Source organism: Cupressus sempervirens, chromosome 3, assembly GCF_028749045.1.
Source record: "Cupressus sempervirens isolate cs-2001-9-10 chromosome 3, ASM2874904v1, whole genome shotgun sequence".
Lineage (NCBI taxonomy): Eukaryota > Viridiplantae > Streptophyta > Pinopsida > Cupressales > Cupressaceae > Cupressus > Cupressus sempervirens.
In genome coordinates this window covers 799,163,675-799,235,763 of record NC_143120.1, presented here as the reverse complement: position 1 = coordinate 799,235,763, position 72,089 = coordinate 799,163,675, and the positions used below count along the sequence as shown (strand labels likewise).

Genomic DNA, 72,089 nt, shown 5'->3' with positions numbered 1-72,089 from the left:
AATTTTGGGATTGAGGATATTCGTATACCATTAAATAAATAAAATTCAGTTTACTTGAGTCCATTTAATAATTACATTTCAAATCACCCTTTGAATTCACATTAAATTATGGACAAGACAACTTTGGCATTGGAGAATGCCAAACTATCGGTAAAACAGCTCATGCATGGGTATTTAGTTAGAATTGTAAAAGTAGACAACTTAAAATAATTTGAGTGGTCAAGAATGTTTAAGATTTAGCCAACATTATTGTCAATTAGGAATATGTTCCATTTATTGAAAGTACAAATGTGATAGTTATTAAAAGATGTATATATAAATTATTTGGAATCTTAACAACTCATGTATTTTATTTTGAACTAGTTTTGTATGTGTTACAAGAGTATATTTATAATGATGACTTGCATTAGTATAATGTAATTTCATAGTTGTTAGTTGTATTATTATTGGTTTAAAGATCATTCTTGTCAACTTGACTTGCATGAATGTTACATAACATGATCATAGATGGATATGCCACCATGTATCATCTATTACTATAACAACCAGTGTATTCGGATCTTAATTAACAGCTAACATACTCAAAGAAATACATATATTACTTCATTTTCATAGGAAGATAGTTAAATCAGTTCCGTTCATATGAAAGAGATTGACAGTTAAAATTAATTAAACAAAAATTCTTAACTAAGAACTTAAAACACCATCAAGGAATTTACTATAGATATTAAAATCCACATACCATGAAATTTGAACCAAGAAATCATTGTAGGGATGCTTCTGCAACCACTCGGGCTAGTCCACAAATACCACTATAGCAATATCATATGATGACTATCATCTAAAACTGCTATATCAAAATCAAATGTCGGTTACTATTAAAAACCACTATATTAAATTAGGGCATCACAAACTACTATATCAATTAGGGCCTTAATTACCATTAGATCATTTAGGGCTTTAGATACCACTATATTACTTAGGGCTTCAATTACCATTGGATCACTTAAAGCATCATACCACTATATCAATTAGGGCTTCACATACCACTATATCACTTAGAGCTCCAAATACCACTAAATCGATTAAGGTTTTAGATACCATTGTATCATTTAGAGCTCCAGATACCACTATATCATTCATTTCCTTCTGATTGCTTAATTGTGGCAATAACATAGGATTAGAAGATATGCTCATATTCAATATTCATATAAATGAAAGACAATCCATAAATATATCTCTCGCATCTAAGTGTAAAATAACTGTAACAATGAAATAACTCAATTAATCTTACCTTCTTGCATATACATCATAAAAGTGATAATCCATGTTTCCGACAAACAATTGAATGTATAGCTTATCTTTGTCTATTGTACGTCCAACAACTTGGGGAGAGGCGAAACATTGTCAAGGGCTTAACCACCCAACCTCGGACCTTAACTTATTCCCCTCACAATCTCTAACAAGAAAGGCCCTCCCTACCCAGAATTGGACTTAGAATATATGTCATCTACTAAGTGTCTTGGTATTTAAACACATCATTCGACTCCGCAAGAGGATACATTTAACAGGATCATGCATGAACTATTAAATAGTTCATATTAAAAATAATAAAGATTGTTAGCTCACATCTGATTATGTTTTCTTGTTAATTGCATATCTCTTTCTCTCACCTCTTCACCCTTTTCCTTGGCTATACAGTCGAGTGAATCCTAGGTGTTTGAAGCTGAGAGCAACCTGCATCTTTCGGTTGTTCCTTAACTGGAAAAATAATATTATATGTTTCTAGCTTATCAAAAATTGTGACTTAAAAGAATATGTTCTTTAAAATAGGCAGAAATATCATTAATTCTTATTTCCATATTGTATATTTAAATCATGATTCTCTTGCATCTTAAATAACTGTTTCTCAAGAGGTTCTATCTAATGATTACATCCACAATTTAGTTGTTATGGAGAATGGAACCCAATAGCGATTGATAAGAAATATACAATAATGCTTGGAGTAGGATTGATTATATACTTTCAGCATTTCACAATCTGTGATTGAGAGAATTTATTCTTTAAAACTTGTAGGATTAAATATCATTTGATTCCAATGTCTATTGGCAAAGATAACTTATCATTCCATGTTATGGACACTTCACTATGCTTATTGGTAAGCAACTCCCTAGAGTTATATAGTTATAAATGAAGATAATCTACAGCTGTAGATATAGAAATTGATTGTAATAAAAATATTGAAGTAACATTAATTGGAGATGATTAACACATAACCTGATAAAATTTTGGGTCTCTGCTAATGTATTTGCAAAAATAACTTGATAATCCAGCTCTCCTTCAGTTGCTAAGAATGTATACAAAGAATACTGAGATACTCCATCTTCTATGATGGTCGATTCACACACAACAAGGTTCTAAGATGTTGCTTGTGAATAGAAACTACAAATTAGAATAACAATGAATGTTGCTTAAAAATGGAAATATTGATTGAATTAACAGTAAATCTGGCTCTTGCATTAACTAGAAAACGGGTATATGATGGGCGGAGACAAGACTGGAACATAGCAGAAGGTAGTCGGGTGTATAAAGGCAAAGATATCTTGAAAATGTAGCAGCAAAATGAAATTGGAAAAATGAATTACGATCCTTGACTCCTCTCATGGCTTCCATATAAAGGGACATGTTGTGACTTCTTGGCTTCCACCGGTTAAAGTTTATAAGACAATTTGAATTTGCCAATTATTAAATTAATTTTTCATGCCAAGTGTTAATTGGTTTAAAAAAATTATAAGCCAATTCGAATTCCCAAGTATTAAATCGATTCAAAACAAGGAAAAGAATAAAAGATGGAAAAAGAGTTGGAAGATTATAATTCGAATATTATTATAATTCCAATGTTATTATATTTCAAATATTATTATAATCTTATCTTTATATATGTACATGTAAATATATTAATAGGTTGACATCACTTTACTATTAAAATAAAATGGCACCATTTCATTTTTTATATCTATATGTATGTATATACATATATCTATTATAATAACATGGTGAAAGATCATTAAAAATCCTTTGAGGTACATTTTATATTTTAACTCAATTATTTATGTTTCTCAAATTATTTATTTAAATAGCTCATGCGGGTCCTACAGATGTATCATGTTTCAAGTCGCTAGGTCCTCAACTCATCTACCCAATGATGGTGATGCTCTTGTGCCTAATTCTTTTCTGAGAATGCTTTCGCCCCTTCCATGTGTTTCCATTTCACAGGATTATAACAAATTTAACTCTCAACTGACTCCATGTGAACCTCAACAGCTATATTTTAAATTAGGTCAAGAATTGGGATGTAACAATTACCTATGTAACATGATCAGTTGCATGAATGATCCATCGAAGTCTAAGTGGAGCCTACTATTCTAGACGACGTAATCTAGAGTCATGCCCCCCTATATATATCATCCCTGTCTCATGTTACGTTAGACTGAAATCATCACTGCACCACGACTGGGCTATAGGTCAATTGGTATCAATCAATGGCCTCTAATGAGTTGAGTAATGAGTTGAGTCTCAGTCGCACAAAACAATCAGTTTTATCTTCTATTGAACAAATCTCCAACTTCTATACTACCTTCGTGCAGACCCCAAATTCATATGATAGATTTGGGAGTCAAATTAGCATAATGCATAAATATGAGTTGTGTAAATCATTAGATTCGAATGAACATCCTCTTATATACAGTTTTAGCACCATGGAAAATTGACAAATATTGTTGGTCATATATATCACTAGTATAACTACCAATATTTTGAGATGTTGGTTTTGGTGGTATTGAAAAGTTGATTGTGTAAGTCAATTAACACTACAACACCACTTGTCGTTCATCATTTTGTTTAATTGACATGATTTCCATATGCACTTTGTAACAAGCATGCTATGCACCCTTGTTTTCAATATTCTTTCTTGCTTCTAATTTTGATAATGCACATTTAGTAGTGGGTTGCTTCTTTCATGAACTCCAATAGGTTGCAACACTAATCTGAGTAATCAATTCCTTATTTGTATGTCAACGTATATGATTGGTCGGTTGAAGGAGAATTATGTGAAATGGATGACATTTAATCAAGAGGGCTCCCAACCTTATGTATTTGACTAATTTGTGCTCAATCAACCAAAACCAAGGCATGGGAAAGGTGTTATGGTAATGTAGGATTGGAGGATGAAAATGTATATTTACTTTAGCTGGACTCCCAACCTGAAGACAATGTTTAATGGGATGTGCAATTGTTATATGCAAGAGGGAGTGGAGGCTTCATATGTTGGCAATGTTATTACTTGGAGTTATGTTCTCATCTTCTTTGAAAGTAGAAAAGCTTTCATACATGTATTTTGGACAATACTATAAATTTAGTGTCATTGATTAATGTCATAAAGGAAAACAGATGGCGGTTGGGGTGGAAGATGTTGACAGAAATCAAAACACTTCCAATGGCAATTCTGAGTATTCAGAGGATGATCTATCTACTAAGGACGATGAAGAGAGAACGAATGATGAGTATAGTGAAGGCCCAATGTGTCTGTCAGTGCTCAGAGAAAGGGAGGACATGCCCTGATGAAAGACGAGGTCTAGTTATTATCCTTTCTTAGTTTTTATTCTCAACCATAGACTTTGTGCTACCATTGGTTCGTTGTAAGTACATGGATAAGTGTGTTTTAAGTTTTCTTAGGCTAGTATGGTGCTTCACTATTCGAACCAGAATACTTTGTGCAGAGATGCACGTATCATCAAACCGAACATCTGGGAGGTAGACTGTTCTACTTTTGTACATACGGAGCATGTGGAATTTTATGTCATAGGTTCTAAGATCTTAGCAGGTTAAACATGCACAGGCTGGTAAAGCACAACCTAAATTTCATTCCAGCATGAACGTGTAGCCATTCTATGGGCAAAGATCGCTCACAAAGAGGAGATTTCCCTGAGAAGTTAAAGAAATATCACAAGAAGAGGGAGATGGACATTGACTACCACATGAGAGTGATGCATAGTATGCAATACAAATGTGTTTATGAACAAGTAGGCATAGAATACGGTCTACAATGTTACAATGATCTCCCTGAGGAAGGCAAGAAAGAGATTGATGGTGAAATACTTGTTTACAACAGTTCTCTAGTGGAGGAGAGAAGGAAGAGGATTTTGTGTTTGTTTGAATTGAAGAAACTGCACATAAAGGTAGTCAGCAATTGTTATGTATTATTTTTTGTTTCATGTCTTTGCAAGTGCAACATGATATTTACGTGTATGACAATGTGTTGTGAAGTGACAAATTGTTTTATGATAGGCTTATGTTGGGGAAGATCATAGAGGCAATCTGCAGTCTTCAAAGAGTGATCGGAAGGAGGAATATTGAAAGGAGGAACAAAATCAGCATGCATGATACAGCTTCATCAACACTAAAGGTAATGCACTTTTTTTTGGTGATCAATGATGTGTATACTTGCAGAGGTAATTGAGGTCACTATTTGGGATTATAAGGTTGACTAAACCTTGCCATGATTTTTTAATGATGAGACCACACATTATTGTTTTGGTAGGATGTTTTTGGCATGGCTCGTGGTGTGTGCTTGGAGGGATCAGTTGAGTTGGTAGACAAGGGTTTGTTTGAGCAAACATTTGCAAGAGAAATATCCAATGTACTCTTCTGACAAGAAAAAGAGGTTGTTAGAAAGGAGGAAAAAAATCAATTTGAAAGGCACAAGAATAGAGGAATACCAGGTATATTGTAATGGCACTGCAAAACATGTATGTTGCTTCCTATTTGATTGCATTGCAATACCATGGCGTGCTAACATTCTTGCCAATTTTAATTTAATCATCCAATTCCTGTGTATGTGATGTTCAATGTTAAATGTGGATGTCGTAGGGAAATCCACTGAAAGTTTGTAGAAGGCCTCAAGACGCTGCAGAAGAATTGCCACCAATAGGAAGCTCCTCCACCATGCACAGAAGGTGAGAATAGTTCACGATAGTCTTCTAAGTTGCAGAGAAGGCGAGATAGGAAGAAAGAAAAAATTTCTCTTCAGGAGGTGAGAGAATCGACAAAGGAGGTATGTTGTAATTCTACTGCAGAGGTTTTGTGTCCATAAATTGAATATGTTCTCCATGTATCTTTCACTCAAAGTTAGCATGCATTTATGCTTGATAATTCCTATTCCCTATTGGTCTCATAGGGTGGTCACCATCTTGTTCATGGTGGGGAAGGGAAGGGTGTTGCAATTTCCTGTGATAGTGAACCACCTATGACATGCAATGCAGTCAAGCATGGCAAGGCCATTTTTGGAGACGATGGAGTATGTATCTTCTAAGTCCATAACGTTGTTGTACTGGGACATATTTTTTTTGCAGTATGCATTTTGAATTTATCCACTAATCCTTTCATATCAGTTCCAATTTCTAGAATTCACTTACGGGACATGTTAAGTAAACACTCCCTATGATACTATCAAGTGCAATTTGAACATGAAGAGATGGATGAAGTGGTATGTTTTACTGTACTCTCTTGCTGGTTCTTTTTTTTGGGGAAATAGTGTTGTTTTGGAATGAGGACATTTTGTGTATCTCTCTTTTCGGATATTGATTTTCCTTGTGATCATCTTTGTGAGAAAAATAAGGGGTTGAGAAAGGTGATGGCTATATATGTTCCAAGAATCCACTCTGTTGGTTATCTCGTGTCTGATGCATTTATATGATTGGCATTACAAAATGAAATACACGATTGTATTGTATCATTTATTCATCGACTGGATTTTACACAGGTTAGCTTGCTTTGATCTTTTGCAGAATGATGACATAAAAGAAAGTCCTGGGGGGTGAATTGGGACAGGTGTAGAACATAATGGGGAGCCTCTAGCCTTGGACAAGGTGAATAGTATTCATAATTCCTACAATGAATCAGAAGGTTGGGATAATAAGGTATGGTATTTGTCTTTTCACGTTGTTCTCTAGGCTACATCTGATTGTCAATTTATCTGGTTTGATTCTTAGTTTAACATTACAAGCTAATGGATTTATATGCAGCCACACCTTTACCATTATAGGTAATTGTCACTAAGGAAGACCTCATAAATGGTGATGCATGTTCCTTTGTGATTGGAGATATAGTGGACTTACTGGTGGATGGAAACATGGCAAGTAGAGGTGTTGTGGATGGGGTAGGAAGAGATGTTATGTGCCACAACCACCAAATCCCACAGGGATGTGCAAAAAATCGCATTGATGAGGTCTTTCATCCAAATCTCCTCTTCCCTTGGGTCATTACTTTTCAGAGACATTGTTTGACTCTCTAAAGTCGTACGAGGTATGGCACATGGAGGACCTGGCAAAATCCATAGCTGCAGTACAAATTCATCACCTATTAGTCACTCATTGTTGATCTGTTTTTATTTCTTCCACTATGCCAATTTTTTGATATCTTCATAGTCTAAATTTGTGTATTGCTAATATTTTTTGCAACATCAACTTTTGGAGACTGCAAAGGATAGAGAAGGTGATAGCAGCGGTCATTCTATCATCAAAAGGACCAGTGCGAGAATTTGATCTCTTGGGATTACCCCTTCGATGATGCACAAGAACCCGAGGAAGTGGGATCAATTTTACGATGGCATCGACTCTCTTGCACAAAACAGATAGTGAAGGGGGGAATGAGAATGGGCTCTTAATTGTAGTCATTCCTAGTGGATTTGTGAATAACACATTTACCAAGATAATTCAGCAAGCCAGATGACCAAATGTGTTATGTGAATATGCAGTGTGTGTGGGTGTCATTTCACTGATTACCCAATTGAGTCTGGAGATATATTTCCAAATACAAGAGGTGAGAAGAAATGTCAATGACAACATGGATATGCCTCTGCAACAATATAGGGAAGGAGAAAAAAAGAAAAAGACATGATTCTCATTTATGCAACTTATTTGATAATGAATGAGGTTTATGTCTCAATGTTTTAAATATGTGTTATTGAATGTTCATGTGAATGTTCTAATGAATCGTATGTTTTAATGTTCATGTGGATTTTCTAATGAATCTTATGTGTAAATGAATCTTATCATAATAGATGATAATATGATAATCCATGAATGTTACTTTATTAATAGATGAATGAATGAATGAATTTTAGATGTTAACAGGGAATTTAGATGTCGAGGGGGGGGGGGGGGGGGGGGTGGGTGAAATTAGAACAGAATATTAATCTATTCTAAAAACCTAGTGAAGCTCAACAATAACCTATCATTGCATGGCAACTAACTATTTTAGGTGTTACTTCTAGGAGTGTCTTCTTCTTGAAAACACCTAAACCTACAACCAAATACTTGTTTGTTCACACCTTGACACCTTAATTTTGGGCATCACGACTTTCAAACTTTACCTATATTTGCATGCATGTTAATCTTCTTTTCCAAGCTCAAGATCTGGAACATTGAATTGGTGTCCTCATGCCAACTATCTTAGTGAATGCATAGAGTGTGATTTGGCCCAGAAGCTAGGTACAACTTTTCTTCATGGCGTAGTTCAGCTAATTGACTATTTTTTGGTTATTCTTGTATAATTTTAATTCACTTGTTACCAAATTCTTACAAGGGTTTGTTTTTTAGTTGTATTTCAATAGTAATGTAGTAGTAAATATGGTACTACTTTTAGATGTTAACTGTGTCAATCTCTAGGTTTTAGGCAATGTAGAAGGAGGCCATAGTTCAATATGCAATCTCAATTCATATGCATAGGACATCAGGTGGAGCTGAAAAATGCAACAGGTTTGCATTTTTGTTAGAGGTCTGAAAGAAATATGGAATAGATCTCATTGGAGGATTTATCTTAGTGGCATGTTGTCAAATAGTGGTCTTGCTTGAATAGACCCCATGATTGTTATGTCGCAACATTGCTAAGTGTGTGCTTCAGTTATGGTCTAATGTGGGGGACTGGAATCTTTGTAGGATGTTGTTTTTCTCTATGTTGTGTTAAATCTTGAGGAGGTTATTGACCTCGTTTCACATCTCATGGGGTAAGGTTGGACAACCTTCTTAAGATTATTTTTCAAGGCATGACTCATGTTTGATTAGACCTATTTTTTGTAATGCTACATTGTTTCCAAGTGTGTGGTAGAGTTATGGGTTCCTACAAAGAATTGACTTAATAGTTCAATATTTATAAAGATAGGATATGTGAGACTTTGGATTTTGTGAAGAGTTTCAAATTGGTGGGAGTGAATTGGTGAAGTAGGGGAATAGTGGAAGTATTCCCTTAGTGGTAGGGTGAAGGTAAGACCCTAAGAAGGCTAGAGAAGAGCCTTGAGTGCCTTGGTGGATAGGCTAAGGTAGATTAGGAATCCCCTCATCAAATATCTAGCTCTACTACAAAGTTATTGTTTTGATTCTTTTGGTTCTGTATGAAATTATGTTGGATCCATGTTTCTATGACTCTAGATTACATATTGTACTACTCAACAGTTTGTGCAATGCAACAAAGACCCCAAATAATGATTTTGTGTCAAAAATTGTAGAAATGGCGTAGGTCCCCATAAGGATAAGTTCATCCAATATGAATGTTGCTATGTACAAGACTCCTTACTGCATTGAAGTATGTTTGTAGATCGATTTTAGACACTTCCTTTTATTATGATTAGTTTCAGTTATGCCTTCAAATCATACACCTATCGTAATACCCCTTGAACCGTCATTGGGTGCAAGTGCTAGTATATTTGTTCTTCTTTGATGAACATTATGTGTTGAAACTTTGCATTCATTATGATTATGCATGTTGTGACTATCATGTTGTGAAAATTATATGCTGAAAATCTTGCTAAGTAGCTTAAAAAAATTTAAAAATATAATTCGACAAGTCATCGCAATTTTGACGGAAGTCCAGTGTAAGCGATGACTATTTCTAGCAGCTACCAACAGATTATTGTCATAACATTCTGATACACATCCATCGGTTGCACAACATTGTTGTCACACAAGTGTCACAATCGCAATGGATGTCGAACAACTCTTCAGATGGTTAACTGTCCCAATTACAACAGGTGTCTATCGGAAGAGTCTGACAGATATATATGGTTGTTTAGCATTATCGTCGCAATTATGACATCCACAACATCAACTCTTACCCCTCCCTCCCTCCAAGTTATGATTGTGTCTCCTGTCGCAAATACGACGGATGTCTTACAGCAAAAGTCTGACGAGAGTCCCATGGGAGCCAACTCTTCGTTCTGTCACTAAGGCGACGAGTGGACGTCACAATTATGACAATTTGCCATCAAAAAATGGGTCAAAATGTTGTAGTGAAAGACAACAATGGCACCTTGTTAATGCAAGTGTAGTTACAAGTTAATAAATATATATTGGTGATTTAGCTATATCAAAGAAGTTATATTTGAGTTCATTATGTAATCATTTTATTATAATTATTTGATATTATGGGTGAAGTTTTAAATAACTTAATTAAATTTATAATTTTAAGTTTTAGCTATTTATAATTACATTATGAATTAAAGGAAAAGTAAATATTAATATTAGACTTACATAGAAGCCAAATTAATATTCTAGAAATAGAATTACTATTAGTATTTAATCCAACAATGTGTGTGTGTGTGCGCGCACGTGCATGTGTGTAATTTTTATAAATTAAGATCATTTAAATTAATCATGTATGATAATATTACATGACATTTTATATGCGCAAAGAAATTTAAATACTTATTCATTTAAATAAGTATGATGGTCTAGCAATTTATGTAAACATATATCTAGCCAAGTTGGATATTAGTAAACACTCGATTTGTTTTATGTATGGTTGATTTTGGGAGTTTTGTGATATTTTATTTCGTGATGGTTTTATGTGAGCTGTTTAGTTGTCCAAACTAGAATGTCCACCAAATTTGAGATTTCTTTTATGAGTATTATTTGACTAGATGTCATGATATATTTTCTGATTCAAGCTGAGATTTATGTGTATGGAATTTATCTTTGATGAGCATTTTTGATGACTTGGGTTTTGAGTAACAATGCATTTTTTGGTTGCATGTCATGGAATTGAATTCGATCATTACTTGTTTTGTGGTATGGCACACAATTATGGTTTGTGAGCTTGGGAAGGTAGTCTAGGTGCATTCTACGGGAGTGGCTTGCAATGGGTGTTGGGGTCCAAAGTGGCTGCCACGGTAACTCATTGTAATTTGACTTGATAACTTACTAAACTTTTGGGAATAGGTTAAACATTAATAACATAATTATGTTGCCTCGTACATGTCTTCAGTGCTTGTATAAGGCTAAGAATGGGAATGGGATGATGCCTAATGAGAGGTATGACTAGTTTTCCTTGTCATCATCAAAGGTATTTTAGTTATGCATGGTCATGTTGAGGGTCTAGGGTCCAAAGTGACCTATCTAGGGCAACTCAATAATTGAGGGTCTAGGGTCTAGGGAGAGACCATTCTAGGGTAAATCAAGTATCTTACCATGTGATGACACTCCCTAGTATGTAGGATGAGTCTCCTTCATAGATTTTATATTTGTCTTTGGTGGTGTATTTATTGTGAGTTGTTACTTATTGATTACTTCTATTTATTGGAGTTATTTATTATTGATGGTTGGTATTTGTTGGTGATTGTCAGTTATTCAATAGTCATGATTCTTTTGAAACTTGGCATTTGAGTTGGAAGTTGATGTTTTTCAGTGTTGTATTTCTTTGGTTTTGATATTTCATTATACTTGGTATCTGATTGTTGACTTTGGTATGTGATGTTGGTTTCGGTTGATTGCATTTTTTACTTTGGTTATCTTGTGCTTATGAGTAGTTTTTGTTGCCTTTGAAGTAGAATGGGCTATCAGGATACCTTGCCTAGGATTTGATTTTGTGATTTGATATTTGTGTGTGAATCATACATTATCTCTCTTACATGGTGGGAGTGGTGCCTAGCTAGGTTACCACGAGGTAGGGAGGTAGTGACTTCTTACCATTTGGGACCCCCTTACATTGGCACCAATGTTGGATGATTTAGTATTGCAGTTGTATCATTCTTGTTCTTATCTTGGAGACTTTCTATCCATATGTTGTATCTATGTATTCATGTATCTTGTATCTCGAGATCCTATGGGGTTATTTATTGTATTATTGTGTACATGTATTATTATTACATACCTACGACATATGGAATGGATGTTGTGGATTGGATGTACTTCATTGTATCAGTTGTATTTATGTATTTGTTTATGATGATTATGTATGAGTTACTCATTGTGGTTGTAAACATTGCACTTGAGATTAAATCTCATTAATAAAATTTTCATTAATGTGACTCAATGTGAAGGAACCCTTGATAAATGGAAACCATATTCGCATTTCTTATATGTATTTGAAGTGTATGTTTTATATTGCTTTTGTGTTGTTATCTTGATGTTGTATAAACCCTTAAGAAAAAAAATAGTTCAGTAAAATTTGTAACATAATAGGTTAATTTCTCTTGGGTTCTCAAGCGAGGCATGACAAAAAAATTTTGATCCTTAGAAATTTGGGAGTCTCGTACAGGTTGACCTAGTCGACCTATACCTAGAAAGTTGACCTATACCAAAAGTACGCTTGTACGTAGGCAAAATTAGAGACCAATCTAGTTCATATTTTCATGTTTTATGTTGCAAAGCTTTTTCTATTTTAGGAAATGTAAGTGGCCAAAAAATAAATATATCTAATCTCCCATCTTAAGGTATGCATTTATCCATAGCTTTTACCTTGATAGTTTAGATCTAATATTTCATGAGCTTAGTTACCATTTATGCTTCTTGCAATCTCAACCAATCTATTTAATTCAATCCAACCAATTTACCTTCACATTACAAATCTAAGAATAATGAACATTGTATGAAAGAGAAATTTCTTGTGTACTTCCTTGACATAAATTGGGTCTAGAATTGGCATCCCTTCATCTCACTTGGATTTTTCTAATCTAACTTGGGTTATATTGAAAGTTATATTTGGAAATCCCTTTGTTTCTTGTATTGAATGCTTAGGGTGATGATGTTTAACTAATGAACTCATCTCATCTAGTTTATATTATCCCCATAAATATTTTGGCGAACCCAACAAGTGCCCATTTCTTATTTGTAGAGTTGGATTAGTTTATATTTTCTTTGTGCAACTAGATCCACTTTGTATTCTCTTGTTTTCATTAGTGGTACTTTGATCTTCTTTTGCATTTTTATGGTTATATCTCATTAGATTCTTCTAGTGTGAACTACCTTTACATCTCCACATTGTATGCATCGATTTCACCTAAACATTTTGGTGAACCCAATGTGTTATCCCTCTTTCTTTTATCTTAAAGGTAGATTATACTACCCATTTTACTCTCTTCTTTTGGTAGTTAGATCGTATCTTTCTTAGCTAGATCTGCTTTGTTTCCTTGTATGCATCTAGTTAATATTCTTTTATATTGCATGTTTAGATCTAATTTATATGCACTTCTCCTTTTCTCGTGTTATAAAAGTTGTTCAAAGCATTTTCCCACCACCATTCTATCACATTTGTGATAAAACAATATCCTCCTTTAAAATGTGTTCTCTCTAAAAAGAGACACTATCTAATGTATGTGATGTTTCGTGGTCTTATCTTACATTAGAGAAGGAAGATGATTTTAACCTTTCTCCCAATGCTCTTCCTCTTGGTGGACAAGAGTTGAGAATTGATGTTTCTCCTAATATAAGACTTATATATGGGGACACTTTTTCTAAGGATAACATTATACTTTCTTTAAATTTCTCCCCTTTTTTCTTCTATAATGTGCTTTCTTGATATACATATTCTAACCGTTGATGATTCTCCTAATTGGGATGATGACATGGATTACTCTCTTACTTGTGAAATAATCTTAGTTCAAAAATATGATATCATGGTTGACACCTCTTCCATTTCATTTCAACATGGCATCCTTGATATTTCTCCTTATCCTAAAACATTAAAACATACCCATCTCTTAGGGATATTTTAGAGCAAGAGGAAGATGTTATAAATTCTTTTATCAATGTGACTTTGCCTTCATTTAATGCTCCTAGTAGATACATGGCCTTAACGAAGGACAATAATCCCTATTCTAAGGACTCCTTAGAAAAAGAGGATCATATAAAACCGCTTAATGTTTCACTTTTCACTAGTGAGTTTATGAAGAAGCAAGATCCTAATCAAGTTAATTTTTCTCAGCCCATGATTATCAACAAGCCTATTCTTACTCTCAAAAGTTGCCCTCAATCAACTTCCTCTCAAATTCCCATAAACCTCTCCTCACCCTTAAAGAATGTCCTTCAATAACTCTCAAAGGGAAACCTATTAATCTTTTGGATTATCATACGGTGCATCACACTTTTCATACATGAAATAATCCTCAACCTACTACTTATCTCTCACCTTCTCATCCCATTCTTCCTCCTCCAACCTATCTTCCTCAAAATCTTGAAATAGAATATGATTTGTTAGCACAATTATGTAATACCCCACCAATATTTCTTTGTGGAAACTTCTTGAAACATATACTACATATCATGAAGCCTTGAAAAAAGATTTAACTACACTTTTGATTACACCTCCTAATCAAGATAATATCAATGCCTTTTTGCAATGCATAAATGCTACACTTTTTTCACCTTAAATTGTGTTTAGTCGTGATGATTTTCCTCCTAAACAAATCGAAGATTGTTATGATGTGCTTATGGTAGTTGTCCTTATCAATGGTAACCTCATTCATACGACCTTAATGGATAATGGGTCTAGAGTTAATGTTTTTACTATGGACATGATCAAAACAACTAAAGTTGATCTTTAAAATATCCAACCTAACAATGTGCCTATACATGGTTTTGATAATGTTTCTAATACAATCGTAGGCATCATCACTTTACTTATTCAAGTAGGTTCAATTAGTTTGGATACACCCATTCATATCTTGTCTAGACCTCTTAGTTACAACCTTCTTTTGCATAGACCTTGGTTACATAATATTCATGCCATTCCTTCAACTCTTCATCAAAAAGTCAAGTTTATCTACGATAATAAGATGTACACTCTTCATGCGAATGATAGACCAAACTGTTGTCTAAATGTTGAGGAAAAACAAGATCAAGAATCTAAAGATGGTTCTGCTTATACAAATGCCCTTTTAGAAGATGATTGGGGACCCTTAGATTTCACACAAACTTTTATCAAAGTGTAGAGTTTCTAATATTTTGTTTAATAAACTTATAACAACTTATCTTTCTAATAGATTTGTCAATTCTTTCACTCATGGTAAATTTTTCAAACCTAGTTGTGATGACATAGTGACTAAGGAAGCTCTGACTTCTTGTTATGGTCCTGGTTATCATTTGTTGGAAAAACGTGGGTTCACCGAGAATGGATGTGGTAAACAAAAACAAGGAATTCAAGTTCCCTTAGGCAATAGGAGGCATGAGCATTGTTATGGACTAGGTTTGAATCTGTATAAACCACAAGCAGTCAACACTATTGTTACTCGGAATTTAGGATTTGTGCAACAAAGGTTTTAATCTCATTTTCTGTCCACGTCCTCTTTGTAATGACCCTACCTATAAAGCTTATATATATATAATGAAAATCAAAGTTAGAAAATTTCATTCCTCTTAATTAATGTAATACTTTTATTTATTTCTTATGAGATCAATATGTATGTATAAGCTAGGTCATATAGGGATTGGCCACAAAGACCTCATTAAAGGTTAGATAGAACCTTTGATCCATTTCCAAAGGCTTCTTTGATCTTTCAATGTGTGATTGTCATCCCTTAACATGCCTAGGTGTTATACCTTGCCAAAGTATTTAGACATTGTCACGAGATCTCATAATGCGACAAGCCTAAACCCAAGAGGGGAATACATACCCCTCTTACCTTAGGGTCCGTTTGGCAGTGGGAATACAAGTGGAATAGGCTTATGTAAATTCTTAAATTTTTGAATTCTTCGTTTGGGTGCACCAAATCGAAATTGGGAATAGGAATATTTTTTTCCAATTTTGGCCTAAAAATGAGCATTTGCAATTCCACCTAATTAGGTGGAATTGGAATACGTATTCCTATTCCTATTTTATTTATTTTAGAAAATATAAATTTTCGGGTCCATGAATTCCCCATCAAATTCTTGCTTAACCAAACAAAAAATAAGAATATTTATTCCTATTTTCAATTCCAAAATAACAATTTATATTCCCATATTTGTATTACCGCAACCAAACAGGCCCTTAGGGATCATCCCTACTTTTTTACCTACCTAGTTGTTCCTTTATTCAACATGTATATTCAATTTATCTTTAATGATTTTATTTAGGTTTAATTAACAATTAATAATTTAACAAACAAATAATTAAATGAATTTAATGTGACTTCATTATATTTTTGCCTCATATCATTAACATGTATACTTTTATATTACCTTGTTTATTATTAATTTCTTACATTATATATTATGTTGTATTTACTTTCAATGTATCATATATATGATATGTATAGTATGGTTTTGAATTTATATATTTGTTTGACTTTATTAATTAGGTGATTACTTTTCATTGTGTTTTATGTTGCTATATTGATCAATTGATATTATTGATTGTACTAATTGGATAGTTAAACTTGATTGTATTTTTTATCTTCTTAATAATAATTAAGATCAATTACTCTTTATTTATTGGTCATGTACAATTATTTAAATATCATTTGGTCAACTAATATAATCATATTTATTAAGTATGGTATTTATTATTTGTTCATACCTCAATGGTGGATCATGACAAAATCCCCCCTCCATCGAGCATTTTTCTTTGTTAACTTTGGTTGCTCATCATCCTTTCATTTTCCCAACATCATGCTCCTTATTATCTTTCGTATTTTCTCCTAGCATTTAGACTCCAAAACATACTCCGAACTCAATTTTCATCATGGTGGAAATTGAAGGTAATTGAAGAGGCTTGAGGATTTTGTATATTATCTTGGTAGAAATTGGAGGTGTCCAAGAATTCCTACAAAGCTTGACATCTTCATCCATTGCTATCAACATTTCCACCCAACTTCGCTTCATCACCCACCTTCCCCATTCGAGTTAAAGGGTAAGGATAAGCCTTGAGCATCACTAATTCTTAAGGTGGGTTTAACATGTAGGAGAGGATAATTATTCCTAGGAATCCCCGAGTCTTCCAAGAGTTTATTCTTCACTTTGTCAAATCACTCTCCTCCATCCTCACATTCGTAAGCGTTCTTGACATTGCATGTTCTCTCTTCATAGTTCAAGTTGGATGACGTGTTTTGAAGCCATGTATGCAAGGGGAAATTTGGAGTTTGAGAGGATTAATCTTCATAGGGTGGTGGATTCTTCTTTCTTTCATTTTTACCTCCAAGTTTCTCCTTACTTTGCATTTATTCAAATTGATCTCCCATCTTCCAGCAGATTACCTCCATCCATGTTTTTTAATTGCAAGAAGAGAGTAGACATTTGATCATGTCGAGGATAAAATCCTAGGTAAGGGTCGACTCTACCCCTACCTGATGATTCCAACATTTGAACTCCAAAAAAACTTCACTCCTTTCCCCCAAACTCGTCAACATCTCTCAAGACCCAACCCTTCATCCTTTATCTTGCTTCATACTACCATTGAAAAGTTTGCATTGCATGAATCTTAGAGGGAGAAATCTGATATAGTCAAGGATAAAAAGTTGTGTAGAGGCCAATTTTCACACCTACACAAGAATTCCAACTTATTCAAATCTCACTTATCTTTTTTTATGTGCCATCGAACTCAGGTCTTCACTCCCAAATCATTCGATCGATGTTATCCTTCACTAAAGATGTCAAATTTGGTTCTACTTATAAAGAAATCCTAGCATCACGAGGATTAAATCCTAGGCCAGGGGTGGATTCCACTCCTACATGAGGTTTTTGGCTTCTTTTTTTCATCAAATCCACCATGCTCTCCCTTTGTCTGAACATTAGACTCGTGTTTTCAACTCCTAATCCTTTGAAAAAGCGTTCAAGTGACTTACTCGAAAAATGGGGGTAATTTAAGGTGTTTAGAGGATTAAAATCCTGGGTAGGGGACAGATTCCACCACTGTATAAGAATTCCAACATTTTCAACTTAATATACTTCCCTCAATTCTCCCCATGTCACCCAACAAACTTTCAAGTCTTAACCCTTTACGATCTAGCTTCATCATACTTCTCCAAAAGAAGGGGTTGAGGAGTTCTCATTGTTGGGGCAAAAATCTTAGTGTCACAAGGATAAAATCCTAGGGAGGGGCCAAATTCTGCCCCTGCCTAAATTCTAGCATTTTCACTTCAGCAACTTTCACCTAACTTCGTCAATCATTTCAAGACTTTGACTCTTAAACATTAACTTGCATCATGCTGACATCAAAAAAAATAAAAGGTGTCGAAGAACTCTTGGTCTACTGGTGAAATTGAAAACCTCACACAAAGCCCACCAGAGATCAAGTCTTGCTGAGTGCAAGGCCCTTGACATCTAAAAGGGATGAGGTCGGCATCTCGCCCTGAGTGAATTTTGTGGAATGGATACCCCTTAGTCCTTGGTTAAGAAAAATTGGACATCAAGACTTGAAAATTGCTAACAAGACCACCTAAGACAGGAGTTTATAAGGGTTCATGGAGGGGATGCTCCCTCCAAGCCCACAGCTAACCCAACACCAAATTTCTAATTATAAGAGTCAAAAGAAAGCAACAAAAAAAATCCTTAAATGCAAGGAAAGAGATCTTACACCACCAAATCCAACACACCCATATGTGATGATCAGCGAAGAGAAACCCAAAGATTGACAAATCTACACACCCAACCCCTACATCAAGAAATGAATTGGTACCGCGAAGAGGATTTGATTTCTCTCTCGAAGGGTGATAAGAACCAAAACCCAGAGTCTGAGCATCAGTGGCAGATACGAACATGACTAGCATGAGGATCCTGCACCAAAGAATCAAACAACGGAGCTTGAGCACGTGGATATCCTATGCAAGCCAAGGCACAACTACAGGAGGTGGGTAGATCAAACCTGCAACATACAGGAGTCTGTACCCAGTAACGGACGGGAGGGTGACCATTTACTACTGCTATTTTGTTATTTTATTTGTATCAAGTTGATATTGTACAATAGATGGTTTATTAGACAAGCAGAGACTACTTACGGAGAATGTGCTTGCACTGGGGAATGCTACATGGAAGCGTTACGTATCAAGAGGGTTTGGTAGTAAGCTCATGACACGTGAGAGATAACTTACATGTTCTGAAATAACGGTCTTCTGTTTCTGTCACTTAGAAGTAGCCTTGAAGGAGACAAGCAGCAAGCAAAATAAGCTTTTCACAAGGGTACGAATGCTTCAAAAATATTAGTATTACTAAATACATAAAATGAGAAAGGGGTATTCAAAGAGAGAATTATGAATAATGAAGGTCAATTGGCTTTCCCCAGGTCTTATTTAGAAGGCTTTAGAAGTATGTTCATCTAAAGGTAAAGAGTTTCGTCTCCCTTCACATGTAGAAGGCAAAAGAATCACACGATTTCAGGCACCAGCCAATGTAGATAATTGTACAGTAAATTTTCACTCGGACGTGAAAAGCTGAGATTCAAAGCTGGTCACGAGGTCCTTCAAAACTCCTCCATATTCATATTCTAACCTCCTATACCGCTACTATTATTTTCAGAAAGTCCAGTACGTTCCAAATAGAGATGTATGGTTTACTGGCTAATCAGAGGATAAGAATCCTTACTGTTGAAGGATTCTTACTTTAGACAGCAAATATGGCATGTGATTCATGTGAGCATGATTTAAGTGAAAATGACTGGACATTTGTCAGTACTTCAACAATTTTGTCATACCAGAAAACATGGAACATAGAATGGCGGAGTAAAAATTTATTAATATGATTGGCCAGAGTAGCTTCAGAATGAATGCGTTCCAGGTAAATTGTGACAATCTGAAGATAGATGCACTTCCAACTCTCTCTCGAGAGTTGAACTGAACTTTCAAGCCATCTAAGAAAATATATCAAGCTTTCGTCTTCAAAATCCAAGTTTTCAAAAAAAATATCAGTAACATTTAAAATTTTAAAAATAAGATTGAATGTTAGCAATTGTATCAGTCCAAGATTGGAATATAATTAAAATGCCACAATCAACAAATCTGGGTGACAAAATATAGGTGAGCATGAATTCAACCTTCCATTAAAATTAGCTGTTGGTTCTCATTCCATATTCTTCTTCTAGCTAGTTCTTAATCAATATTCTCGATTTGCACTGTAATTCAAGGCTTTTTCTAACATAATGGCCCATCATTACTCCCTTTAAAATATATAATGATGGTAGACTATCACCCACATTGCTTTCAGTGGAGCAAAATCCAAGTTTTGACAAAACCTGTACACTTTACAGTTAATCATCGACAGCTCCATTGAAAACATAATATAGCAATGCTTGAGGCATAGGCATCTACAGAACTCGTGAAAAGTTTACAAGTCGAAAATGACAGGATAGAGCCACTCGATGCATCTATTGGGATGGACAATCTGCTGCTCTGTGACCAGGCTGACCACAAACAAAGCAGGTCCCACTAAAATTCCTGCAGTCATTCAATTCAAAATCAATATAGATGTGGCAGCATGTATATGAAGAACCAATTGCCATTCTTGAAGCAATTGGCATTGAGCATTTGCAAAAGGACAAGGTTGAAAATGCCAATATATATTATATAATAATAAAACAGCTGTAACAGCTATCAGCATCCATCATATAGATAAAACTTATTGGCTTCTATAATTATCTATTAGCCTTTTACAAATTCCGCAAACATATAAACGAAGTTATAAAAAATCACAATTAGAGAACATTTATTACGAATCACAATGTCCCCACTTTAGCAATTAAATTAATTTCTTATAAAGTCATTAAACAAATTTTAGCAATTAAATTAATTTCTTATAAAGTCATTAAACAAATTAAAAATTAAAAGGTGACTTTATACTTAATTAATTTAATTAATTATTGTATTACAAAGGAGAAGCTTCTAGAGTGTATTAATTATTAGAAAGGTGGAAGCCTCTAGTAATTTAATTTTCTAAAAGCACAATTAATTATTGTATTGCAAGAGAGGAGTTTCTAGAGAGTGCATTAATTATTGGAAGGGGGAAGCTTCTAATACTTGCATTGAATTAATATTTGATTTCCTTCTAGAAAGGTGTAGGAAAAGTATAAATAGAGGTGGGAGAGTCATTGTTGAGCATCGGATGATTGTAAATTGCACTTGATAAAAGCTTGGAGGTGTGAGTTAGAGATTTGGTCTTGGCATTAGAGGACGTTCATCCTCTCTTGTAACATTCTAGACATCATTCCTTGGGGTTTGGCCTTTGGAATACATTGTTGCGTATTTAATTTTATCATTTTGAGAACTAATATTATTTCAGCAGCGGTTCAATTTTCAATTTGCATAAATTCCTTCTTGCTCATGTTATGTGGATTGAAACCTATGCAAAGACATTAAAATCGCTCTCAGCAGTTGGTTTAGTTTTTTTGGGCATTTCCAAGGTGCCCATTACGGTGGTATCAAAGCTATAAATCCTGTCATCCTGTGGAGGCCTTATAGGGAATTTGGAACAACCAAATAGGGGAAAATGTTTGACAAAATGCTCAAACGGTTACTAGGTACATTAGAAGAGGGGCAATGTATGCAACAAAAGCAGAATAAGTGAATGGATATGATGTTGCAGCTTATGGCTAGACAAATGGGCATCAATATTGATGATTTATATGTTGCTCCAATGCAAGAGGTAGTTGATTCCTCAGATGGGATTGAGACACGTATAGAGCCACATAGCTATTATGTTGGTGATGTGGGCATTTCAGCGGAGTCAATAGATGTGGGTTTACACTCTAGTATTATTGATTCGCAATCTAGTGTTGAGTCATGTATGCAGAGTCAGGAGTCCACATATAAAGCTTTGTCAGGGGATGGTGATGCAACAATAGTGGAATTAGGAAAATGCGAGGATACTGTTATATCAGCAACCACTTCTGTGTCAGTTGAACCATCCAACAAGGAGTTTAGCAGTATGCATGCCGTTGTAGATGTGTGCTCTGAGGATAGTACATTTGTTACTGCTAATGAGGTGTGTGATATAGTGACAGAGTCATATTATACTATCGATCAACAAAGTGTTGATATTCACTTCTGGGAAAGTACTATGTTCAACATGGATGCAATATTATCTTATGACAATCTAATGTTTGAGGTTGATGTTGATCACTCACCTAAGTAGAGTTGGGCTCAATTTTCACCATCTATAAAGATTCAATTTTGTGTTGCAGTAGTTGAGAAGAAGAGATTTCATAGATCTTCTATGGAGCCGCCTTCTGGTGACATTCTGACTTCTACATCATCAGCACAAGTTTTGGGTGCTAGGCTGCAGGACATATGGTTCGTCCTGATGATGCTAGTTTGCAGTTGGTTTAATATCCACACGAATGTCACATCTTACTTCAATTGGGATCCAGGTGGAAGTTGGAGTTCATTGTGTTGTTGGATTGCTTGAGGACAAGCAATTTCAAGGAGGCCGGATTGTAATGTCCCCACTTTAGCAATTAAATTAATTTTTTATGAATTCATTAAATAAATTAAAAATTAAAAGGTGATTTTATATTTAATTAATTTAATTAATTATTGTATTACAAGGGAGAAGCTTCTAGAGTGTGTATTAATTATTGGAAAGGTGGAAGCCTCTAGTAATTTAATTTTCTAGAAGCACAATTAATTATTGTATTGCAAGGGAGGAGTTTCTAGAGAGTGCATTAATTATTGGAAGGGGGAAGCTTCTAATACTTGCAATTAATTAATATTTGATTTCTTTCTAGAAGGGTGTAGGAAAAGTATATATAGAGGTGGGAGAGTCATTGTTAAGCATCGGATGATTGTGAATTGCATTTGATAAAAGCTTGGAGGTGTGAGTTAGAGATTTGGTCTTGGCATTAGAGGAAATTCATCCTCTCTTGTAACATTTTAGACGTCATTCCCTTGGAGTTTGGCCTTTGGAATACATTGTTATGTATTTGATTTTATCATTTTAAAAACTAATATTATTTCAACAACGGTTCAATCTTCAATTTGCATAAATTCCTTCTTGCTCATGTTATGTGGATTGACACCTATGCAAAGACATTAAAATCGCTCTCAGCAGTTGGTTCATTTTTTTGGGCATTTCTAGGGTGCCCATTACAGAATTTGTAATGTCCCCACTTTAGCAGTTAAATTAAATTCCTATAAAGTCATTAAATAAATTTAAAATTAAAAATTAAATTAATTTAATTACAAAGGAGAAGCTTCTAGAGTGTGTATTAATTATTGAAAAGGGAGAAACCTCTAGTAATTTAATTTTCTAGAGACACAATTAATTATTGTATTGCAAGGGACGAGTTTCTAGAGAGTGCATTAACTATTGGAAGGCGGGAGCTTCTAGTACTTGCAATTAATTAATATTTGATTCCCCTCTAGAAGGGTGTACGAAAAGAATAAATAGAGGTGGGAGAGTCATTGTTGAGGATGGGATTTTGTGAATGACATTTGATAAGAACTTGGATGTGTGACTCACATATCTTTTCTTGGCATTAGAGGACGTTCATCCTCTCTTGTAACATTCTAGACGTCATTCTCTTGAGGTTTGGCCTTTGGAATACATTACTATGTATTTGATTTTATCATTTGAGAACTAATATTATTTCAACAGCAGTTCAATCTTCAATTTGCACAAATTCCTTCTTGTTCATGTTATGTGTATTGAAATCTATGCAAAGACATTAAAATCACTGTTAGCAATTGGTTTAGTTCTTGGGCATTTCCAAGGTGCCCATTACAGTGGTATCAGAGCTATAAGTCTTGCCATCCTGTGGAGGTCTTATAGAAAATTTGGAACAACTGAATAGAGGAAAAGTGTTTGACAAAATGCTCAAACAGTTACTAGGTACATTAGAGGTGAGGCAGCATTTGCCACAGAAGCAGAATAGGCAAATGGATATGATGTTGCAACTTATGGCTAGACAAATGGTCATCAATATTGAAGATTTGTATGTGAGATCTCATGGTGTTGCTCCAATGCAAGGGGTAGTTGATTCCTCAGGTGGGATAGAGACATGTATAGAGCCACCCAGCTATGATGTTGGTGATAGTCAGGAGTCCACATATGAGGCCTTGTCAGGGGATGGCAATGCAGCAATAGTTGGATTAGGAGAATGCGAGGAAACTATCATATTAGTAGCCACTTTTGTGTCAGTGGAACCGTCCAATGAGGAGTTTAGCAGTATGCATGCAGTTGTTGATATGTGTTCTAATGATGGCGCACAGTTGATGATTATGAATTCTCATCAACTACAGATTCAATTCAGTTTGCTGTTGCAGAAGTTAGTGATGTTCCTATGTCTGTATATTTTGATTTGGTTACACCTATTGTTGATATAGTTGACATGAGTGCATATGGTTGGCCTGTAGCTACATCTTTTTCAATGCATGATGGTGATGATCAAGATTCCAGTCCAATATCTATTATGTGGGTGAATACAGGGAAGAAGAGTTTTCATCAATCTTCTACAGAGTTTCCTTCTGGTGATATTCTGACTTCTACATCATCAGCACAAGTCTTGGGTGCTAGGCTGCAGGACATATGGTTGGTCCTGATGATGCTGGTTTGCAATTGGCTTAATGTCCACAGAGATGTCACATACTACTACATTTGAGATCCAGGGGGAGGTTGGAGTTCATTGTGTTGTTGGATTGCTTGAGGACAAGCAATTTCAAGGAGGGTGGACTGTAATGTCCCCATCTTTTTAGCAACTAAGTGGAGTTTTTAGCCTTCACATTCTCCAAAGGCTAAATGGAGCATAGGAGGAAATTAAATTAATTTTCTATAAAGTCATTAAATAAATTATAAATTAAAAGGTGACTTTATATTTAATTAATTTAATTAATTATTGTATTACAAGGGAGAAGCTTCTAGAGTATTAATTATTGGAAAGGGGGACGCCTCTAGTAATTTAATTTTCTAGAAGCACAATTAATTATTGTATTGCAAGGGAGGAGTTTCTAGAGAGTGCATTAATTATTGGAAGGGATAAGCGTCTAGTACTTGCAATTAATTAATGTTTTAGCTCCTAGAAGGGTGAAGGAAAAGGATAAATAGGGGTGAGAGTCTCATTGTTGAGCATCGAATGATTGTGAATTGCATTTGATAAGAGCTTGGATGTGTGAGTCACATATCTTTCTTGGCATTAGAGGACGTTCATCCTCTCTTGTAACATTCTAGACATCATTCCCTTGGGGTTTGGCCTTTGGAATACATTGCTATGTATTGATTTTATCATTTTGAGAACTATTATTATTTCAGCAGTTGGTTTAGTTCTTGGGCATTTCCAGAGCTGCCCATTACAGTGGTATTAGAGCTATTAGTTTTGCCATCCTGTGGAGGTCTTATAGGGAATTTGGAACAACCGGATAGAGGGGAAAATGTTTGACAAAATGCTCAAATGGTTACTAGGTACATTAGAGGGGGGCAGCATATGCAACAGGAGCAGAATAGGCGAATGGATATGATGTTGCAGCTTATGGCTAGACAGATGGGCATCAATATTGATGATTTATATGTTGCTCCAGTGCAGGAGATAGTTGATTCCTCAAATGAGATTGAGACACATATAGAACCACCCAACTACGATGTTGGTGATGTGGGTGTTTCAACAGAGTCAATAGATGTGGGTTTATGCTCTAGTATTATTGATTCACAATTTGGTGTTGAGTCATGTGTGCAAAGTCAAGAGTCCACATATGAAGCTTTGTCAGGGGATGGCAATGTAGCAATAGTGGGATTAGGAGAATGGGAGGATGTTGTCATATCAGCAGCCACTTCTGTGTTAGTTGAAACATCTGATGAGGAGTTTAGCAGTATGCATGTAGTGGTTGATGTGTGTTCTAATGATGGTGCACATGTTGATTATGAGTTTTCATCAACTACAGATTTGGTTAAGTTTTCTGTTGTAGCAGTTAGTGTTGTTCCTATGTCCACATATTTCGATGCGGATATACCTGTTATTGATACAATTAGCATGAGTGCATATGGTTCACTCGTCATTACATCTTCTTCAATGCATGTTGGTGATGATGGCGATTCTAGTCCAATATATATTATGTGGGTGGATACAAAGAAGAAAAGGTTACAAAGATCTTCTAAAGAGTTACCTTCTGGTGACATTCTAACCTCTACATCATCAGCACAAGTTTTGGGTGCTAGGCTACAGGACATGTGGTTGGTCTTGATGATGCTGGTTTGCAGTTGGTTTAGTGTCCACAGGGATGTCACCTACTACTTCATTTGGGATCCAGGTGGAGGCGGGAATTTATTGTGTTGCTGAATTGCTTGAGGACAAGCAATTTCAAGGAGGGCTGACTGTAATGTCCCCACTTTAGCAATTAAATTAATTTCCTATAAAGCCATTAGATAAATTAAAAATTAAAAGGTGACTCTATATATAGTTAATTTAATTACAAGGGAGAAGCTTCTAGAGTGTGTATTAATTATTGAAAAGGGGGTAACCTCTAGTAATTTAATTTTCTAGAGACACAATTAATTATTGTATTGCAAAGGAGGAGTTTCTAGAGAGTGCATTAATTATTGGAAGGGGGGGAGCTTCTAGTACTTGCAATTAATTAATATTTGATTCTCTTCTAGAAGGGTGTAGGAAAAGTATAAATAGAGGTGGGAGAGTCATCGTTGAGGATGGGATTTTGTGAATGACATTTGATAAGAACTTGGATGTGTGACTCACATATCTTTTCTTGGCATTAGAGGACGTTAATACTCTCTTGTAACATTCTAAATGTCATTCCCTTGGGGTTTGGCCTTTGAAATACATTACTATGTATTTGATTTTATCATTTGAGAACTAATATTATTTCAGCAGCGGTTCAATCTTCAATTTGCACAAATTCCTTCTTGTTCATGTTATGTGGATTGAAATCTATGCAAAGACATTAAAATCGCTGTCAGCAATTGGTTTAGTCCTTGGGCATTTCCAAAGTGCCCATTACAATTATCTAATAGATATTAGTTTTCTAGAGTTGCATATTATTAGACTGTCACCTGAAATCAACAATTCCATAAGTTATTATAAAAAATTGAAATTCACATTTCACTTTTGCGAATTCTAATATTGACCTTCAAGAGAAATATGCATATTATAATATTAAATCATCTGAAATCAACATATAATTAAGCTCTTTTAATGTTCAGATTCATAGCCATAAGTTCTAAAATTGAGGTTCACATTTTACTTTCTCAAATCAAATATTGAGCTTCTATAAGACAAAGTCAACCGAAATCAACATGGGCTCAAGTTCTTTTAGAATTGAAATTCATAATTTATTTATTTTTACTTAATATTGATCTTCAAGAGAAATATGTACAAGGAGGTGCTTGAGGACTCTAATGATGCATATAACCATCCAATCAAATTACAATTGAGAAAACTCTAACATGAAAAAGAGCACACCTGTTACCAGCTCCCATTGAGAATCCTCTGCTTGGGTTTCGAGCTGTTCTGGGCCATACACTGTCATCAGCAGAGCGTCGTTGAGATCTCCGATCTCCAGACAAGTCATCAGCTTCATGACTTCTCTTACCCCAGCTGTTAGAACTCCTGCTATCATTTCTGCCTCTCCCATCTCTCTCTCTCCCACCTCTATATCCTCGATTGCTTGAACCCCTGCCTGGATATCTGCCATATCGATCACTTGGAGGCTCATCATCTATCAGCGAAGGCAACTACAAAACAAATCACAGAGAACAAATATAAATTATAATTATCTGACATTTCACAGAGCCTCATCGTCTAAGAAATCGGCATTTCCATTAAACAATAAGAACACAAACACATCTGAGGATATTCAATCTAACTTTGCCTGTTATTTGTCCAATATTTTAATCATCATACAGGACTAGCAAACTTTGAATAGTGAATAGTAATACACGTTTGTCTCTTCCTAATTGTTACATAGGATGAATAAGATATAAGACTTTGTCAAGAATTATGCTTCTAGTCGAACTTACAAATTCTATCTTAAAACATATCAGCTCTAACTGTACCAATGATTATTAGAGAAATAACCTATCGTCAGGAAATGCAGTAACATTTTGACAGTTCAATAGATTGTTAGAGTTTCTGGAAAAGAAACCTGTAATTTACAGGGTTTTTTTTTCCTAAAAGCCCATACTTGAATGCCATAAGATAATGAAGTAAAAGATGATAAATTAGTGCTGTCAAGCAAAATAATCAATTCCAAGAAGACCAACTAATGTTCTACTCAACTGGCCACTTATCAATGCTTTTAACAATGGGCATACACACAACACCTTTGGGAAGGGTGTGTCTTAAGTATTCAAATCGCTAAATATATGTGGACCATTGCACACAAAAATCTGTCTCTGGAAATGCTTGTGCATGCAAAGTGAGATTACAAACTATGTTACCAGAAACGTTATGAAAGATGTCAATTTTGCATTTTGGCAGCCGGAATGCATTGTCCTGTCACAGGTGGCCATTTCCAAGCAGCAATTACAGTCTTCAATTGTTGCTGTTAAATTTTGACTGTCTGTTTCCATTGATAGTTATAGTTCTCAACTGTTGCTGTTGAAGTGTGGACATAAATTTTAGCCTTTTTTAAAGCATTTTCCTTAACTTTGAGGAGTCAAACTGTCAATGATTATTAATGTCAATTAAAAGCCCAATCTGCAGTTGACATTATTGATCATTTTTTATGCATGCCAATAGGCGTAGTTAACTATGACATTAATTTATTTAGACTTCTTTCCATGCAATTGATGTGTTTTATATAAATTATAAAGAATATTTTATACTTTTTAAAGTATTACCTTCTATTTATTTATTTTTTACTTTTATTTTTTATTGTATATTGTAATTAGAGTTCAAATAGAGTTATATGTTTTCCAGACGAAACTTCAGAATTTTAAGGAGCCTTCAGAAATTATATTTTAAATTAAGACTTGGAACATTGCCAATTAGCACACAGCACGATGAATTTATGCAAATGGAATAGCTTTTGATGTTGTGCAATCACTACTAGCAAGAGATTGTGAAAAAAATTAACAAGGCTCCATAAGGATACAAGGGTCTGGATCATGAGGAGGTGTGTGGCACCTTACTGGAAAAAGAAGTCAAGCTCAGAGAAAATTTATTGAGGACCTTAAGCAGTTCACAGGTTAAGAAAAGCGTGTCCATTGTTTTGGATGGGTGGAAAGATGTTAAAAGTAAAACATTTGTCAATGTTATAAATGTGTGCCCTAGAAAGGCAATCTTTTTGTGAGTCATGGATAGTGAAAGGCAAGCGAAAATGGTTACTTTAGTGCTAATATTCTCATCACAGCCATTGAAGAAGTGGGGCTCTATAGCATTATTCAAGTCATAACAGAGAACGAAAAAAATTATGGAGTAGTTGGATTGTCTGTTGAGGAATAACATTGGTACATCTTTGAGACACCTTGTGACCTCCGCTCTCAATCTTATGCTACAAAAAATTGGGAATAAAATTGATTGGATCATAGAGTTCCATGCAGAGGCTGAGGATATCCAAATGTTCATCACCAGCCACCACATGTGATGCAGGAGCATCCTAGGCTTGCTGGCAATCCTGCAGGATGGTGTGGTTTGACCTTGGAGTTGGAGGACTCAATCAAATAAGGAGGTACTCGGTCATCAAAGGCACTTGGCATGCACTGGGAGCTCGGTGATGCCGGTTGCAGTGTTAACCAAGTAGCTCAGTCTGTGAAGGGGCTTTGTCCATGAAGGTGGCAATCAGCGTATACTGTGGCTCAGTTTGCACTGGGACTCGGTAGTAGTGTTGCCTGAGTTGGCTTGGTCAATGAAGGGAGCTCGGTTATGCTTGTGGAGATGCTACACTCGGCATGGTTTCTCTGACACTTGGTTTGGTCTTGGTCTCTATGGTGCTCGAGTTGTCTATGGGCTGACTTGGCCGACTTGTGGCTTATGCAAATATTTAATATAAGGGTTTATTTTAATTTGTAATGGGCTAGGCCGACTTGTGGCTTAGTTGGGTATAAGTAGTAGTGTTTTGTGGAGTCTTAAGTTATATATGGTAGAGTCTTTCAGCTTGGAAAAGAGGATGAAGTGTAGGAGTGAATTTTGAGAACGGCTAGTAGCTGAGGCTTGGCAAAACTAAGAGATTGCTTGGTGGGCTTACGAGCACAAGTTGAGATTTCCTTGGGGTTTTCTACCAGAGTGTGGATCTAGACTAGCTGGGATTAGGATTGAGTTGGTTCTTGAGGGATCTTGTAGAACTATTTTTGTAATTGTTTTTTTTTTTTGTATTTGGCCCTAACCCAGAAGGCTTCACAGCCAGGCATATTGCATGTAAACAGCTATTTAATGAATAAAGTCTTGAGAATTGGTATCAGATCTTGCATTGTTGTTGTGTTTCTGCTGTGTGTTCATTTGCAAGGATCCAGATTACCTCCAGTAGGGGTACCCTCAGATCCTCACTGCATCAACATGTCACAAGGCATTTTTAAATCATTTTCAAAATAAAACAATTGAAGATAACTGCAATAGTTTGAAATTTTACAATTTTATAATTTGATTGTGTATTTGTGGCATTTTTAAATCATTTTCAAAATAAAACAATTGAAGCTAACTGCATTAGTTTGAACTTTTACAATTTTATAATTTGATCATGTATTCTTGGCATCCCAATAATATCTCCCAATGTCTTCCCCATGCAATGCCTCTTTCCTTTCATTTAAATCTTGCCTGGCTCTGATACCATATTAGAAATATGGGCAGAGACAAATGAAGCTGCAAATGATTCAACACAAATAATACATACTTCATCATATTTCATTCAAATATATAATACATATATATAAGATTCCATATCCTATTTTATAGGAAACCAACTGAACTACTTTCCTTATTATGTTGAGTTGTTCTAAGTTTTAAGTTGATTAAAGACTCAACATTTGTACCACTCTTATAATACATTGTTTAAAAATTTAATAAACCTAAGAAATATTATATGCATCCCAAAAAACCTATTAGCTCAATACTTTATGCATCCCAATATTCCTAGCACCTAGATGTGAACACTGATTCAAAACAAATATTTGAGGAAAGACTAACACAATGACTGCGCCACTACACCTTCTTGCCTTTGCATTGAGTCCAAAACCCTCTAGTGTTGAGATTCTTTTTATGCCAACAAGGGTTGCCCATATAAATATTTTGTAGTAGAAAGGTACAGGGCAGCATTTGGTTGACTCTTCCTTCCTGATTTGCAAGATATAATCATGGTGAATCCATCGATTTTGTACCCACAAATGGTCAAAATATTCAGGCTCTTCATTGTAAGTTTGGAAAGGATGCTTACGATTACTGGTACTTCCATAGCCAACGTTTCCAACACCTACAACCCCTCACAATCAAAGTTTTATCACAAGTTTAATAAATTTTGTTTTTTAGTCTTAAGTTTCAACTTTCATTTGAGTTCACCTCACCAGCACTTGAAGGAATTGGAATACATATTCTTTCATCCACTCAATAAAGCACAATAGACTGCACTCAAAAAGAATTGAAAACTTAGTATGTTCCAACTGGCATCTCCTTTTGTACAAACATAACTACAAGGAAGGGGGACACAAAGTTGTGGGATATTGAGCCAAAGCATTCTGACTCAAATGCTTCCACTTCCCAATATATTGCACATGAGGAGTCTGAAAGCCAACACACTTTTAGTGCAAGTGGCAATAGTACTAGAATTACTTGTTGATCATCTAATGTTCCTACATCATCTGATGTGAATGATGATGATGATGATGATGATATTGATGATTAAACTAATTATTGAACTTTACATTATTATTTTAATATCGAATGTGAAGTTTGAACGATGAATATTTTATAATATTAAATATTTATCATTTATGTTCTAAATGACATTCAAGTTTATGGCAGTTTCATTGTTATATGATGCTAAATTGTGATAATCTAATCTTAATTCACTCATATAGGATATGTGATTTTTACATTTTTTGTATAGATATACCCAAACACAAAACAAATTGCCAAACCCACAAACTCAAACCAAGATCTATACTAAAACCAACAACAGAGGCAAACAACAACAATCTTGTATGTAAGTTTAGGGAAACAAAACTCTCATTGAGTTGAAAATCTGTCAGTTCAATAATTTCCTATGTTAATGGTCTAGACCCTAAAGAGCCCGGGTACAGATGCAGCCCACATTCAGGGTATGGATCTGGTCTCTTGCAAGTTCAAACAGGCTCCTGTTCATTATGTGCAGCTCCATCACATGAAAATTTGGGCCGACCTAAGGGAAAATTCTCTAGCATTTTCGGTTGTTGCTACAGTAAGCTAATAGTTTGCCTCAGGAAATTGTGCATAGTATTTGACTGCATCGTGGATCCTATTAGGCAAGTGTCGATATTCTACAAAGCTGTGAGAAATTGGAGTGATCAAATCTATTTGTACAAACTGATATCACACAAGTTGTGATGTAATTCTTAGGGAATCACATCAACATTAATTTCAAAAGTTGTGATGTAGTTCTTAGGGCATCCCATGAACATCAAATTTTAAAATATCTATTTTTTTAATACTAACATTTGTCAGTTAACGTAGTTTATTTAAAATGTATAACTATTATTAGTCCCTGCGTATATAATAGGCAGGGAACTAATGTTTTCACTGGCCCTCCCAATTAATTTATGTTATCAAAGAATATCTCAATTTTAAAAGTTTTTTTAAGTTTGACAAGATCTGATTTTTTAATTAATTTATATTCATTAATTACTTTTTTTTAATTGATCCCTTCCAATTTTCCCAGGGGTTTAAGCTATTTTCTCAGATTGAAAATAAGGGAAAAAAAGAATGGATAGACATCAGCATTTATTATCTCTATTAATTACACCTAAAAGTCACTTTTTGTATAGGCTCTGAGATTCATGTGGTTTCCAGCATGACATCAGAAGTCCAGTGAAAGATAAGCTCCTACATTGTCTGGATCCAGAGCGACTGTAATAGCCATTCTGACCTCATCTGTAACCCTGCCATGTCCTCAGCGTACAATGGACTCAAATGTGACTCGAACAAGTGCCATGACCTCAATGTTACAGGTTGCAACAGAAGTAGAAAGGCACAATCCCCAACCAAAACATTGCCATAGGTTGCAGCCAGGACAGTGAAGGGCTTTTGGTGGGCACTGCAAGATTTCTCATCCTCAACAGTAGATCTCTATCATTTTGGTTTAAATTGCTGAATTCTGATACAAAGATCTCTTACTTCCTTGTCCACTGGGATTTGAGCTCCTCTAGCACACTCCAGTTCGGTGGCAAGAAACAATTTTTGCACCATGCTGAAAAATAGTCGTATTAACAGTTTTCAACCGACAAAATCTCTCTTGCCGCTGAAGAATTCTCTTGTACCATTAGACTTTCCGTCGGGTGGGATTTTGTTTGAAAATCTTAATAGAGTAATTCATAAATATGATATAGCAGTTTGGCAATGATCATTTCAGTAATAGAAGATGATAATAATACGAAGCTTATTTTATTTCATATATTGAAGCTTATATCTCATGCGTTGGATTAAGATGCCATTTACTACTAAGACATAGCTTTATGTGTAACAAGCTATAATAAGTTTTAAAATTCATAACTATGTATTTTTAATTTTTTTTAAATTAAGAATAATGTGTGTATTGAATATATCATATTTCTACTAGAATATTTAAGATTATTTACATATGGTTAAAAAATAATTCTTTAATAGTAATTTTCAAAGTTTTTTTAATATATTTTTGTGACTCAAGTTTAAATCTATTAATAAGTTTTGATGCTTGTTCCTTGTGACAATGTGAAGTCACTCTAATCTTGTACATCATGTGAAGTAATTCAGCAATATCAACCAAATGTGAATTATGGTTCCTAAGCTTAACCTCTAATTTAGCATCTTGTGCATAATTCTTGTCACGGTGTGAAGTCATCCTCACTATTTTTATGGAGCCATGTTCTTAACTCATTTATGATACATGAAGAGTCCATAGCCTCTTTTTCCTTTCCTTGCACTTGTGGTGCTTGATGATCCTCTCTCATTTTAACCTCTTCTAGGATTTTGTTTTGCAATTACACTTCTACTTTGGATGGATGAGATAGCTAATGAAATTGTTGTATTGCAATTGTCCTCCTCATGTTCCTCAAGGTGTTCTTTCTCTTTGCTTCCTCTTCTTCGGTTTGAGAGATAATTTCTTTGCACCTTAGGTAGGTAATTTATTTGTAAATCAATTTAGTCCTCTAAAGACATATCTTGTTGAAGACTACTATTTAATTAATCATGTCAAAACTGCTCATGTAGATTTACTGATGTTAACTCGTTTTCTTGCTTTCAACTTTAGATGGGTTAGTTGGTGCAGGTGACTTTGAATTTGCTGTAGGAGTTTGAATGAATTGTTCTCTATTATTCCCCTTTGTTGTCATTCTTGTATATTGGTGTTATTAGCGTGCTCAACAATTGATCCATTTTTTTCTGTGTGTTTCATTGCTCTTTCATGCACTTGATGAATTCTTCATTTTCTCAAATATTTGATTATACTAGTTCCTCAGTTCTTTCAATTAATCTGAAACATTTTCCCCCACTGGCTGGAAGGTTTGTTAGCTCTGATACCAATTGTAATGTTCCCTTTTTTTATTATGAAAGGATGGACCTCGAACTTTAATCGTCGTCTACCTGTGCTTAATAGATGTATTGAAGCAAATAATGGAAGATAATGACAAAGAATTTGATTATATATCATTTATAATCAAGATATGTACAAATACTGATGGCAATGTCTGATATGCAATAGACCTATACAACGTGCACAATGGATTCTATCAAAGATTGTGATAGTTCAAAGATGTCATATCTTATTTACAAATGAAAGATACAATCGATAATAATTTCTAAATTAATGCTTCTATGTCTGAATATTTATCAATGCTTAGTATGAAGTCAATAGTGATCACTTGAAGTGGTTAGTGTTGTGTTTGATCAACACTGGTAATTTACACTTTACTGAATATTGTATCTCTTCAGCAATATAAATAGGCAATTCCTTAGATGTCATCTCTTATAAGCTTCTATGTGCACTTGCACCTTAATGGCCAATAAGGTAGCTAGCTCTAAACAGAGCATATCCAAATGATAATAAAAAATGAGATAATACGTGTTTGATGCCTGATATGGCAGGCTTCATTCAATAGATATATCCTCCTTCATGAGGGGCCACAACTCTTCAAATATGCCTTTCCTCTAGTTCATAACTTTCCATAAGAGGTTGCATCCTTCCTCTTATCACATTGACAACTCAATTATCATCTTTCTCATAACAGTTGTCTATAATAGTGTTATTGATGACTATTTCTTGCCAAAGGAATGGCTTAATCATATTGACTTGATGGCTTGTTATTACAGGTTTGCTCATAACCTTCCTTGGCCAACGATTTATCCCTTCCGGCTTTATGAATATATGACCCTTGATCATGATATTGATCACTAATCACAAGTAAACATTCTTACCAGTATACATTTCTTCCTCAATCTTGTGTCTAGGCAGCCTCTTATCCTTTTGAACCATCTTACTCTTCATGTGTTATTCTCTGACATTGAAAGCATTCTCATTGTAACCCTTTATGCAAATCTCCAATGATGTTATAAGGATCCTTTTCTCTTTGATATTACTTAGCATATAATTCAACCTTCGCATTGTGTTGATGGTTACCTGACTTAAACAAGGCAAGGTGGATTGCCATCATTATAGACATCATATATTTCTTAATATAGCTGTCTTTCTCAATATCATAAGGCCAAGTTTGCATTGGTTTCGATGATTGCTTATTATGTTTGTTGCATTATAATACTTTTGTATTACGGTGACTCTCCTTTACACATAATTTCTTTAAATAAGTTTCAATCTTTCAGCAAAACTTATTGGATCTTTTAGGTCCCAAATTGGAAGCATATATAGGATCATATAAACCATATTCCAATGGCAAAAATTATTTACATATTATTTATATAAACTAATAAATGTATTATAACAAATCTAATCAGCAAAACACATGGGTTGTGACTTTTGCTGCCAAACCGATGAGGTAGGTATATATATCAAGAAGGGAGCGAAAAATATAAAGGAAGACCAATATATTAATAAAAATCTGCAGATGGAATGTTGATCAATCATAAATTGGAGAGGATGAAAACATATAAATCATGGAGAAAGGGCATTATCCAATGACCAGCAAAGTACATACCAAAATACTCTTTGCGCCCCCATGACAGAAAATTAAGAGAATGGGGAGTATTAAGGTTTAAAATAAGGCAGCCTTATCCCTATTTGAATCTCCTTTACATATGCCAAAGTGGGGAGTATACAAAAGTAAGGAAAGGAGTAAAATAAATGGAAGGTAAATCATAAAAGGTAGAAAGAGTATAAAGAGGTAACTTTATGAATTTGAAATTATGTTATTTTATCTCTACATAATATAAAACATTATGTTATTTTTTTTATAAGATGAATAATTATGTTATATATACATATGTATGTATGCATATATATATATATTTTTATGGATAATATATACTTATACATATATACTTTTGTATAAAGTATATATGTATATATAGATATGGAGTACTAAGATAATGATACGTATGATTTAAATATGGTTAATTGTTAAGATCAAGAGAGTCCTTTTGGCAAAAGAGTGATCTTAATATCTTAAGATCAAGAGAGTCCCTTTGGGAAGAGAGTGATCTTAATATGGTTTGTGGCCGGACTATTCCGTGGATGTTAACATATGCATATGTGACAAGGGCCCTGGATAGAGAATATCTCTTCCAAGAAGGAACTCCAAGGGAGCACTTCATAGAAGACAAAGAAGTAATTAGGGACCTAAGGATCGTCGAGAGGGTTATCGATCCTGATATGGAGACGTCTTTAAAGTTGGGATTAGGATAGAGGGTACAATAGTGAAACATAATTTATTATTTTATAAATTCTAACATTGGTTTTATGAGTATTCTTGTCCTAACTAGTGGGGACGTTACATAATAATCCCATCAAGAAAGCCTATATTATGCCAAACAATGCCCAAAACATATTCGAGTATACACTATAACTTACACAAAAAAGAGAGCTTACCATAGACCTTTATGCTCCTCTTTAACCAAACATTTTGGACCACAATGCTCATGGATAACCAGCTTAGCAATCAGACTCGATTCCTCACCCATGTCATTTTTCATTTTCTCTTCTTTTGTGACAAAGTTGAACTTTAACTCGTCATCAGTGTTGTCTATACCCTTGGCTTTCAAATAATTCTTTATCTACTCTCCACACTCATCCAACATTATTCCAACTGTTTAATATAAAACACTATATTCTTAGACATAGTCTACTTCTTGGCTTCAAATGGCTCTAGCTCTACTGTGGTAAACATTGGCAATTTTGTCATCTCCTTCCCATATTGACAAACTACATAGCAGTCTTGTGAGAGAGGAATTCTCTTCTCCTTGTCTACATTCTCCAAAACATCTCCAATTTCACCAAGAATTTGGTTTTTGAAACCTTTCGTAACAAAGATTAGCCCCCGCATTCATTTTCCCCCATTTCCAGGATGAACACCAAGAAAATAGCAAAAATATTAGTGTTGATATGATGGCGGTGACAAGCCTTAAGATATTTCTCCGAAGAGTAACATCCAACACATGGATGGTCAAGCAATGAGAGGAATTGAGAATGGCCTTAAGGCATGTCTCTGAGACATCATCCAAAAAAAATTGGCGTTTATTTGAAACCAGCCCAAAAGGGGTGTCCATAGTCAACAACTAACATAATTGCTCTTAGATTAAAATATGGGAGTCACTAAGGACTGCCACAAGACTTAAAGAGCAATTGGCAATTCTGTCATCAACTATTCTCAACAAAATCATGTCCTTGCAATGATGCCACCTTGGTCCGATCATATCATTCCAAATCCTTTTAAATCTGAATTGAACGCAAATATATAATAATTCCTTACTGAATCCCGCACTTCAATTTCATTCTTTGTGCCTTGGAGTAAAGCTTGCAGCCCAAGGGTATCATAATAGAGGCCACATCAGATATGATATATTGAGAAACATCTAATTATGAGTTGTTCAATCAATGGTTATGCATTTTTAAGTACTTTGATTCTCATGCAAAAAGGCATCCTCCTATCCTCTCCCTTTGCCACTTTAATTAGTAATTGTGGGCCCATGTCATCACAACAACAATGCCCAACTCATTGCCTAAATGCCCACAGGACCAATGCCACATTAGTTAGGGAACCCCTATGTTGCATGCTTGTTTAGCTTATTAGCCACTCTATGCCCTTTGCAATATACATGCAATAGCTTAAAGATGGGAAAACCTACTTATAAGCTTTCGGATAGATTTTAGCCATCGACCAAGCTTCCAATACGATGTCAAATTCTATCTAATAGCATTAACAATAATTATGGAGTCTCCTTCAAGGTGTAACTTAGCTACAATCCTAGCATCAAACCAATTAGTGTCGCTTTGAACTCAACCAGATTATTGGTGGCCTCCCTTAAGTGCTCTAATCTTTCTGCAAGGATGTTGCTATTATGGCCATGTACAATATAGCCCACCACCACTAGAAACTAGGTTGCCCTTTGATGCTCCATCAAAGTTAATCTTGATCCACCCCTATGTTGGCATCATCTAAGACACCCCAACTCAAAAATTAAGAGGAAGATCCTTCCTAGCCCCATTCACTAGGGAAATAAAGTATTAATATTACTATTAAAGAAAAAAGATTAATAGTTATGTATACTATTTTTATTTTTAATATTCTATAAAATAAATATTCATAAAAATTATAGGCAAGAGCCTACAACACAACACTAAATTGTGGGCCTCTTATCTGGGAGGTCTTGAGTTCGAGTGTCCTCGAGTTTAATACATAATAATAATTAATCTCAACAAATAATAATAAATAATAAATAATCTAGGCTTTGGCCTAAAATTATTCATAAAATTTATTATATAATAAATATTTATTTAAGGATATTATAAATACTGTTAATCAAAAATATTAATAGTTATGTAAATTTTAATATTAAAATAATATATAATAAATGATAATTTAAATGTTCCATTTTTTATAATAATATTATACATTTATAATCAACTTTATTAAATATTATATAAACTTTTATATATTATTATACATCTTGAGGCTGTAAATATGCATATATTGCTTATTTTTATATGATTTTTTATCAACAAACCCAGCCCCAAGTATAAAGGCTATCAAATTAATGGCTTTATCACTTGCTTGGAACTCAGGCAGGTTATTCAAATATCCGTTACTTCAGCAGAGGTTGAATTGGAAGGAATTCCTCAGTATTCTTTGGTAGGGTTGCTGCACATCATTCATTGATTTCTATCCCCGAACTGGAAGTGAATTTTTTAAAATATGATAAAACAAGACTAGAATCTACAATTAAAATGGCACTTGCCACATGATCAATTCATCAATGGCATTGCTTCCTGCATTGCTGGTAGCAATCTAGCTCCGTCATTCAGAGATATATTTAAAAGGTGAACATTCATCAACTGATATTTCTGGCATGAAAGGAATGTTAGGCCTATACACGGGGCTTTTAATGGGTATAATGGAGATCAAAATGATTGTGCTGTTGGTATATTATATTATTCATGCGAGATAAAATCAATGAAGCTAGTTATCCTCAATTAGAAGGAAAGAAAACATTAGTGCAAATAGTGCTAAATGATGCAAGACTTCTTTGACAGGACTAATTTTGCACAACCTGTTCGGACAATGAGAATGCAAGATTTATACAGATATTTGTGGTTAGATAGAACACACATGACCATGGAAGAGGTGATCTATTGGTGAGTGGTTGGGGTTGTACACAATTCTCTTTCTTCATTAGCTAATAATACTTTAAGAATGAGTATATTATTGGATCGTGCATCAGATTTGGTATATTAGACCTCCTTTGCAAGTTCAAATCCATTTAATACAAGTAGACCAATCTGTTTATAGGTGAGAAGCATTTCCATTTGATAAAAATTATCGTGTCTTCATAACATTTTGTCAATGCTAACAAACTATTCGTTTTTGATAAAAAATTGTTGAGCAAAGTATTTCTAAATCCATTAATAGTCGTGCGATACTTATGAGTCAATTAATATCTTCAAATAAAAGAAAAAAAAACTAATGTATCATGTGCAGATAAAATATTAATATCAACACACGTACTAAAATGATAATATTGCACCCTACTTTGAAATTTGGAACTCATTTATCAATGCATCATCTGGGTGTAGACAAATGATGACACCTCATAGCACTTAATTTGTGATTACATCAATGCTGTCATTATTTGGCTTCACCCTGCTGATGGATCAGAATGTGAACCTAATTGTCAATCTAAACAATACATGTCAGAGAAAATGATGTCTTGGCACTTAAATTTTTTATTTCTGTCCAATCCCATCATCATTTGCTTCAACCCTTATGATGGATCACTGTGTGGGATCTGAAATGTCTTTGTAAACAAAAGATAGAGAATGTCCCCAGAAAACTTTCCTATCAATCTAATGGGTGGTAAAATATCATGAATACTGCTCATATTTTATTGGTCAAAAATCCTTTTGATTGCACACACACTTACAGGAATGTCAATTTTCTATGATTACCTAGACTATAGGGACTGGTAGCAACTGATTTAATAGCCGTTAGGCTTTCTCTGTTCCACAACTTCAATTATTCACTAAATAGGATTATATATAATCACACCACACATCTGTACGTGCTTGTGTTTAACGTGTGTGTGTATATTAATATATGCTCAGTTTTTTGTATGCAGGTTCTAGTGAAGGATACAAATGTGTCCACATGTATTTTCTATCTACTCGGCATTTAACATTTTGTAGAATCATTCTAGAAACCAGTTTAGAATGGGAGGCTTAGAACAATTCACAGTTCACTGTAACACAACCCAGTCAATTTCTTTAACAATGTGGAAAATATAAACCTACTAGCCATGTGGCCTAGGGGTATTAACACATGAATCGAATCCTGTGTGAGAAAACATTAGGAAATCCAAAATTACACATGCAGAGGTAGATAGCATATCAATGAACTACGAAAAAATCTCTAGGCATGTTTCAATGTAATTCAGTCTTGGCATGACAATTTATCATTCCAAATAATGCTGAAATTAGTTCTGGTATGTGTGCATTTTTTCTATATGTTGCAGCTACCCATCATTCAAATAGTTATGCTTGCTTTAACTTTTTGTTTTGATATGTATCTACAAGAGTAATTCAAATAGTGAAGAAGAAACCAATAGTACTAACAGTGAAATTAATACAGCAAACTGTGGATCTCATAGAACTTCACTTTGAATTGAACCAAATTTCTACCTCCATGATAATTTTCAGTTTATTACTTTGTAGCCTAATGTTTTTAGTGATGTAATAAACTTGGGTCCATCAATAGAAATTTAGAAAACTGTAGCTTGTATGTAATGCTATTGAAAATTCCAAGTACATCATGGTTCTTATGAAAGAATGTTAAAGCTAGAGTGACAACCTTAGTGATTTCAGATATTGTATAACCTGGTTTTGTCTGCTTCAAAAGAAGCTCTTTTGCAACATCTTCTGGCAAATCAAAGACTGCTCCTTCAACCTACAAAGATCAATATCAATAGACAGATATACAAAGATCAATACTAATAGTTTCCGCATTCCACTCTTGGATAATGTAACTCAAAACAATTCTCTTTAAGGAAATGGGAAGTGCTAAGTAAATTTTTTATAATTGATAAAATGACAATAAACCAATGCAACAAAAAAATCAGTAGTACAAAACAAGTGATGTTGTCATAAGATAAGTACATCGAAAAAGAATACCAACCTATGGACAATTTAGAAATAAAAATAACAGGGACCATGCACTGTTGCAGCAATGAACATTCACAGTAGTGGTAGACAAAAAACTGATACAAATAGAATATTCATTCACAGCATATAAAGAAAACATTATATATTTTATCCATTAAACTGATCTTGGGACATTATACTCACATCTCTATCACTGATCACTTTAATCTTCCCGACTTGACCAGCAGCTGGAGACCATATATCAGATAAGACACCCATAACAGTTCTTGCAGACATAAATCGTCCTCCATTCAACATTAAAGATTCCATAGTCATTTGCAAGGTTGTCCATCCCTGAACAGAAAAATATAAAGTAAATATACAAATAACTTGTGACTTAATAAACTGTAAAAGGCCATTCATTGTATAAAAATAAATTGTTATCCATTGCATATTTATGATGTACAAGGAAATAACTGGGTTTAACTATGTTTGACCTATTCTAACACAATGGATTTATGCCTCGTAAAAAATATTAGAATATTTTAATGTTTCTTTAATGATTATCTTAATATTTAATTTATTAAGTCATTTCTATTTTCGTCTTTAGTAGTTCCTCTTTGTAAATTTATATAAGGAGCTTTCATCTCCTCACAACAAATGATTTACCATAACATGGTACCAGAGCAGGTTGATGGGATTTCATAAAATTTGGCAAATTTTTTAAGAAAAAATTGAGCCTCTTCTAATCTGGAAATTTTTTTCAAAAATTAAAATTGTAGGAGGTATTTCATGAAAATTTTGTGGTTAGTCTTTGATTTTTTTTGCTTTAAATCACAAGCCTAGGATTTTTTGATTTGAGCAGAAGTCATTGATTTTTGAATGTTGCAAGTACTTGCATGTTGATGTTGCTTGCATGTGCATTTTGTGAGTTGTATGTTCTTGCATGTACATTTTGTGAGTTGCATGTACTTGTAGGTTGCTTGCATGTGCTATTTTACCATGCAAAGTCTCATGTTTCGCTCCGTGAAGATTTTTCTAATGGGTTTTCATAGCTTTTTGCCTTTAAAAAAAATTTAAGGGTTTTCATAAGTTTTTCCCTTCAAAAATTCTTAAGGGTTTTCATAATTTTTTCCCCTTAAAAATTGTGACAGGTTTTCATAATTTTAATTTTTTTCCCTTAAAACATTTCTGATGGGTTATCAAATTTTTCTCCTTAAAAAATTATGGGTGGGTTTTAATAATTTTTTATTCAAAAAATATATGTTGGGTTTTAACAATTTTTTCCTCAAAAATTATCAATTGGGTTTTTACTAGTTTTCCTCAAAAATTATTTGTTGGATTTTACTGTTTGTCCCTCTAAAACGAAATTTTGTGATCTCCAATCTGTGTCTCAGATTCTATTTTCTGTAATTCATGAAGTTTGCATGGGATTTTTGTGTCAGAAGTTTTGCATATTGTGGAAGGTTAATGGCAGACTCAATTGCAAGCTTTTGTCTCTTGTTGCAGATCTTTCTGAAGAAAGGTCACCCTTCTCTGTTCTTTGTAGACGGATTTTGGCTACTCTTGGTCATTGAAATTCTGTAGATCCAGGGAGGGTCTCAGCAGTTGTAGAATGTTTTGAAGAACTTATGACCACAAGACATGAATTGTCTTCTATGAGGTAGTCAAACGATGACCATAAAAGGGAGGGTTTTAAAATATTGTAATGTTTCTTTAATGGTCAACTTAGCTAGTCTTTAGATTAATAAGTAGTTCCTATTTTCATCTTTAATTTAAAAAATAGTTTCTATTTTTATCTTTAGTTCACGATTGTTTCTTTTAGAAACATCGTCTTTGTAAATCTACATAAAGAGCTTTCATCTCCTCTATTTAAAATAACAACATTGATTTACCATAGCAAAAAAGAAGCTAGTAAAAATCATAATATTTTTAACTCTCTCACGCACACTTGAATAAGATGAAGCATTTTGCAGTTTTATGACAGGGGCTTCACTCCATGTCTCCAATACAGAATTATAAACCCACTTGAATTACTGATGATATTGGGATAAGAATTATACATGTTCTATTTCAGGCTTGGCAGAAGGCAACTGATGGGACTAAAATTTAGGTGGTACTTTGATGAAGGAAATGGAGACCAAGCACCAAGAGTGCACATTGTTGGATTTTCTAAAACGGCCTACTGAACCTTTTGTAATTGTATTGGACGATAAAATATATAGACCTTAATTTTAATTTAATATTATGCATCTTTGTTTAACTAAGCATCATTTGTGCCACAGCCTCTTCCTATGCAAATTGGATATTCTGTAAGGGTATTCTATCTTCTATTGATTCAAACTGTGCTCACAACTAACTATATGATTCTTTCAGTTTTGATCAATATGCAGCAGAAAAGAATGCAACGTATCTCCCATGGTGACTTCAAAATTTGGCTTGATAAACAATGAAGGCCTAAGTGAACGCTTTTTCCATATCCCAATAGTGATTTGTATTATTTCCAGCATGGTTACCTTATCCAACTCAATAGCGATTGATCCCCCCTCACTTCCCCTCATACCCCTTTTGTGCCTTATGTCGTTATGAATCTTCAAATGGAATACAGTATGTTTAATCACTTCAACCCAACCGCATTAGGAAAATTGAATTGACCAATGATACATTAGAAGACTACTATGCACCATGTAATAAGAGAATAATTTCCAAATATTCATAGAAAATATGTAGAGCATGTGATATACCTCTTCATGACTGATAAGAGAGCGAGAAGCTGGAGGTTGACTAAAGCCACTTAAGCAGGCTAATGCAGCTGCGAGAGCATTTATTCCTTTTTCTTCAATTAATTTGTTTGCAGTTGGAGTAAAAATTTCTATCAATTGTGGATGTACTTTCCCAATATCATAGACAACCTGGTGTGCTGATGATTCTAATACATCTTGTACCAAAGGGGGTCCAGTATACTCAAATTTGCAGTGAACTTCACGTTCAAAAGATCGCAGAGTTCTTTTTTGACTGCTTGTGTACATCAAGACTGCAATGCCTTCTTTTCCAGCACGTCCTGTGCGGCCAGAGCGATGCACAAAAGTTTCTGGGTCATTTGGAAGTTCATAGTGTATAACCTGAAATAAAACCAATTTAGCAAAAACATCCACAATGCATTAGGTAACACACATATCAATTTCATAATGAGTACAGCCTACACACGACTAGGACTTTGTAGATTATGTAAAGAAATTGGAGGACCTAAGAAATGGTTGTACAAATCAGAATCTCTGACAGTTAACGATAATATTGGAATAGGCTAAATTTAAAAAAAAACAAAAACCAAAAACCTTAATTGAATGTTCCTGAAGAAAGTTTGGCTCTATAATATTATAGAAAGAAAATGATACATGTCCAACAAGTAGAAAATTATATTTATCATGTTTTTGTAATCAACCCATACTACCACCCATCTTCAATTACATGAACAAATACTACCATTTTCTGTATAATTTGTGATAAACTTTTGGTGATGTCATGATGTCCTTATTTAGTGTTCATCTACAGAAAATGTACCCTGTACTTAACATCTTTCTAAAGGTATATTAGTCTGTTTCCTTAGAGCCAAATTTCTCAGCTTCAAACAAAAGTATGACAGAATTCTCAGAATGACTAACCAGCTTAGTGAAGCATATACCACAAAGGAGTAATAATCCAAGATTGTAGAGGCGTGAGAGAAAAAATATACAAACTAAAACATCAGTCAACCTTGATGACATTTGAGTATTTTGTATACAATGATTAATAGCTCAATAATGTCAAAACACAAGAAACAATAACAGCATAGTGTTGCGAGTAACATCCCCAATTTCTTTGAGATCAGTTCAACTACTTTTTCTTTAAATAACTTGTCTCTAAAATCTCTGTATTCCCATGTGTCTGTATGTTATATTCCTGACTAGTGTCTTTTCTTTTTGGCACATTAAGCCAGTAATTGTGCTTGTCAATGATTGACAATTTTGTTATTTGAAACCTGCCCATTAAGAGAAGGATTGTGTGAAATAGTTTCTTTTGATCTCACAACATTGTCTAACTTCAGCATATTGCCATATTATTTACCTTCTCCAAGCTTCTGAGTAAACAAGGTCTGCTCATGTGTATCTCTCATTTAATCAGGCCTTCGAGTTTTACTTTTTTATCTTTTAGTCTCATTTGTCTTCCGAATCCCAAGTTCGCAGAATTATGACATGATTACCTGACACTTAATTGGCTTTGTTTTGTTTCTTTATCACTTCCATCAATGCAAAGAGTAATGTCCCCTTTAGTAAATGCTCTAATATTTATTATTCAGCAACATCATGTACCTAGTTAAGATCCTACAACATGTTAGGAAATGATAATCCACACAATGGATTGTTGTTGGTAAAATCTATATTGTAGCCAACGAGTACAATTGTATCCGAATGGGCGCGTGATGGTTGAGTCACCCCTTCGGAAAGGTATATGTACACTGTCTACAATGGACTTTGTAATCATCATTGTAATCAATCATATCGAATATTGTAGCATTTTCTGTATACATGAGAATAATAAAAGCTATACTTCAGTGTTACATGTTCTTGTCTATTGTCTGCATGCATTAATAAACCGTTTACCCTATACGGTAAACATTTGGTGCCGTTGCCTATAAGGACTAGATGCTATGAATGTCGAACACATTGAATAAAGATAGAAATAAGAATCTAGAAGATGACAGCATAAGTGTGGCACGGGAAATATTAAACCGCACATAGCAAAGCGACCGAAGGCACAAACTCCAACAACTTACCAAAGGGTACAGTAATGGTGTCACAGGAGGTGACCATGGTACCATGAGAGCACTGACAAACAAAGTGCAGTCACTAAGTCGATCAAGGGAGAGGTTGATAGAAGAAGCCCGAGAAAGGTGAAGGGTGATCAAAGGAACAAAGGAAGAATTGGCAAACTAGTATACACCAAGGGGGAATCCGAACGAAAGGGAAAGGACCAACATGGCTCGGAGTGTCGAAAGAACACGAGCGTGGGGTGAACTCTTCGTCCCTGATACACTTGAGGAGCAAATACAGTTTGGTCGAAACAACCAACTCCTTGAGGAAGCCTTCACGCCACTCGAGAACGTAGGTGTCCATAACATGGGTGTTCAAAGCAGTATGGGAGTACAGAACAACGCGGGTACCGACAATAGCACACAACAAAAGAAAGGGTACCAATGGCCGGTCCAAAGAAAAAATTACCAAAGTTCGACAGGGATGGCACGGCTGACCCGATCAAACATTGCAAAACTTGTGAAACAATTTGGACAGCGAATGGAGAAAATGACCATGACGAATGGGCAAGGCAATTTTCAGCCACCTACGGGGTGTAGCAATCGATTGGTTTTCAAACACCAATCCGACAAAGCTAACCACATGGGAAAACATAAAGAAAAAATTTATTACAGAGTTTCAACTACTACGAGACGACAACAAGATAGTAGCAGAAATCTACATCACAAAACAAAACAAAAATGTAACAGTCCGTGTATATGCTAGTAAACTAAATGAATTAGTAAATAAAATGGAAAGTAAGCCAGCAAACGGGCTGAAAAGAGATGGTTAATAGAAGGACTACGCCCGGAGTTAAAAGGGAAAATCAAGATTGTACCACCATCGTCATACATTGAAACATACAATCAAGCGATGGACTTAGAGAGTGAAGAGAAAAAAAAGAAAAAGAAGAAGAAAAGCAGATCATCCGACTCGGATGAGTCCTCTTTTGAGAATAGCAGTAGTGATGAAAAGGGCAATAAGAAGGTCCGAGCCATCCAAAAGGATATGATCAGAATGATGAAAGATTTTAAGAATATGTAGAAAGGGAATCGTCGGATCAAAGAAAATGAGCTATGGTACACAGAATGCAAGACAAAAGGTCACACTAAGGGATCCTATCTGAAGAATCAATTCTGTGATATCTACCAAATTGCGCGACATTCCACAAAGGAATGCCCGTTCAATATGAAAACAAGAGGTCATCAACAAGTGCTCCTAACACAGGAAGCATCCACATCAAGAGGGAATGGAAACACAAACAATGACAATGCCACCTCGAGTGGGTACAAAAACAACAGAAGGGGACAAAACAACACCACCAAAAACAACAATAATAACAATAATAATGGGGCCACAGTCGAATTCAGTATGATGCGAACGACCGATCAATGGTTCAATGTCGAGCATGCAACTTGTGGGTCCACTTTGCACGAAACTGTACACCAACAAACACACCACAGTTATGCAGATGGTGTGATCCTAGAGACCATGAAGATGCCAAGTGCCCGAAATCAAAATCAGGAGTAAATTTGATCAGCATCAAATCATAAACGAACGAAGAGGAAGTCTTGGCAATTACACGTAAACAGGCAAAGCTGTACCCAGACCCGACGGAAGAAAAGAAGAGACTAGAAGAAGCACGGGTAGAAATTGAGAAAGGGATGCAGACAAAGAAATCACAAATGGAGAAGGGGGGCACTGCGGGTACCTCAATGAGGAACTACGCAGAACAGAACATCATAAGGCGGATACAAACTAAAGTACTAGTAAAATTAAATGATTTGATCCTCACAATGCCCCAACTACGAACAACACTCACAAACATGGCTCCGAATGCTAAACTACCAGAAGAACCTAGGAAGGAGAAGGAAAGTGGAACAAGTGCAATAGACCCAATGCTGCTACCTCTCACATCAAAAAGGCATCTGGCAGTCATAGAAATGGGTATATCGGGAACAATCCTCTCAAACACAATTATGGACAGAGGTTTAGGGGTAAATGTCCTACTAGAAGATACTTGAACGAAGTTGGGACAGCCGACATTGTGGCCACCCACGTTCCAATCACTAACTACCGACCAACATGGCATTAAGCCTCTAGGGATCCTGATGGCACAACTAGTAACTACTGGAACACAGTCGTTCCTGCTTGACTATGTAGTCATCCTGCTAAAAAGAAGGGGATATGACGCCATTCTTGGATGAGGATGGCTCGTACAAGCAAAGGTTAAACATGACTGGAAGAAGAATACACTATCAATGGAGACCAAAGGATGGAGATTTATTATTGATTTACACACACAAGTGGTGGGGGAAGAAGCCGGATCGTCCGATTCAGAAGGAGAGGATGAAGGTAAGAAGCAAATGGAACCAAATGAGGGAGGAGTCCTGCAGTTGGAAGTTGGATCGAAGGATGACGATCTGGATTCGGTAAACGGTCTATTTCACTTGCAAATGGAGGATTATGAACTCTTCCAAAGCTGCAACATACTAACGATAGAGAAAGAACGCAACGGAGATGGATTTCCAAAAGAATTTAGGGAAATAAAAGAAGGGAACGAACAACTGGATGAAACACCTGCACATGTATTCATTAAAAGGAAAGCCAATAAAATATGAAGAGGCCACAATACAAACCATGAATCTGGGAGATGATACCGAACCAAAGAACATACTGATGGGAGATAATTGGAATCCAGTATAATAGTATGGCCTTTTAGGAGAGCAAAGCAAATAAACCGTACGGACAAGTGTCAAAAGGAATTCTGACCGTACAAGCATGTGTGGAGGAGAGTAGAAGGCAGTAAAGAAAAACAAAACATTGTATGACCTAGGAAGGACACCGTACAACCAGGCAAAAGACAGCAGGAAATCACAGGTGATCCATCATATGGCCAGACAAGAGAAGATATTGTACCTGACACACCGTACGGCTCAAGAGGGGAATAAGTATCACCATATGGGTAATAACCAGCTAGGGAATTGGACCGTACGGGCTCAAGGAGAACACAAGTTAATGCACTGTACAACCTTAAGGAAATCACAAAGACCGTATGACAATTTGCATGTTCAAGAAAGATTGTACCAAAATCCACAGAAAGCTTTGACCCACGCGGAGAAGAGAACGAACACCATATGGCCCATTTCCGTACGGCTAAAATCTTGTGGAAAATTAGAACACTGTATGGCAACGAAAAGAAGAGAAACAACATCTTCCGTACGGTTTAGAAAGAAGGCAACGTGCGGTGCTTCGTACAAATCAGAAAGAAGAAGGTAAGCAGCGTACGGTGGTCCATATGGCCTGGATGTTTGAGGAAGCAAGAAAAATAACCGTACTGTAGAGAGAAAAGTGAACCGTACGGCCTCACTTCCGTACGGCCTTGCGGAAAACAAATTGCAGTAGGAAGCAACGGAAAAGTCCAGTGCGACATCAAGGAAGCAAACATCGAATCAATATATACTGTAAGACAGAAGATAGAGGTAGAGGCCCGTAAGTACATACCATGGTCGCACGGCCAAACGTACGGTAGCAAGAGCAAGGAAGTCGTACATCGTAGAAGGAGAATTGGGAACATCTTCAATACAGGAAAAGGAGCCATTCCGTATGGTAGGAACTGGAGAAAGAAGAAGAATCATACGACATAAGCATAGTCATCTATAAAACACAGAAGTTTGAGATCACCATACAGACTCTCTTGAAGGGAAGGAGATTGCAGTACACAGGTAGACATAGAAGAAGGGTGATAGGAGGTTCTAAAAAAAAAAAATACGACGACAAATAAAAAATGTTCACAATGAATAACGTATGATACCGAAGGAAAGGGAAAGACATAAACAAGCAATAAAACACAAGCGATTGGCAGAAAGAGTATGGGATCGGAAGAAAATCACAAAAATGGTGTAGTCAATGAACTTTTGTGTGGGTTTGAGAGTTCTAATTTGGTCTTGGCCTAGGACTTTGCCCAAGAACCCCGTGAGGGCGCTACCCCTCGACCCCGCTCAGGATGATGCCCCCTAAACCCCCAGTTAGTGCAGTTATCAATCGTGGGAAGTGTGACCAGTTGATGAGACCTAGAGCTGCTATAGGCATATAGTGTCTGTGTGCCAGAGGTGGAGAGAGCACTGGAGCAAGCCTTTTGAGAGGGGTCCTACGCTTTGGGGCACTTAGAGTAGGTGTTGGATGGGAGGCTGTCTTGGTGGATGCATAGAGAGCTCAGAAGGAGCTGATCATCCAGTTGGAGACAATAGAGCGACACTTGGCTCAATGTACCCAAGAGTTGGAAGTAGAGAAGGCGACGCAGGTGGCTATCAAGATCAACTTGGCTAAGGCAAAAATATTGTGTTAGCAAATGCTACAGATGCAACATGTTTTGGAGACTAGTTTGGTGCAGGCACGGGAGAAATGTGAATATAATGTGACGGAAAAAGATTTATCCTATTATAGTTATAGTTAGTGTATTCTATTTTGTTAATTTGTCTCGAATATTTTGTAATTGTCATCCGGAGACGACTTTTATTTTGGGGGGATGATGTCGGTAAAATTTATATTGTAGCCGACAGGTACAATTGTATCCGAACGGGCACGTAACGATTGAGTCAACCCTTCAGGAAGGTATATGTACACCGTTCATAATGGACTTTGTAATCATCATTGTAATCAATCATATTGAACATTGTAGTATCTTCTGTATACATGTGAATAATAAAAGAAATACTTCTGTGTTACATGTTCTTGTCTAATGTCTGCATGCATTAATAGACCGTTTACCCTGTACGGTAAACATGGATCTTCCTCATTAGAAACATTAAAAGCATAGATCATTTCAACTAGGGTTAGGAACATTGACTTAATTATAAAATATATTTAATTTATTGACAATATTCAACCATAGGAGTGTTATGGTAAATTGATGTTACAGTTGCATTAAACAATAGAGATGAAAGCTCCATATGTAGATTTACAAAGATGATGTTTCTATTATGGAACAATCGAGAACTAAAGATTAAAATAGAAACTACCTAATAAACTAAAGACTAACTAAGATGATCTTCATGGTTGTTGGCCTAATGGGTTTGCCAGCAAGTTTTGTCTAGTTACTCTTTAACGTTTCCTATCTATAGCCGATCGTCGTAAATGGTTTTGGGGACCCTTCAAAACCTGTTTTTGCCTCATTTGAAAACAACCTGCATACACCCTAAAAGAGAGGCTGGCAACCAGTGTATTGTTTACCAAGGTTGGTCATAAAACAAGAACTTCTTAAATCCCTAACCATTGTGTGCCAAAAACAACCAAACATATCCTTGGAATTTTGTCTACCACTACCCCAATACCCTCATGAAAAATGATAAAGGTATAATTCATATGAAAAGGACTTCTATAATCATCTTCATCGAGTTTAATATATTTCAAGGCCTGATGCATTGCCTTTCTCCCATATATTTACGGCAATCTCCATACCATATGGACTAGAGTGTGGAACATGAGCATCTCAACTTTGGAATTCTAACCGAAGCTATTAACATACATTTTCTTTTTTCACATTTAGGACACTTCAAGCTTACCTTGTAGACTCAAAGCTGTATGGGGTTATTTGAGACGGGGGCAATTTTTTCCAAGACAATCCTACTTCTGAAAGTTTATGAACAAGCTATATAGTTAATTATGGTCCCAACCATGGATATCATCCAAACACTAGAGCAATGGCTATCCATTTCGAAGATGCTTGCAAACTGTCAATAGCATTATTGCACATCCTAGCAATCTTCAGCATCATTCATAATTTCATAACACGGCATTAAGGATTCCCCTTCACCAACTACAATTCATATTCCATGGAACTCATGAAGATTCATAGAATGCCTTCCATTTTCAAACCCATCAAGTTCATCCTTCATTGCATTACGAACTTATGACTGCGGAACACAAGTATCTCATCTTTAGAATCTCCAATTAAAAATAACCTAATAGGTTAAACTGTAAAAGTACTTCTTGAAAGTACGTTTTTCCTTTTTGATGACTTTGATCTTCCCAACTGCAGCCTCTTAGCCCTAAGATGGCTATCTAGAAGCAGATGAATGGATTTGTATCACTCATGGTTTCTGAACTCTGTGCCACTAAGCCCCTTTTTGGGAAGGGGGATCAGGAAACACAAGAAGAGGGTGCCGAGAAGCAAACTCGAGATCCTAGAAAAGATATTTGAACAGAAATTCGATGTGAGGCAGTCAGGGATGGGAAACCAAGGGATGGGGATAAATCATCACAGAAACATATCGTTGAATGACTTAAGTAGTTATTTGGTTCACATAATTTCATACTGCTCATAGTCTCTAGTTGTAAAAATTATTTATGACATCACAAACTATGAGCAAAGGGTCATCAATGCTAACCATTCTCACAGATTACAATAGAAAAATTGCATATTCCAGCTATCTTCAACATTATTTGTAATGTCCCATTTCGCATAGTATATGCCATTACATTATAACAAATCCAAGACAAAGTTTAGGCTTGGAAATGATTTTGGAATTTTACCATGAATAAAATTAAATGTTGTTTTAACAAGATTGATAACTTGATCAGTGTCACCATGAGATTAAGTGGAATGATTTCCAAATGAATTTACTAGAAAGGTGTACATATCGGTCCACTGGCCTTCTCATAATGGTGAAGATGAACTGCTTTACAAAAGATATTATTTTAGTGCAAAGCTTGAATTGCCTCAGCTTCGCATCATATAAAATTGCATACAGACAATGAGTGGGAAGAACCAATATTTGATCTGCTTGCTGGAGGATCTGATCATCATCTAAACTAGGATGGTATGAGCGAATATAGAAAATTGAACATTGGAACAACTATGAATCATGGACTACAATATGATGGAGCGCACTCTGATTAAGTTGAGCAGGGAACAAACTAAAAAAGAGCAGAGCTCGGTTATAAGAGGCACTAAATCACACAAAGGTAGAGAAAAAAGAGATGAAAAATTCATATTCCAATTATTATTTTGCACCCTGCTGCAATGTAATTTCCATCTACAGTCAGGATGTACTTACCCATTCTTCCATCCAAATTATATCACCCATGATGCACATTACGAGATTGCCAAAATACAAAAAATTGCAATGTTCATGCAACTAAATGGTAATCTATATACCGAATTAATTCATTAGATAATTTTATTATGTTTCATACTCACTAGATCTACATTAGGAACGTCGAGTCCACGAGCTGCAACATCTGTAGCAACCAATACTGAAAATTTCCCTTCACGAAACCCATTCAATGTCTTTTCTCGTTGATATTGAGAAATATCGCCATGTAAGGCCTCGCAAGGAATTCTACTACCCAAAGCTACTGAAACATCATCAGCATCTCGCTTTGTTTGAGTGAAAACTATAGTCTTGCCGCCTTTTGCATAAACCTGTATACAAATGTAAACAAAGCACAGTTAAAGACTATCAAAACATGTACTAGATGGATAGCCATTTAGGCCTTTCTTTATATCCTTAACGTGTTATTTCTTTGTGCATTGAATTTATTAAAAGTTACAGTAAAAGAGCTTCTACAAGACTGAAGAACAGAATATTATCACCAACAAGTCTAAGTTCATAAAAACATAACATGTTTCTTTAATGGCATCTTGATTTACAAACTTACCTTGTACCAGAAAACATGTTTGTCCATACCTAATATATTCCAGGAGGGTCAAAATGTAGTAGAATTGTTTTCCAAATAAAAATGAAAGAGCATTTAAACTCATTTCTTCATTGCTTGTTATATGAAGATTATTTAGTAATTTACACATCTTCACGAAACAAACCCCTTCCTATATGGTTTCTTGAGATGAAGAGCCAAGATAAACAACACTCGATCTGACACTCAAAAATAATATATGTCTTGGAGCAGCACACAATAGAAAGTTGGGTAATAAGGACTTCCAAATATGCATGTCAATAATTCTAGGAGAAACAAATTAAAATCAAAGATTCTGCAATCAGGTTCTCTATCTCCTTTGGTTGACTCTCGACTTACCTTCACCTGAAAGGCCACATACCTTAATCCTGTTGATTTTCCATCATCTTTACCTACTTCTTACAACTTCAAATTAGCTAATACAGCAATGGTCTGTCTATATAACGAGCATCTCAACTATAATGTCAAGTTCTTACTCATTTTTCAAATCAGCCTGCAAATTCATTTTTGGTGACTTTCCCAAAGTATTGATTTACAATGGTTGAACATGAGTTCTTAAAGTCTTTTGGAGTAAGCCAAAAGGATTTATTGATCCAGTATGGTGCCATACCAATCTAACAAGTAGAATACTCATGAATCACAAACATGGAGACTTAAATTTAAGATTTCACAAATAGTACCAAAAAATGTGAATGCAACATAGACAAACACAGTAAGCTGCCAGGTGGTCAGCTTTTCAAGCTTACAAACACACAAAGAGATATTGGTTAATATCATCCAGAATTTAGAAAATGGGTTAAATATCTTCAAGTTCAGAATAAAGAAATAAAATGATAGAAGACTAACCACAATGCATCTATTTTGTTTTTGTCATCTTCAAGCCTCTATGATTAGTACAACTTGAGGTTCAATATTTCTTTCCTATTAAGAATTAGTCATCGTTAAATGCGATTTTCCATCAACTCTGCATATCCATCCTAATTGAAGCAAAATGTAAAATGAACTATGAAAAAAATCATGACCAGCCACCTTTCTTAAGACAAGTTCCCATAAAAAATAACGATAAAGTAACAGTGTAGCCTTAAGTTCTTGACAGCCAGCCAAGGCCCACAATTTATGACTTATGATAGAGCACAACTTAACTTTTTAAAAATAATAAAAAGGGTATACAAGGATAACATTATGCAAAATAACGACAGTAAGAAATTAGACTGCCATTAATGATGTCATCTGGGTCTCTGGAGCACTTGAACATTTAGCTTCAATAATCTCCCTCTGCTATGAAGTTTGTTCTCCACTTGAACATTTAGCTTGAATAATCTACCTTTTGCTATGAAGCTTGCCCTTGTTGCAGAACTGCTCTATACCTACTAACCTACATACACCCTTTGTATTGTGTCTTCAAGAAGGCTATTTTTGTAGCAGACACTAATATTGCTGCTTCAGTGTGATAAGAGTCTGTCTCCATGGTGAAAGGAAAACCATAATCCATCAGTCTTTGAGATCATTAGTTGTTACCATTCATTGGAAATTTGATGGTTGCAACAGCTTATAATTAAATCTATTAAAGACCTTTGATTTCAAAAGTTTTGCATTTAAGATTATTACCAAAAGGTATTCACTTGGCAGAAAACCTTTTCTTACATGAATGGAATAGAGCAGTGAGGTACAGGGATGTACTCACAGAAAGTCGTTTCCATCTTGACAAGGACACTTTGTTATGTGGTAGGGCAAGTGCAAACATCAAATGACATGGATAAATATCACATTTATGCAAGGAAACCTCCCCAATTTGGTCATAACATTAGGGATCCCACCACTAAAATATAAATAAATTGAAATATACAAACATACAATAAAAATATTACCATTCTATTAAACTACTGACAATATACAATGAAATCAAGACTAAACCCAATTGTGTCGAACACCGTATTTCTTTTTAATTAATAAAAATGGAATACAATGAAAGCAATGAGAATGCATCCAATTCAGCATTCCTGACAACTGAATGCATGACTAAGCAAAGATAAACACAGTTAGAGGCTAAAGCTAAGAAGCAGCATCCTGTATTGAGCGTTGTCCAGGCAAAGAGCTGCAGTGCATAGTAAAAAAGGGAGGGATTGATTCTGTATAGCGAAGTAACTTGTATCTTGCTGTGCTCCAATGGAGCCATGTCTGCTTTCTGACTGTACTGCCTGCATGCTAGGGTTTTCCATGATTGGGTCTGTCCATGATAAATCTGTGCTGTGAATTTTCTTTGTATGAATATTTACATTTCAACCCATCGGTTTTTAACTTACTTGTTGTAATGTTAATTGAAAATGTAATAAATATACTCTTCAAATGAGATGACACTGATATGTAATTCATATCCAAGATAGAAGAGTGTATGATATTTATAAGCACATTCACACATCCAAATTATAAAGCATGTATGGGGCAGCTACTGGTTGCATGATGTATCTCACATTTCAATAAGCTTTGTAAGTTGAATTTTAGTAGCAAATTCGTTGTATTGGCAAAAATGGCATAGGTTCTGAATTTGTAGGAAGTGTAGTCTTCAGTGTTTACAACAGATCATCTTGTGTACTATTGCCCTTTAATGACTACTGACGTAAGACACTATGAACTTCAACTTGCTTTAGTGTGAGTCTTGCCTTTGATTTCAAAATATTCAACCTGAATTTTTTGCATGGCTGAAAGCCAAATTTTACTGCCTTGCTCCTCCGCTCAAATCCTCTCCAAAAGCTGAAAATTTGGTACCAAAAATATCATTGGCGACAACTGCTTGAGCATTCTGCAATTATCTGAGTGCTTTCCAGACAGCATGTCCTCCTCCATGAAGAATGAAAGCAATGTAAGGCATCTAGCATCGCAGGTTTAGGGGACAATATGGGAACACAGAAAATAGAAAATTAAAAAATCTTCATGACTTTTTTTTCGCTCCATGATAGGCCAATCATAGACATCCTTAAGATTCTGGGGATGTGGTCGACAACCCTGTTGCAGTACTCACATCTCAGGGACAAATGGAATGCATTTCTCACATGTCCCTGAAGGACAAAATGAAGATATTCATCAGTTGCGAACAAAATGCAACATTCATTAAAATAATTTTGAATCTAAATTTGGAAATACATTCAAGTCCAAACAGAGTTCACAGGTGAATACATCCTATCCAATCATTTGGGAATTAAATGATATCAATATTTATATATAATATAATGTCCATGCCTGACAACTATGTACAGACCAGAGGAGAGTTTTGTGACAGGCTAGGCTCAAGGTCACTTGATTTTCTCATGTTAAACTTAACAAACAGATGTTCCTCTCACAACAATTCCAAAGTTCCATATTACCAATTTGCTCAGGAAATTCAAGATTCAGGTCTGATTCACTCTTGGTCCAGTCTTGCATATCCATAGTGGACGCAGGCATAGCACAGACTTGGGGCCGTAGAATCAATAAGGTACAGATGTTGAAACTAACCACACAACTAAAGCCCAGATACGTTTTGCTTTTCATTAAATTTCGAAGAAAAAGTTAGTAAAATGGGTTAATGGCAGTGTTCGTCTTTAAGATATGAGGGGTCAGCCATAGCTGAAGTGGCCCTTGCAGAGCCAGCCCTTTTTTCGTCTTGTTCTTAAAAGTAAGGATTAGAATTTAGTTCATTTACATTAAAATATTTATTAAAATATAATTCAGTAAACAATAATCAATATTTTATTTTAGTATACTTGGATTAGATTTAAATTTTATTACATCTAAATTTATTTAATTTTAAATATTTTAAAATTTATTTGATTTTATTATGTGGATAGATACTTTACAATGGGGTAAAATAGCCTCATGGTGTGAGTGTTTACAGTTCAATTTTTCAACTTAAATTTGACAACTACTTACACATCGATATATATATATATATATATATATATATATATATATATATATATATATATATATATATACTTGGATTAGATTTAAATTTTATTACATCTAAATTTATTTAATTTTAAATATTTTAAAATTTATTTGATTTTATTATGTGGATAGATACTTTACAATGGGGTAAAATAGCCTCATGGTGTGAGTGTTTACAGTTCAATTTTTCAACTTAAATTTGACAACTACTTACACATCGATATATATATATATATTAACAATAAACCTAATATTATGGATATCATTAATAATAAAATAGATCTTTAGTGAAAACTATAAGATACAGTAAATAAATCAAAATAAAAAGAACAAAAAATAGCTTTACCAAAAAGTAAAGCAAGGTCTCCAAACAAAAATGGAGAATATCTATCTATCTATATCTATCTATCTATCTATCTATTCTATCTATCTACACACACATGCATAAATAAATGCAATACAAACAGTTATAAGTAATAACATATGATATTACTTTTATATATATGCATGCATTATTACTTGTGTGTGTGTGTGTGTGTGTGTGTGTGTGTGTGTGTGTGTGTGTACCTTAAAAACAAAATGAATTAAAAAAGAAATAAATGCAATACAAACAGTTATAAGTAATAACATTATTACGTGTGTGTGTGTGTGTGAAAGTACCTTGAAAACAAAATGAATTAAAATAAGAAATACCTATCTATTGATAATTTACTCAAATATGTTTGAAATGTATAGATACGTAAGTAATATTACTCTTTATATATTATATATACGACTCTTTCCTATAGAGAGTAGAACTACAAATATGTAAGCTATGTACTTAAAGTAACATTACTTTATATCTCTCAGTCTACTTTACATAAAGTTTTCTAAAGATAAGAATGTTACTTCTTTTAAACTTATTTAAAACTTAACTTGTAATGTTTTAAATTCATTTTATAAACTTGAATATATTATACATTTGAGTTTATTTAATATTCTAATAATCTTATCTTCGGGCTAAAATATATGAAATTATATGTTTCCAATTTTTTGGGCATCCATATGGAATCACCCAAATATACACTATCTTTTAAACTGTACTGTTGTACCCAAACAGATAACTTAGTCCCAAACATACCAGGATAAAGCTCATACAGGAAGAGATGCTAGCATTTAAAACATGACACATACCATAATGAGGTCGCCTAGAATGGACCGCTTAGATGTGGCAGTTGCTCCTACTGCATAAAGTTTGATTCCTTCTGCCAACTTTTCATCCTTGTCACCTACCTGCAAGAAAATATTCCGTTAAGTCTTAAAAGACAAGACTCAACCTAAAATATTTAAATAAACATTGAAGAGTGACACTCTTTATATTAACTATAAAGCATCTAAAACTCATCACATTGCTTTCCACAGGTTACTTTAATTGTAGAGCTTACGAATAGCTCAAGGATAGTAATTAAACTTAAAGACAAGAAATATATTACTGAGAAAAAACATTCATAATTACTTAAACACCTTGGACCACTCCATTTACTACACATTAACAATAAATTTCAGTGACTGGACATGTATAACTAGCCCATGCACTCTTACTGGTACCAGAGAAGCTATGATATACAATATCTTGGATAGTTTACCGCGAGCGCGCACACACGCGCGAGAGAGAGAGAGATTGTTTATTCTAACACTTATTAAGCCAAAAACAAATCAACACAAGGTCAATATATTGAGTTTCTGACAATGTGATATAACTAGATTTGTAAAGAGGTGCACACCTGCAACACAACAGTAAGTTCAGAGCCTTGCATTTCATCTTGAGTTTGAATCTAGTCGAGCTTAAAACATAATAATAATTAATTACAACTAATGACAATAATTAATCTAAGGCTTCGGCCCATTACCTATCAAAAAAGAAAACTAGATTTGTAAAGGTTCAAAGAATAATCCCAACATAACTGTTAAAATAGAATTAAGGGCTGTGATATCAAAATTTTATTTCTGTTGGAAGCGATGAAACTATGACTGCAAAGATTTAGATAACATTTCCAACATAACTTTCAATAAAATCAAGAGTGATACTGATATTAAAATTTTGAAAGAGATGATGAAATTGTAAACACAAAGGTTCAAGGTATGTTAAGCTGTCAATTCCTGTATCTGAAGGTTCAAAGAATAATCCCAACATAACTATCAAACTAGAATTACGGGCTGTGATATCAAAATTTTATTTCTGTTGGAAGTGATGAAACTATGATTGCAAAGATTTAGATAACATTTCCAACATAACTTTCAATAAAATCAAGAGAGTGATACTGATATTAAAATTTTGAGAGAGATGATGATATTGTAAACACAAAGGTTCAAGGAATATTCTAAACTGTCAATTCGTGTATCTGATAATCTGATAACTTCTAAGCTAAAAGAGGAATATAACACAGGCTTCAACTTCACTGAATGGTGGACCATTTTCAGGGAGGGTGATGAATCAGCAGACTGTCTGGTAAATTAAGGGGCTCATCCGAGTCATTGGTCACCCAGAATTCAACTGCTTGGAGAAATCTAGAAGCTATCATTCTAGTTTAGATCCTTGTAGACTACCTATATATTAGAAGAAGGCTTCTAATCTCAGTGGGCTATTATAATTTATACTCTTTACACATCTACCTACATTCTCATCTATTCATATACTTACGTGGTTGTGATGAAACTGTGCGAAGATTTAGATAACATTTCAAACATAACTCTCAATAAAATCAAGAGAGTGATATTGATATTGAAATTTTGAGAGATGATGAAATTGGAAACACCAAGGTTCAAGGAATATGTTAGACTGTTAATTCGTGTATCTGATAACTTCTAAAAGCTAAAAGAGGAATATAACACAGGCTTCAACTTCACTGAAAAGGTGGAACATTTTCAGGGTGGATGATGAATCAGCAGACTGTTTGGTGATTGCGGGGCTCATTCTTGAGTCATTGGTCACCCAGAATTCAATTCCTTGGAGAAATCTAGAAACAATCATTGTGGTTTAGATCCTTGTAGGCTACCTAAATATTGTAAGGTGGCTTCTAATCTCAATGGACTATCATTCTCTTTACACATTTACCTAAGTTCTTATCTATTCATGTACTTACATAGTTGGATGTTCAAGAGCTCTTATCACTTCTGTCTTTTGCTGAAAGCAGCTTTTGCCTTATTTATGATGCAAACATGACTATTTGCACCAGGAAACCTGCACTTCCCATGGTCATTTATAATATATATGGACAATTATAAGTAACTCTTATTATTTCTTTACCCTCTAGAATTGTTGTTTATGCAAACCACATTCAAGTATCACAAAAGTAAGGCCTTCATTAATCTCTAACCCACAACTTGCATCAACCAGTCAATGACTAAACCCTCATTTTTCTTTTCTAGGCAAAAAGGTTCTCGGTTGATAGCACGTGAAAGATTCAGGGGTTTAAGCTCTATCTGAATAGATGAATGAAAGACTAGGAAGAGTGAACTCCTGTTACATGTTCTATCCTTTGGTGTGGATGCAGCATCTACAACTGGTGCTCTAGTCTTGATGACAGAACCACAACTGTAAAGAGCAAGATTTTAGCGTTGAACGCAGAATCGGACATGGGAAAAGAGACAGCAGTTTATTTGGTTGAGTATGTTCAGCATGTTGATTCTTGGAATGCATAACACCACCTTGCCAGCGTTTGGATTGTGAAATCGGCAACTTCTATTCCTCTGCCTGCTTAGCGTGAACATGTATACCAAACTACAGAATTGGTTTCCTAGTTTAAAAACCAATCCAAATGGAAAGGAAAGGAAAGGAATGGGAAGGTGCTTTTATAGTCCACAATACCAGACGTGTTTTTCAGTCTATACATGGTGACAGCAATATGAGACTACCCCATACTCTTTGAGAGAGACACCTAACTATGCTACAAACAAGGAGTACATAACCTACCCCCTAGTGGGATTTGAACTTGTCGCCTCTCTTTCAACACTACAAGTTCCCCACCACTAGTGGGATTTGAACTAGGAGTACATAACCTACCCCCTAGTGGGATTTGAACTTGTTGCCTCTCTTTCAACACTACAAGTTCCCCACCAATAGGACAGAACCTTCTTTCTTTTTCATCAAGATTTCACATCAGAATACCTGTGACTGAATTTGCTTGTTTATTGAGTTTCACCAGAGAATGCTTAAACAAGACTAAATGCAGAATCAAACATGAGCATACAGATATTAAACGTGTTCATAAATGTGCCATCCAACCTTACCAAACAGCAAACATAAGAACTCAGAATTTGTGTTGAATGAAATTAAGATACAGTCTGACCTTAAGCTCCAGAAATAAAATATTGCGCACAAAAAGGATTAGGCTCCATCAGGTACAAATTTTTTTTAATACCCAGCATTGTCAGTCACTGTTATTAATCATCAACACTCAAATATAACAAGACTATGCAGTGTTCGATTGCAAGAACCAGCTTCAGGTTGCGACATTCGAATAAATTAATAATAGACTTCTGTGTTTAACTTGTAGCTGGGTATTGACAGAGATGAGCTTGGAGAGGAAGCTTGCTATTACCAGTGAACATGGCTATGCCAGAAATACTCACACCAAGTGTATCAGGCTGCTCCAACAAGTTGCAGAGCTTTGACTTGCCAAGTTAACTAAGGAAGTCCCAAAATACCCAGTCACAATATGAGGTCACTTTCATGCGCCCAGCATCAAAATTCATTGCGAAATTTTGTAGTGTTGCGGAGCTTGCAGGGTGACATGACAATAACTACATTCGTAGGTTGTTTGCTTCAATATTCCCCTTCAATATATTGAACTTCTATAAAGCCCCTTGGTGATTTAACTCATTTAATATTATCAGCAATATCCACCAAAACCATAAGTTCGCAGTACTAATCGCAAATATAAATCAAATCACTGAAATATAATCGTCTCGAATGTCAAACTTTATGCCACCAAAAGATTATTTCAATAAACTCCCCCTCTTATATGCTGCAATTAATATTCTCACTTCACTGCAATTAATATTAAGCTTCAAAAGTTAAGGCGTCCAACTCCCATGATAATAACTCCTAGCAGAATATAAATACTTATTTTGAATAAAACATCAAATTTCTCTCCAAAGGAAACTTCACAAAATTTGCCCAAGATGTGGACTCCATCACAAATCCACCCCTTAGGAAGAGCTAGGTTTTCATCCAACCCTTTTGTAATACGCCTGAATGTTTTCGTCTCCAAAAATCATAAAACATTTATTGAATCCAAAAGCATACTAATACAACATCAAAAATGAAAATTTGCCCAAGATGTAGACTCCATCACAAATCCATCCCTTATAAAGAGCTAGGTTTTCATCCAATCCTTTTGTAATACGCCTGAATGTTTTCGTCTCAAAAAATCATAAAACATCTATTGAATCCAAAAGCATGCTAATACAACATAAAAAATGAAAAATCCCCTTACAAAGATCTCCAAGAAACATCCATAAGATGGGCCAACTTGGCATAACTGGAGAAATATATTTAATAAAGGCATTCTAATAACATTTTATTATTATTTAATCAAATTCATTAATATTAAGTCATCATCGGAATCTAATTTTTCTTTTGACAATTAATAAAAATCAATTTAATTGATTGTTACCTTAAAAATTAAGGACATTACACCAAAGTCTTGACTGACGAGGAGATAACGCTCTGTTTCTGCTAAAATTTTGGAAACCTGCAAACAAAAGTCAAAGGCCCTCACTGCTGACCCACAGGACTACAGACGCTTCAAGGCAACCATGGTCCTGATCTGTTGGAAGTCTGAGAGATTTTAGTTTGGTCAGTCAGCCTAAAAACATTAACTTTGTGAATACTTGACTAAGCTTTTTATATAGTTTCTTTAAGAATATAATCATTGACTGTACCATGTAATCAAAACTGTATGAATCTGGTAACTTTAAAGTTACAAGTTTGGCTTTGGATCAATGTGAAGTTGGGTGATTATTGTCTTTGGCCTCAGTCTGCAGATTTGCAAAACTCTTTGAAGCTATTAAAAAAAAACTTTGGGCAATTTTGGCTTTTTATTGTTAAGCCAACTAGCTTGTAAGGCAGAAGGGCTCCATCTCAAACCTCACTTATTATAATGAAAAAAACAAATTTGTATTAACTATAAAGAAACCAAATAGAAGGCTCATGCATTAGAGAGAGTACATATTTTACTCCGAATGGATCTTTTGCACAGGTCATCAAGACAAGGACTGGGCAAAGCACCATAACTATAATTACAAATGTTCTTAACCTATGTTGGTGCACATACCAGCTCGAAAAGAAAAAGAAACATATTGGCTGTTTGAACTAATATTACTCTAGTACTATAGATCTGCATTTACTTCCATTTACGCAATTAGGACATTCAGTAAAATAAATCAAGCGTTCGAAGAACAAAAGGAAAAAGCATTGAATTTTGGCTAATGTTCTTTATCAAAAATTAGGTTTCTTTTGTTCAGATCTGAAATCTTCACGCCTAGGATTCTCAACTTTCTACCCAAAGACTTGTTTTGGTAAAATAATGAATGAATAAATGAAATGATCAAACAATCATTCAAAGGATTACAATGACCATATTTCTATAACGAAACAATTGTAAATTAGAGACTATCTAATATTTACATAAGTTACAATATTGTCCATTAATAATAGATATTTAAGATATTAATCTAATAGGACTTACAACAGTTATAGCAAGTTCCAGTTGGGATTATAACATGTAAGTTGTAATACTGGTTGTACTTATAAATCAACTAAGACTTTATGTCAATAGCTTAACTTTATAGTATTCATTCGCGCAGTAAGAAAGGATGCAGCCTACCTAGCTAGGTGCATTGTTTGAAAGAGTGTGTAGCTAGCCCTTAGAATATTGGCAGCACAAGCAATATAATCAATCTGACAGCTAGCAGCAAGGCCCATTCACTATTCAGTGAAATTATAGATGTAATTAATTATTGAGTACTCAACAAAGCATTCACAAGGCACAAGTGACAAAAGGCATACAAAGCTGGAGAGTGTAATACACAGAGAATCATGCTGTTCAGTTGACACAAATCTGTGTCTTAGGTCTCCTTTCAAATTTAACTTTTTTGTGAGTGCATTATAAAATCATAGTTTTAAAGATCCCAGGAGATAAGGAAAAGTAGAAAACGAAAAATATTGGATTTATTGACATTATTTTTAATCAACCTAATCTTGACTGAGCTTCTAATATATAAACTATACTTTATCTTGATTGCCATTTTCTACAATTTAATTTGTCCAAGATCTTTATTCATAGAGAGAACTTCCAAAGAATGAAGGTTTGGGTTGGGGCCTATATGCAGGCTGACATGTTTGTGTAATCAGAGATGCATGCAATGAAAATAAAAGATGACAAAATTGAGAATTCTAGGAGTGTTACAAGGGAAAATTAGATAATGAAATATACTGGGTACATTTCAAACACAATGTTTGAACTAAAGAGTAAATGAACTAAACGAAGTAGAATTTTCTGAAACAAAGATATGTGGAATTTTTAACTACGTAATATAGCAGTAAGAGTAAAACTTAAGGAGTTCTGAAGGTTGACATTGAATTAAGACCAACCAAAACTTTATTTGAGTTTATTAACTACAATTTGCTTGTTTAATTTGTTTATTATTTGTTTATTAAGTACAATTTACTTGTTTGTGCAATAGTTATAAAATGAAACTTGCCAGAGCCTTTTATTCATAAGGAAAAGTCCCATACGTGTCTTTCATTCATACTAACACAATTATGCAAGCAGAGAAATATGGAGTGAGAATAAAGAACGGTATCTACCAAGTCAATTGTCATTGGCTTATCAAGGTGTTTCCTTGCCAGTTTCTGTACCCATGCTGGCATTGTTGCAGAGAAGAGCATACTTTGTCGTTCATCTGGAATTTTATCCAATATGACTTCTACATCCTCTTCAAATCCAACGGCAAGCATCTGATCAGCTTCGTCCAAAACTAAAAACTGAATTTCATCAAGCTTTAGAGTTCTATTATTGACCAGATCAATTATCCTTCCAGGTGTTCCCACCACAATGTCAACACCACGGGAAAGTGCATTTTGTTGAGCAGTATATGAAACACCACCATATATGCAAACAGTTGAGAGGAAAGGTGCAGACTCCTTGAATTCTTTCTCAACCTGCTTTGCCAATTCTCTTGTGGGTGCTAGAACTAAAGCTCGAGGAAGTTTCCTTGTTCTCCTGCAGTGGGATCAGTTACAAGAAATTAGTTTGCCGAGTAAGTTGGTTAGAAAATAACTTACTATATAAAGAAAAAGTTTGACAATACCATAATAATTTTGAGAACTAACCTATACTGATTATTTTCTTCATTGTCCTCAGTTAGGCGTTTTATTATTGGAATTCCAAATGCCAATGTCTTCCCAGTTCCAGTCTTTGCTCGGCCTATAATATCACGCCCATCCAATGCAGGAACCAACACAGCCCTCTAAATGCCAGGATACACAACCTACATTAGCAATCTCAACCTAAATAAAGCTTTCATTTGCAATACTAATGTATATTTAAACTAAAGATTGAAAGCACTAAAATAAAATAAAAAAGACGAATAGGAGTGAACCAGAACAAGGTTGCCTGCCTCAACACATTGTGGTTCTCATGGAAATGTGCAAAGGTAGTACAGTTTGCCTTCAACCTCATCTAAATTCCTGCTGTAACTTCCAGCTACAACTAGGCTAACAGTATACAGTCTGAATATGAGGATTTATTCAAGATTAATGTGCACTTTTAGGGACCAAATGGAACCCCAATGACCATACATGAAATATCTAAAAACTAAAGTAGATAAAACAAACAAACATAGAAATGGGGGAAACGAGAGGGGAAAGTCTTTGGGCCTTTATGTAAGTACTCAAAATTTCAAATACATAACGATGGTGTTTACCCTCAACTAACTACTCACCTTTTTTGTAAAGGAAAAATAAGAGTAACGTCATAGCAGAGCAAGTAGATTTAATTGGACTTTGTAATCTGATTTTGCGAACAGAAAACTTACCGTTTTATACCATAGTAGCAAAAAAGTTAATGTAAGACTAGTAGGTGCGACTTAGTGATAAAAGTTGAGCATTACCACAAAAAAAACCTGAATTGGTATTGAAACAGCATGTGAAACTGTGATAATCTAGGCCCCAATACACATGGGCAAAGTATATATAGTAATACCAAAACATAGGGACCAGGCCCCTGTCTGTATTCCAAGGCTGTTAGATAAAATGGGGGAAAAAAGGAAATGCATGAGGTCCAAATTATAACAAGGAAAGAGCGAAAGTTGGTAAAACAACAGCTTCTTAATTTTTTTTTCAAGCAGGTATGCCAAAGCACGTAGAACTTCCATCTTAGCCTAGGGTCACTTAACTTTATATGAAGATAGACTGGAAGTAGTTGACCCATCGCTCTGCAAAAACTAAACATGTCCTGAGTATGTCGAGAAAAACGAAATCAATATTAATTTTACTGATTCTGGTTATTTGCTTTTATGCATTGTAAATGCATCCATGATTGTAGACATGCTGGTTAAGAAAATGAATTACGAGCGTTCAGTAACAACAGTAAGATATGCCAGCACGGAAAGAAAAGATAAAAATAAAAAGCAAAACTAAAATGCTTATAGCAAAGATTTCAAAGAATTAACATATCCACATATGTAGCCATGTTCAATTAGAAAAAATATTAAAATAAAATTAACATACTCTGATAGGCAATACAAACAGTTTTTCCATTTAAGTATGTCTAATTTTGCATCTAAATTAAGTTTGATGTAATGACTACTCTTCAGAGTAAACAAAACCTTACGAATCCAACATACAATATTAATCTACAGCATATCTGAAAAAACATGAAACCAACCTGAATAGGAAAAAGGTGTGTAATTCCTCGCTCGTTGAGGGATTTCACAAGGCTCTCTGGCAAGCCAAGACGCGAAATTGCTAGATTCTGATCCTCGTCGTCATTCTCAAAATCGCTTTTATCCCCTTCTTCGTAACCATCGCCAATACTCAAATCTCCTCCTGTTGATAAGCCCAACCTGTCCAGGGCCTCCTCACTAATAACAGAAGTAGGGGAGGCAACTGCAGAGGGTCTATGTGTTGACGAAGATTGTGAACAAAATATTCTCAAGGCATGACCATGAAGCGAAGAGTCGAGTGTTCTTCTTGAATGGATTTTCAACATTGGAAAGCCTAGCAATTGTGCTCTGTCTCCGAAATTAACAGAAGAAGACGAAGAAATCGCTGATGGTGCATGAAGTTTTCTAGAGACGTCAAGTGACAAAGCTTGCAGGTGTGACGAGACACTCAACACGGAAGCCATAGTTTTTTAAGGGGTTCAGAGGGTTTTACAAAGGGTTTTAGGTATTTGAAGTTTTTGCAAGAGTTTCGAATAGTTTTCGAAGGTTTCAAACGTTCTCCAAGAATCTGAAGGGTTTTAATTTCCGCTGGAAACTTTCAGCTAGTAAGTTTCGTCTTCTGATTGAATGAAAACATAAACAATGAGTAATATCACCTGCGTAAAATTGAATGATTAGCGGAATATACTCGTCTGCCCCGTTCAAAGCGGTCATGGAACAAAAAATATATATTTTCTTCAATATGAAAATTCAGAAAAGGTAAAAACAAGAACTTTCTCTACACTGGACATTGCACTTGAGAGTCCGCAAAAACTGTCTTCATGGCACAAAGAAAATTTAAAAATCTGGACGAATATACTGTAAATACTGACCTCAAGACGAATGCTAAGCTCATTCTTGAAAAATATAAAAATATAAAAATGCAGAAACTACTGTTGATTCAAAGCTGCACGAAGAGGAACAACCATGTTCCCTTCAAGCTCGAATGGGAGAACACGAGCTTAAAAAGATAAGATAAAGCGGGGATTTTCGCAAGGTCGAAGTGATTATTGGTATATGGCGTTACCAACATCCACGTCGAAACACCGAAGTTGAGGTGTCCAAATTTAGTGACCTGAAGTGAAGTAAATGGGTTTACGGTATACGACATAGATGACAAGGGGTTAGGCTGGGGTCCCAAGGACACCCGCTTCCTTAAAAATGCAGCGGGTGTTGCTCAGATTTTTTTAGAGATATTTAAAAAAGAAGCGGTCTTATAGATTTATAAGTGAGTCCGCTTCAAAAAACAATATAGCTCCAAGGAAGTTTTTGTCTCATGAATTTTTTTTTAAATTAAATTAAATTTATTCATAAATTTGTTTGGGGAGAATTCATTTTGGTGGGAAAATAAGTGTAGATTGTAGATAAATGGCATAATTCATCCTTAAGCTGATGGGGCTAAATTTAGCCTCACCCCTTTTTCACCTGCTCAAATTGAGAGGGCTAAAAATTTGGGGCTCCTATTTTATAGGAAAAGATTTCAATTAACCCTTTAGTCCCCCCTAAAAAAGTAGCATGGAGCCACCCACTCCACAAAAATAGAGCCCAAGCCCCTCCCATTGGACCCTTGCCTTAGGCCGGTAAGGGTTTGTCTCATATTTATTTTTATAATTTTGTTTGTCTTGTTTTCTTAAATACTTCTTTTTATTCATTATTGGTGAATGAATGAGTTTAAGTTTTTTAATAAGTTTCATGGGATTGGTTAGTCTAAGGGACCACAATTCTAAATTAATTTTATATTTTCTATTATGCTTAATTTCTTCTTATGTATCTTGATAATCAAATTAGTAGCTTGCTTGATCTTGTCCTCAAATAAATTCTCCATGTTGTCAATTTTCAAGATGATTTCTTATTAAGTCTAAATGTCATTATATTTTGTGCATTCAATATGAAAGTGTCGTTCAATCTCAACTACATTTGCCTTGCAAAATCTACAAGTCCTCTCTTTCCACTCCTTTTTGGGTCTTTTTCATCTACATATCTTGCATCTAAGATGATGTGAACTTGTCCTCAATTGACTCACTAACACCGTAGCTTTCTCTTTAATAGTTGTCTCTAGATAAGCTTTATCACAATGTTCTTGAGTAGGGTTGAACACTTTGATATAATGCATTCTTTCTTATCCATGTGATTAGTCCATATGGCACTCCAAAATTTTCCTATGACAAACTTCTTTATTTCCAAATTGGTATTAGGTCATTCTTGTAACTTAATGTGGCATAGGCTCAACCACTTTATGTTTTATTTCATTGAAGCTTTCTTTTGGCGAACTAAACCCTCTTTCATTACAATTTTGGGTCATTGTTGGTTATCCATGCTTTCAAGTTTCTTTAAATAGCATATTAACCAAGTTATCACTATTGCTTCCAATGGGAAAATACCAACTTTTGCTATTAGAATTTCATATGGCATTGAGGTCTTGACTTTGAAATCGCTAGCGATTAAGTGCTTGTAAATCCTCTGTAATTGTCTTCACTCCCATTTTGTCATGGTGCCTCCCTGTACTTCACAGTCATAGAGAACAATTGGTATGACCAGCAAACCAAAAATATTTTCCTTGATTTCTAGTCCCAAAGCTCATCATTTCTACATTTATTTTGAAGTGGGTAGGACACTTTCTATCCCATTATATCATTTTTGCTTTACAAGTCTCCCAACTAAGCCTATAATGGAAGTTAAACCCCAAATATTTGTATTATTACACAATATCTTTAATTTTAGTTGTGGGCTATATTCAAGCGCTACTTAGTTGTAGACTTGTATGCACAACTAATGCTCTATCTATTTTAGTTGTGGATTGCATTCAAGTGCTACCTTCTATTTATTTCACTAAATGTTATGAGTCAAACAAAAGATTGTTTACACAATTTATTGTTATGTATATGTAATGTAATGGTATTAGCATCTTTACATATATAGATATCTTAGAGCATTCAAAAACCAATTATTTGAACAACACTTTGATTTGGTGCACTAAGATGAATTAGAAGCTTGTAAGAGTATTTTGATTTAGTGATTTATAAATTCAAAAAAAAAAAAAATCAAAGTTTGAGTTAGGAGAATTTGTCCCACTAATATTATGGAAACCTTCTATAACTAGATGCATGGATTTCAACGTCCTTTTTGGCTACGGGTCATAGGATGCATGGGTCATCCTCGTGCTTACATTTCTTGATGTGTGTGTTTCATTATTTTCTTTGTGATTTATGTTTGTACTCCACTTTACATGTGTGAATTTCCAACATGTTCAAGATGAGGATTCCTTAGCATGTTGGTCATTTGTGTTATTTGCATTGAGATGAGTGTATATTGTTAAGTAAGGTTAGTTGCTAGAACTTGATGCATTTTCTTGAGGTGGTATTTTCTATCTAGTGCAAGTGAGATAGTAGCATACTTAATTATTATTATGCTTCAATTTAATAGTGAAAGAAGTATTAATTAAACCTAAACAAGTGTACTTACAAACTTCATTATGTTTTGAGGCATTAATAATTATTTTAAATTTAAATGATAACATGATTTATAAATTAGTTAAACTT

The 72,089-nt window shown here is 34.9% G+C and overlaps 1 protein-coding gene across 1 annotated transcript; it reads right to left on the bottom strand.

The window, feature by feature from the left end:
• Positions 1–20,253: 20,253 nt before the first annotated feature.
• On the bottom strand, positions 20,254–69,498 carry EMB1138 (DEAD box RNA helicase (RH3)). The gene is made up of 11 exons (XM_089821958.1): positions 69,384–69,498; positions 68,514–69,167; positions 66,959–67,095; positions 66,434–66,848; positions 59,755–59,853; positions 54,161–54,385; positions 44,875–45,252; positions 42,335–42,484; positions 41,841–41,936; positions 27,634–27,905; positions 20,254–20,671 (listed from the first exon to the last, which is right to left on the bottom strand). Exons 2-11 carry the CDS (start codon positions 68,973–68,975, stop codon positions 20,602–20,604), a joined length of 2,304 nt encoding a protein of 767 aa, XP_089678084.1. The 5' UTR covers positions 68,976–69,167; positions 69,384–69,498; the 3' UTR covers positions 20,254–20,601.
• Between the last annotated feature and the right edge of the window lie 2,591 nt (positions 69,499–72,089).

Bases quoted from the DNA above. Each gene is read 5' to 3' on its own strand.
- EMB1138 (XM_089821958.1), bottom strand. From the start codon at position 68,975: ATGGCTTCCGTGTTGAGTGTCTCGTCACACCTGCAAGCTTTGTCACTT. The intron at 59,854-66,433 runs GTAGATACCGTT...ATTTTCTTGCAG, and splicing joins AGCCAATGACAATTGACTTG to GTAGGTGACAAGGATGAAAA. The intron at 41,937-42,334 runs GTGAGTATAATG...TGATCTTTGTAG, and splicing joins AAGTGATCAGTGATAGAGAT to GTTGAAGGAGCAGTCTTTGA.